At 42.6% G+C, this 72,089-nt stretch overlaps 3 protein-coding genes across 5 annotated transcripts; 2 read left to right on the top strand and 1 right to left on the bottom strand.

The window, feature by feature from the left end:
* Positions 1 to 34,495: 34,495 nt before the first annotated feature.
* On the top strand, positions 34,496 to 37,633 carry LOC110508843 (tissue factor). Its single transcript, XM_021589692.2, has 6 exons — positions 34,496 to 34,728; positions 35,483 to 35,597; positions 35,857 to 36,050; positions 36,261 to 36,442; positions 36,582 to 36,750; positions 36,983 to 37,633. The coding sequence occupies exons 1-6, from the start codon at positions 34,656 to 34,658 to the stop codon at positions 37,132 to 37,134; spliced, it is 885 nt and encodes a 294-aa protein (XP_021445367.2). The 5' UTR covers positions 34,496 to 34,655; the 3' UTR covers positions 37,135 to 37,633.
* A 649-nt stretch (positions 37,634 to 38,282) lies between these two features.
* On the bottom strand, positions 38,283 to 52,385 carry LOC110508842 (ATP-binding cassette sub-family D member 3). The gene is made up of 22 exons (XM_021589691.2): positions 52,071 to 52,385; positions 51,429 to 51,465; positions 49,069 to 49,164; positions 48,817 to 48,905; positions 45,643 to 45,712; positions 45,104 to 45,201; positions 44,064 to 44,187; positions 43,795 to 43,851; positions 43,487 to 43,629; positions 43,293 to 43,362; positions 42,913 to 42,982; positions 42,676 to 42,773; positions 42,497 to 42,588; positions 41,768 to 41,862; positions 41,553 to 41,625; positions 41,384 to 41,447; positions 41,152 to 41,229; positions 40,898 to 41,053; positions 40,572 to 40,691; positions 40,206 to 40,310; positions 39,623 to 39,679; positions 38,283 to 39,418 (listed from the first exon to the last, which is right to left on the bottom strand). The coding sequence occupies exons 1-22, from the start codon at positions 52,178 to 52,180 to the stop codon at positions 39,341 to 39,343; spliced, it is 1,980 nt and encodes a 659-aa protein (XP_021445366.2). The 5' UTR covers positions 52,181 to 52,385; the 3' UTR covers positions 38,283 to 39,340.
* Positions 52,386 to 52,557: 172 nt separating this feature from the next.
* Positions 52,558 to 71,808, top strand: LOC110508841 (histone deacetylase complex subunit SAP130). Of its 3 annotated transcripts, none has more exons than XM_036965970.1 (19): positions 52,558 to 52,711; positions 53,921 to 54,048; positions 54,193 to 54,464; positions 54,547 to 54,720; positions 54,850 to 54,973; positions 55,153 to 55,396; positions 55,675 to 55,913; positions 56,527 to 56,622; positions 56,866 to 57,007; positions 57,291 to 57,409; positions 57,780 to 58,058; positions 63,245 to 63,419; positions 63,551 to 63,625; positions 64,345 to 64,664; positions 64,855 to 65,079; positions 65,364 to 65,489; positions 68,934 to 69,037; positions 69,376 to 69,489; positions 69,851 to 71,808. In XM_036965970.1, the coding sequence occupies exons 2-19, from the start codon at positions 53,940 to 53,942 to the stop codon at positions 70,007 to 70,009; spliced, it is 3,096 nt and encodes a 1,031-aa protein (XP_036821865.1). In that variant the 5' UTR covers positions 52,558 to 52,711; positions 53,921 to 53,939; the 3' UTR covers positions 70,010 to 71,808. The 3 variants fall into 3 exon arrangements, with proteins under 3 accessions (XP_036821865.1, XP_036821864.1, XP_036821866.1); XM_036965969.1 differs by having other exon boundaries at positions 54,844 to 54,973; XM_036965971.1 differs by having other exon boundaries at positions 52,559 to 52,711; positions 54,859 to 54,973.
* The last annotated feature ends 281 nt before the right edge of the window (positions 71,809 to 72,089 follow it).

The following is a 72,089-nucleotide window of genomic DNA, read 5'->3' as shown; positions in this document are numbered from 1 at the left end:
CTGCGTAAGATGCGACCAATAGTCTGATTGGCCCGTTCTGCTTGACCGTTAGACTGGGGGTGAAAGCCGGAAGAGAGACTGACGGAAGCCCCAATCAAACGGCAAAACTCCCTCCAAAATTGAGACGTGAATTGCGGACCTCTGTCCGAAACGACGTCTGACGGAAGGCCATGAATTCTGAAAACATTCTCGATGATGATTTGTGCCGTCTCTTTAGCAGAAGGAAGCTTAGCAAGGGGAATGAAATGAGCCGCCTTAGAGAACCTATCGACAACCGTAAGAATAACAGTCTTCCCCGCTGACGAAGGCAGTCCGGTGACAAAATCTAAGGCGATGTGAGACCACGGTCGAGAGGGAATAGGAAGCGGCCTGAGACGGCCGGCAGGAGGAGAGTTACCGGACTTAGTCTGCGCGCAGACCGAACAAGCAGCCACGAAACGACGCGTGTCATGCTCCCGGGTGGGCCACCAAAAACGCTGGCGAATGGAAGCAAGCGTACCCCGAACGCCAGGGTGGCCGGCTAACTTGGCAGAGTGAGCCCACTGAAGAACGGCCAGACGAGTAGGAACGGGAACGAAAAGAAGGTTCCTAGGACAAGCGCGCGGCGACGGAGTGTGAGTGAGCGCTTGCTTTACCTGCCTCTCAATTCCCCAGACAGTCAACCCGACAACACGCCCCTCAGGGAGAATCCCCTCGGGGTCAGTGGAGGCTACTGAAGAACTGAAGAGACGAGACAAAGCATCAGGCTTGGTGTTCTTAGAGCCCGGACGATAAGAAATCACGAACTCGAAACGAGCGAAAAACAGCACCCAACGCGCCTGACGCGAATTAAGTCGTTTGGCAGAACGGATGTACTCAAGGTTCCTATGGTCAGTCCAAACGACAAAAGGAACGGTCGCCCCCTCCAACCACTGTCGCCATTCGCCTAGGGCTAACCGGATGGCGAGCAGTTCGCGGTTACCCACATCATAGTTACGTTCCGACGGCGACAGGCGATGAGAAAAATACGCGCATGGGTGGACCTTGTCGTCAGAGAGGGAGCGCTGAGAAAGAATGGCTCCCACGCCCACCTCTGACGCGTCAACCTCGACAACGAACTGTCTAGAGACGTCAGGTGTAACAAGGATAGGAGCGGATGTAAAACGATTCTTGAGGAGATCAAAAGCTCCCTGGGCGGAAACGGACCACTTAAAGCACGTCTTGACAGAAGTAAGGGCTGTGAGAGGAGCTGCCACCTGACCGAAATTACGGATGAAACGACGATAGAAGTTCGCGAAGCCGAGAAAGCGCTGCAGCTCGACGCGTGACTTAGGGACGGGCCAATCAATGACAGCTTGGACCTTAGCGGGATCCATCTTAATGCCTTCAGCGGAAATAACAGAACCGAGAAATGTGACGGAGGAGGCATGAAAAGTGCACTTCTCAGCCTTCACAAAAAGACAATTCTCTAAAAGGCGCTGGAGGACACGTCGAACGTGCTGAACATGAATCTGGAGTGACGGTGAAAAAATCAGGATATCGTCAAGGTAAACGAAAACAAAGATGTTCAGCATGTCTCTCAGGACATCATTGACTAATGCCTGAAAGACAGCTGGAGCGTTAGCGAGGCCGAAAGGAAGAACCCGGTATTCAAAGTGCCCTAACGGAGTGTTAAACGCCGTCTTCCACTCGTCCCCCTCCCTGATGCGCACGAGATGGTAAGCGTTACGAAGGTCCAACTTAGTGAAAAACCTGGCTCCCTGCAGGATCTCGAAGGCTGAAGACATAAGAGGAAGCGGATAACGATTCTTCACTGTTATGTCATTCAGCCCTCGATAATCTATGCAGGGGCGCAGAGACCCGTCCTTCTTCTTGACAAAAAAAAACCCCGCTCCGGCGGGAGAGGAGGAGGGGACTATGGTACCGGCGTCAAGAGCTACAGACAAATAATCTTCGAGAGCCTTACGTTCGGGAGCCGACAGAGAGTATAGTCTACCCCGGGGGGGGGGGGGTTCCCGGAAGGAGATCAATACTACAATCATACGACCGGTGTGGAGGAAGAGAGGTGGCCCTGGACCGACTGAACACCGTGCGCAGATCGTGATATTCCTCCGGCACCCCTGTCAAATCACCAGGCTCCTCCTGTGAAGAAGAGACAGAGGAAACAGGAGGGATAGCAGACATTAAACATTTCACATGACAAGAGACGTTCCAGGAGAGGATAGAATTACTAGACCAATTAATGGAAGGATTATGACAAACTAGCCAGGGATGGCCCAAAACAACAGGTGTAAAAGGTGAACGAAAAATTTAAAAAGAAATGGTTTCGCTATGATTACCAGAAACAGTGAGGGTTAAAGGTAGCGTCTCACGCTGAATCCTGGGGAGAGGACTACCATCCAGGGCGAACAAGGCCGTGGGCTCCTTTAACTGTCTGAGAGGAATGTCATGTTCCCGAGCCCAGGTCTCGTCCATAAAACAGCCCTCCGCCCCAGAGTCTATTAAGGCACTGCAGGAAGCTGACGAACCGGTCCAGCGTAGATGGACCGACAAGGTAGTGCAGGATCTTGAAGGAGAGACAGGAGTAGTAGCGCTCACCAGTAGCCCTCCGCTTACTGACGAGCTCTGGCCTTTTACTGGACATGAAGTGACAAAATGACCAGCGGAACCGCAATAGAGACAGAGGCGGTTGGTGATTCTCCGTTCCCTCTCCTTAGTCGAGATGCGGATACCTCCCAGCTGCATGGGCTCAGCACCCGAGCCGGCAGAGGAAGATGGTAGTGATGCGGAGAGGGGGGCGACGGAGAGCGCGAGCTCCTTTCCACGAGCTCGGTGACGAAGATCAACCCGTCGCTCAATGCGAATAGCGAGTTCAATCAAGGAATCCACGCTGGAAGGAACCTCCCGGGAGAGAATCTCATCCTTTACCTCTGCGCGGAGACCCTCCAGAAGACGAGCGAGCAAGGCCGGCTCGTTCCAGCCACTGGAGACAGCAAGAGTGCGAAACTCAATAGAGTAGTCTGTTATGGATCGATTGCCTTGACATAGGGAAGACAGGGCCCTGGAAGCCTCCTCCCCAAAAACAGATCGATCAAAAACCCGTATCATCTCCTCCTTAAAGTCCTGATACTGGTTAGTACACTCAGCCCTTGCCTCCCAGATTGCCGTGCCCCACTCACGAGCCCGTCCAATAAGGAGAGATATGACGTAGGCGACACGAGCAGTGCTCCTGGAGTAAGTGTTGGGCTGGAGAGAAAACACAATATCACACTGGGTGAGGAACGAGCGGCATTCAGTGGGCTCCCCAGAGTAACACGGCGGGTTATTGATTCTGGGCTCCGGAGATTCGAAAGCCCTGGAAGTGGCCGGTAGATCGAGGCGGAGATGGTGAACCTGTTCTGTGAGGTTGGAGACTTGGGTGGCCAGGGTCTCAACGGCATGTCGAGCAGCAGACACTTCCTGCTCGTGTCTGCCTAGCATCGCTCCCTGGATCCCGACGGCTGAGTGGAGAGGATCCGAAGTCGCTGGGTCCATTCTTGGTCGGATTCTTCTGTTACGGTGAGTGAATGAGGACCCAAAAGCGAATTAACTTAAACAGAGCTTCTTTAATTACCAAACATAGGTAGGCTCAGACGGACCGGCAGATTCCGACAGGACAAGACAAGGTTACAGCAAACATGACGACAGTCTGGTTCAGGCATGAAACACAACAAACAAGAATCCGACAAGGACAGGAACAAAAACAGAGAGAGATATAGGGGACTAATCAGAGGGAAAAGGGGAACAGGTGGGAGAAGGGGTGACGAGGTAGTCAAGAGGAGACAAGGAACAGCTGGGGGAAAGCGGGGGAGAAAAGGTAACCTAACAACGACCAGCAGAGGGAGACAGGGTGAAGGGAAAGGACAGAGACAAGACACAACATGACAGTACATGACAAATGGCTGGTGTAACCGATGTGAAATGGCTAGCTAGCTAGTTAGTGCGCGCTAATAGCGTTTCAAACGTCATTTGCTCTGAGCCTTGGAGTGGTTGTTTCCCTTGCTTTGCATGGGTAATGCTGCTTCGAGGGTGGCTGTTGTTGTTGTGTTACTGGTTCGAGCCCAGGTAGGAGCGAGGAGAGGTACGGAAGCTATACTGTTACACATATGAAATACAAATGGTATAGAGAGAAATAGTCCTATAAGTACTATATTAACTACAACCTAAAACCTCTTACCTTGGAATGTTGAAGTCTCATGTTAAAAGGAACAACCAACTTTCATATGTTCTGAGCAAGGAACTCAAACATTAGCTTTTTTTTACATGGAACATATTGCACTTTTACTTTCTTCTCCAACACTTTGTTTTTGCATTATTTAAACCAAATTGAACATATTTCATTATTTATTTGAGGCTAAATTGATTTTTATTGATGTATTATATTAAGTTAAAATAAGTGTTCATTTAGTATTGTTGTAATTGTCCTTATTACAAATAAATAAAAATTGGCAGAGTAATCGGTATCGGCGTTGAAAAATCATAATCCTCTAATCTCAAATCTCAATGTCAGTATGTATACTGTATGTATCACTCTACACTCACGCAAGCACGCACACACACACACACATGTCATTCATTGATGATTCATCATTCATTTCATTCATATAGCAATAATTTATTTTACATAGGCTCTTACAAGTCAAGACTCGGAAATTGTGTGATTAGAACCAATACAGTGTGATTTAAAACAGACTAGTGTAGATGTATAAACTTGGATTGAGTTTTAATCCTGAGGAGTATTTTCCTGCAGGCCTCTATCTCCAGCTGAACACATTCCTCTTCCCTGTCGGAGGAACCAGTTGTGGAAGGACAAGGCCTGGACAAGGCCTGTTTCCCAAATCGTTCCACAAGGTCAAGTTCTCACACTGGTGCTTGGGGTTGAATTTTGGGACACAGTTATAAGGAAAGTAATGTTTTAAAAGTAAGAGTTGGTGAAAAAAATTGTCTGAGTTGCCTGTGTGAGGTATATATTGCTGCAAATTTGGGGGTATTGTTTGCAAGAGGAAGTGGAAAGGTGGTATTTACCACATATACAACTGGGGAAAATCCACTTGAATGCCCCCCCAACTGGTAATTACGAGTGAGGAACTCGTCTATCATCCCTGAGTTCCAACTTTTCCCACATGCTGACCTCTGATGTCACCTACTAAGGAAATTACTTCCATAACAGCATTTTCGGCAGTTAAATGTGACTATATTTATTATAAAAAGCAGTCTATTAATATTGTTTTTGAACACTATAATTTGTTTACAAGCATGATAGCTGTACTTTAAGTTAATGGTTGACGCAGCTTGTTGACCATTAGCCAACCAGCATTTCTCAACGAGTTCAGAGCACTTGAATGCATCCAAACGGTATTTACAACGTCACAACTGGTAATTACCACCTTCCCACTCTGTCATCGATAGGAGTTACTGTAGCTCCCCGACTCTTTGCTTTTCCTCAGCGGTCAGTCAAAGTCCACACCTCCACTTTAACCCTTCAGTTAGTCCTGGCTGACTTTTGTTGAACTTTGACCTTTATGTCAGGGAAGGATGACAGAGAGGGAGGGAAAATGTCACTTCTTGTGACCAGATGTTTGCAGACTCTATAATCCTGTGGGATTTTTCAATCTTAAAGTATCTTTACTTTGACAACATGTTCTGTACTGTAGGATACATTTACCAGAGTGTGAGGAATGTAAGGAGACACTGTCATTAATGTAGTGTATTATTAGGATAAACCATATCATCATGTGGTCATAGATGATTGCTGTCCACTGTATGCCCCAGGCCGTAATCAAGTCATAACATAACATTTGGAAATCAACTGTTTTACTGAGGTAAATAGCATCAGGCTGCAAAAATGAGCTCATCAGGCTTCAAAGAGCAGAAGCCTAGGGAAGCATCTTTAACATGAACTAGCCAAAACCTCCAAGCCACAGTTGTATCATAGAAATTCACACAGATTTTGAATAGTGAATAGTGCCCCCCTCAACCTCAGAATAACTTGTACCCAGCTAACAACAAACGTTCCCACAACTTTAGGTTATATAACATTTCCATAGGAATGCTCCTGTTATGTGCAAGGAATGTTTCCAAGAGACCCTTCCCTTAATGTCAAATAGAATTTACCCAGAACGTAGTTACCATGTTCTCTGAATTTAAGATATTAATGTTCTAGACACATTTCATGGGAACGTTGCAAGAACATTCATGCGTCCAGTTTTCTGTGGATTAGGAGAATATTCCATCAACGTTCCACCAAACATACATAGAACATGGTTGTCTAATGTTGATGGGGCATGTTGACCTGTTTTAATGATAATTTACATAAGTGCCTAGGGAGGAGGAGTTAGGGTTTCTTCTGACTGGGTGTAAAAGTACTGGCCCAATAAGCACATCCCTTAGAGATGTCCCTTATTGGGACAGTGGTTAGGGCATTGGGCTGTCACGTATTCCCCCGGTACTGCTGCTCATTCTGTTCACCAGCTCCAGAGGTCTACGTCACGGCCTTCTAGGCGTCACTGAACTGGATCATTACCACCAACCCCGGACTGTCTTTTCTCATTATGCACACCCGGTTTCCCATTGCCCCTGATTAGTATGTGTATGTGTGCCCTCTGTTCCCCATTGTCCTTGTTGATTATTGTTCCATGTCCGTTGGTCTTGTGAGGACCTGTGATCTGTTGTATCGGCTTTCGTGTTACCGTGTTAGTGTGCACTTGTTATTACGGGTCTCGTCCCATGTACTTATTAGAGGTTCACACCTCGCTCTTTGTTTGGGCTATAGCCCTGTGTTATATTTATATATATATACATATATATATATATATATATATATATATATATATATATATATATATATATATATATATATATATATATATGTATATATGTATATATATATAAATATAACACAGGGCTATAGCCCAAACAAAGAGCGAGGTGTGAACCTCTAATAAGTACATGGGACGAGACCCGTAATAACAAGTGCACACTTGTTATATATAAAGTGATATATATAACAAAAAAATAAAAAAAAAATAAATATAAAGTATATATATATATATATAAAAATATAAAAATATATATATATAAAAATATATATAAAGTGTTTATTTTGGGGTTTGTCCCCGTCATGTTCATGACACACTCTATTTCGGGTAGAGAAATAAACAAACTATGTCGTATTCCTGTGCCTGTCTATCATTTTACGTGACATGGGCATTGGTGCAGGTGGCCTGGGTTTGACAATATACGTTCATGTCATTATTTGGCAACAGTTAAAACACACCTATCTGATCTAATTAAAATGAGTTTGTCAATGACACTTTTGTTCTACTTTCTAAACTCCCTTTTTCAGGACCCTGTCTTTCAAAGATAATTCGTAAAAATCCAAATAACTTCACAGATCTTCATTGTAAAGGGTTTAAACACTGTTTCCCATGCTTTTTCAATGAACCATAAACAATTCATGAACATGCACCTGTGGAATGGTCCTTAAGACACTAACAGCTTACCGACAGTATGCAATTAAGGTCACAGTTATGAAAACTTAGGACACTAACGAGGCCTTTCTACTGACTCTGAAAATCACCAAAAGAAAGATAGCCCAGGGTCCCTGCTCATCTGCATGCTGATTCAAAATGGCGCTGGAAGAAATGGCAGCAGTTTTACGGGCGCCCAACGAACTGTGCTATTATGTGGGAGGTTTTCGTGTTATTTGTAACTGTAAGCATTTCACCTGTTGTATTCGGTGCACATAACAAATAAACTTTGATTTTATTTGCAAGGAGGCATGAGGTCTGCAGATGTGGCCAGCACAATAAATTGCAATGTCCGTACTGTGAGGCGCCTAAGACAGCAACAGGACAGACAGCTGATCATCCTCGCAGTGGCATACCACGTGTAACAACACCTGCACAGGATCAGTACATCCGAACAGCACACCTGTGGGACAGGTACAGGATGGCAACAACAATTGCCAGAGTTACACCAGGAACGCACAATCCCTCCATCAGTGCTCAGACTGTCCGCAATAGGCTGAGAGAGGCTGGACTGAGGGCTTGTAGGCCTCTTGTAAGGCAGATCCACATCAGACATCACCGGCAACAACGTCGCCTATGGGCACAATACCACCGTCGCTGGACCAGACAGGACTGGTAAAAAGTGCTCTTCACTGACGAGTCACGGTTTTGTCTCACCAGGGGTGATGGTTGGAATCACGTTTATTGTCGAAGGAATGAGCGTTACACCGAGGCCTGTACCTGACCTGTTGGACGTACTGCCAAATTCTCTAAAACAATGTTGGAGGCGGCTTATGAAATGAACATTAAATTCTGTGGCAACAGCTCTGGTGGACATTCCTGCAGTCAGCATGCCAACTGCACGCTCCCTCAATACTTGAGACATCTGTGGGATTGTGTTGTGTGACAAAACTGCACATTTTAGAATGGCCTTTTATTGTCCCCAGGACAAGATATACCTGTGAAATGATCATGCTGTTTAACCCTTGTGTAGTCTTAACATTCTGTATACTCCCCTTGTCCTGAGGGTAAAAAATGACCCGCCTTCACTAAACCCCTAAAATGAAGCATCTTAATTTAATTTTAAACCCCAAATATATTTTGCATGACGAAACAACCTGTCATTCATCACAAACGTTGTGAATATCTGTGTTTTCCCTCTTCACAATGCAGGAAGACTGCATTTAATCAGTGGACACCACTCATTTTCATTACAACACACACAAGTATAGGTTTATTGCTATTATTATTATTGCTAAAGGTACTGCATAGGTGTAAACATACATTTTAGCACTTGTATAGCCTAAGAAAGTAGCAGAAATGCGCAGAAAGTAGTTTTGAATGCATTTTATTGAAGGGAAACAATACGTTTTGAACTTTTTGGCAACATAGTGATATATTCTTATATAATGTACAATGAGGAATTCAACTACAAGATACTAGTCTTCTCCCATTTGTTTAAATATTGCCCCCACCCACAAGGTGTATAAACAACAACAATAAATATGAATAAAATAAGATAATAGATACAAAAACAGAAAGAACATAAATCAATTAACTCTAATTACCACATGTAGGACAGTATGCTAGTGTGTGTGCATGGACTTTACAGATGTATTTCTCACATGTAGGACAGTATGCTAGTGTGTGTGCATGGACTTTGTAGATGTATTTCTCACATGTAGGACAGTATGCTAGTGTTTGTGCATGGACTTTGTAGATGTATTTCTCACATGTAGAACAGTATGCTAGTGTATGTGCATGGACTTTACAGATGTATTTCTCACATGTAGGACAGTATGCTAGTGTGTGTACATGGACTTTGTAGATGTATTTCTCACATGTAGGACAGTATGCTAGTGTGTGTACATGGACTTTGTAGATGTATTTCTCACATGTAGAACAGTATGCTAGTGTGTATACATGGACTTTACAGATGTATTTATCACATGTAGGACAGTATGCTAGTGTGTGTGCATGGACTTTACAGATGTATTTCTCACATGTAGGACAGTATGCTAGTGTGTGTGCATGGACTTTACAGATGTATTTATCACATGTAGGACAGTATGCTAGTGTGTGTGCATGGACTTTACAGATGTATTTATCACATGTAGGACAGTATGCTAGTGTGTGTGCATGGACTTTACAGATGTATTTATCACATGTAGGACAGTATGCTAGTGTGTGTGCATGGACTTTACAGATGTATTTATCACATGTAGGACAGTATGCTAGTGTGTGTGCATGGACTTTGTAGATGTATTTCTCACATGTAGAACAGTATGCTAGTGTGTGTGCATGGACTTTGTAGATGTATTTCTCACATGTAGAACAGTATGCTAGTGTGTGTACATGGACTTTACAGATGTATTTATCACATGTAGGACAGTATGCTAGTGTGTGTACATGGACTTTGTAGATGTATTTCTCACATGTAGACAGTATGCTAGTGTCTGTGCATGGACTTTACAGATGTATTTCTCACATGTAGGACAGTATGCTAGTGTCTGTGCATGGACTTGGCAGATGTATTTCTCACATGTAGGACAGTATGCAGTGTCTGTGCATGGACTTGGCAGATGTATTTCTCACATGTAGGACAGTATGCAGTGTCTGTGCATGGACTTTACAGATGTATTTCTCACATGTAGAACAGTATGCTAGTGTCTGTGCATGGACTTTACAGATGTATTTATCACATGTAGAACAGTATGCTAGTGTGTGTACATGGACTTTGTAGATGTATTTCTCACATGTAGGACAGTATGCTAGTGTGTGTGCATGGACTTTACAGATGTATTTATCACATGTAGAACAGTATGCTAGTGTGTGTGCATGGACTTTGTAGATGTATTTATCACATGTAGGACAGTATGCTAGTGTGTGTGCATGGACTTTACAGATGTATTTATCACATGTAGAACAGTATGCTAGTGTGTGTGCATGGACTTTACAGATGTATTTATCACATGTAGGACAGTATGCTAGTGTGTGTGCATGGACTTTGCAGATGTATTTCTCACATGTGCAGCACATAGTATTTGTGTTACAGTCCTTCTTTGGGGGCATAATTGGCATCTCCTCCTCTTGCCTGCTCCAGCTGCAGCCTCAGGTGGATCAGGACTAGATTCAGCCCCCTGAACAGCTTTCACAAGCACTGCAGAGGCTGCTGTGAGTGGGAGGCGCTCCCTTCTTTGAATGTGTGGGGTTATAAGTGCCTTTCCCAGCTGCTCAGGAACACCCTTCTCTTGTTCCGCTTATCAGGCCTCCAGGTAGGGTTGATCTGGTCCCATATCACAAAGGCATTGTATGAGGACACATAAATAATGTAATGGAAGCTGACCAGGGGCCAGCGGGCAGTCATCCTCCTACAGCTGTAAATTCCAATCAACTTGTTCAGATTGTCAACGCCTCCTTTGTTGTGGTTGTAGTCCAGGATGATGGCTGGCTTCCTGTCCTCACGATCAATGATCTCAGCCGTTTTGTGCAGTGTGCTCAGGAGGACCACACTCTTGTTCCTCTATGGGAGGTAAGAAACTAGAGTGGTAGTGGGGATGAAGGCAAACTTTGATGAGAAGGCCTGTCTTCCCCTTGTAGCGAGGAGTGCAGGGGGAGCTCAGGCTTGTTCTTTCTAACTGTGCCAACCATGGTGATCTTCCTTTTCAGGAGCTGCTGGCTGAGTTCATAAGAGGTGAAGAAATTGTCACGTGACATTGTGTCCCCTCAGTCCATCTGCCACATCAAGCACAACCTGCATCTCCTGGTTTTTCTCCGGACCTCCACTGGTCGGCTTCCCTGTGTAGACTTGCATCTGGATTGTGCGTCACAGGCCACCCATGTCTTGATGCCATACTTTGCTGGCTTGCTGGACATATACTGCCAGAAAGGAGAGCGACCTTTTGACAAAAGAGATTACTATCAGTAATCAGTGTCACAGAAAACAATCACATAAATCAATGATATTACAGCAATACCTAATAAAAATGAACAGTGAAAATCACTTCCATTACAGATATGAATTATTTTTGTTTTACCCCTAAATGGAACCAGTTGCTCATCGACTGTTACATCAGGCCCAGGGTTGTAGAGGTATGGCAGACGCTCCATCCACTTCTCCCAGACCTCTCTTATGGCCGCCAGTTTGTCTCTCACAAGTCTTGCAGGTCTTGACTCACAGTTATCAAATCGTAACATTCTTGAGAAAGTGTGCATCCCAGAGACTACATGTAGCCTTGCCTCAGGACCTATATACACCCGCTAAGATTAGCATCCCTATGTAGGCACGCAGGCCAACCTCATCCATCCTTTTCCAGTTGTCTCCATATTTGCGGAAACCCTCCAAATTTGTCATCTCCAGGATCACCAGGATGTTTAACTTTTTCTAATGTTGGGGTCACTCTAGGAAAAGTCATCAAATTTCAAGTTGAAAAAATATCATTTAGGGAGGGTTTCTATGCTGTTAAACATAGTGGCGGTCATTTTTAGCCTTAATCAGCTTCTTGTTATGCCACACCTGTCAGGTGGATGCATTATCTTGGCAAAGGAGAAATGCTCTCAAACAAGGATGTAAACAAATTTGTGCTCAAAATTGGAGAGAAATAAGCTTTTTGTGCAAATGGAAAATTTCTGGGAACTTTTATTTGGAGCATGGGACACTTTACATGTTGTTCTTGAGCTCTTCTTGTCTATTAATGTTCTGTACTATGTCGTGTTTCATGTTTTGTGTGGACCGCAGGAACAGTAGTTGCTGCTTTCGCAACAGCTAATAGGGATCCTAATGAAATACCAAATACTAAAACAAGTACTAAAACCCAATTGAATACTGATAGGAGATACTGGAGTGGTGCCTGAAACAGTATTTTCCACCACCATCAACAAAACACCAAATTATGGAATTTCTGGAGGAAGAATGTTCCAGACACTTGTAGAATCAATGCTAAAGAGCATTGAAGCTGTTCTGGCTCGTGGTGGCCCAACATTCTATTAAGACACTTCATGTTGGTGTTTCCTTTATTTTGGCAGTTGCCCGTATATCCGGCATGAACCTAATTTCATCAACTCATTTGTTCATATGATTATACTTCCTGAACTGGAAATTAATCAGAGATTTGTGACTGGCTCAAAAGGGTGTTCAGCTTTATGTTGTTGTTTCTCACCAACTGCACCTATTAGCCATCACCTTCATTGTGACAGACAATATTTGTCATCAATCATTATGGTATTTTTGTTTGACTCAAGCGGATGTGGCCAAAGACATGTCTGAAACAGGAACCAACTTTGTTGTGATTCTAAAGCGACAGGGGATACAAATGGAAGTGATATTTGAAACCTCTCCCTAACCAATTAATTGTACACATGTTTTCAGTTTGAGTGTGTGATATGGGGGTAGGGAAAAGTTTATTTAAAAAATAATTTATACATAAAAGCTATGTTGGCACTGCCATGCTGATCTGAGCCTTGCTGTTGGAAAATCACTACAGTGTCTGACTTCATTCGCTGACTTTCGTCTATTGTCGGCTTCGTTTCTAGTCGGCTTCGCTAGGCTTACCGCTCGAACACACCAATTATTATTGGGTTAATGACACATGACACTGTTCCCTGTGTTTGACCAAGCCTATAGAATGCTCCTGTGGTTGTTGGATTAGGCCTGCATTACAGAATGTGTGATTCATGAGTGGAAATTAGTTTTGGTCAAACACTATGATTCTTTGTAGAGAAACTGAGGTTTCTGTCATTTAGCTACTGTGGTTGTGGTGGGTACAGACTATACAGTATTATCGCAGTTTCTAAACCCAGAGGCCCAACATCGCAAGACTTCCGGGCAGGCAGACTGGTAGTTAATGGGCGCATTTGAGTGGATCACTTTTGTGAAGTTGCTGACCAATGCCTTTCAAAGTGTGTTGCATTATGGGGACAAAAATTGTCCTACTTGCGCCTACATGACAACTGAAGGAACTTTACATAAATCATGTGATCAAAGGTCATGACATTTTGACTGCAGTCAATTGTAAGTTTTCTGCAGTTGCTCGTCACCAACTTCATCCTGCAACCATCGGATGCATTGTGGGAAGCTCTATTGTGAACCAATCATTAGGGAGTTTTTGTTTGACCGACATGAACGTGACCATTTGATTTCAGTTTGTGAGTGTGTGATATGGGGTTGGAGACATGTTTCTATTAAAAATAAAGACTTTTATAAACAATGAAACACTGCCGTGTTGATCTGAGCCTTGCTGTTGGAAAACCACTTCAGTGTCTTATGCTGTTGCAGACTTCGACTTTCGTCTAGTCGGTTGCTTCAGCCTTACCACTCAAAAGAGCCCATAAGCTTCTATAAGCACAAAGTCAGAAACACAGCCCATTTCTACCATTTCTCTCCTCAAATGTTATTTTAAATCTAACCCTAACCTTAACCTTAATCACACTGCTAACCCTGTGCCTAAACCTAAACTTCAATTAAGACCAAAAGCAAATTTATGTAGCCAATTTTGACTGTGGCTGTGGATCTGATTTTGGGGATATGGAAGCAAGTGGAAACCAAGCAGACTTGGGTTTGGGGTTTAGGAAGTCAATAAGTGAAGTGAAAAGTTAGTTCTTCCTTAGTTATTAATTTTCTTTGAATCTAAAGGCACAACCTAGATTTGAGACAATGTCGTAAGTAGCTGAACATGTTATTGCTCCAACCTCGTGAAAGTAACAAGCTGACACATTTTAATTTTCATCAAAAACAACTTGACATTGTAGGAGTTCCTTTGATTTGACGGCCTGCCCAGTTCGGCATGAGACGACCGTTAGACCCAATGATGTATTTCTGCGCATTACCTTTATTCAGCGCGTTCAAGTGGATCACTTTTGAAGATGGTCACTGCCTTTCGAAGTGTGCATTATGGGGATAAATATTGTCCGACTTGCGCCTACATGTCGACTGTATGAACATTACAAAAATCTTGTGATCAAAGGTCATGAAGTTTTGACTGCAAGTTGCTGCAGTTGCTCTTCACCAACTTCCTCCTGTAGCCATTGCCTGCATGCTGGAGGCTCTAATATCGACCAATCATTAGGGAGTTTTTGTTTGACACACAAGAACCTGACCAAAGATGTGACTGAAACATGAACCAACTTTGTCGCAATTCATGTGTAGAGTGGATATGTACAAATTAATGTGATATTTGAGGCTCTGTCTCTCACCAATTGGTTGTACATTGTACACACATACACTTGAGTGTACAAAACACAAGGAACACGTGCTCTTTCCATCACATAGACTGACCAGGTGAAAGCTATGATCCCTTATTGATGTCACTTGTTAAATCCACTTCAATAAGTGTAGATGAAGGGGAGGAATAAGTATTTTTAAGCCTTGAGACAATTGAGACATGGATTGTGTTTGTGTGCTATTCAGAGGGTGAGTGGGCAAGACAAAATATTTAAGGTCCTTTGAATTGGGTATGGCAGTAGGTGTTAGGCGCACCGGTTTGAGGGTGTCAAGAACTTCAACGCTGCTGGGTTTTTCACACCTATTCGTTTTACGTGTGTGTCAAGAATGGTCCACCACCCAAAGGACATCCAGCCAACTGGACATGACTGTGGGAAGCGTTGGAGTCAACATGGGCCAGCATCCCTGTGGAACGTTTTTAACACTTTGTAGAGTCCAAGTCTCGGCGGATTGAGGCTGTTCTGAGGGCAAAAGAGGGTGCAACTCAATATTAGGAAGGTTTACTGATGTTCTGAACACTCACTGTATGTTTTCAGTTTGTGAGTGTGTGAGGGTTGAATATGTGTTTATTTTGACATTATGAAGTACAAACGTAATAAACAATGGCAACACTGTCTTGCTGTTGGAAAACCACATCAGTATCCGACTTTCGGCTGTCGCAAATGTACTTCACCTACTTCACTCCTCCACTTTCGTCTACAGTCAGTTGCTTTCACCTTACCACTCAAACCAGCCCATTGGCTTATCTAGCCAATGGTGCCATGACATCACCTACAAATGTGATCGGGGATTTCTATTGGAGAAGCAGTTTCTACACAATTCATACCAAACCATATTTAGTTTTGTCAAGCCTTATCAGTTGGCTATCATATTTGGCACAGTCTACTACTACTGGTATTGTTGTATAGTCCAAATGTAGGTTAGTAGGGCTCAGAAAAAATGATTTGACCTGGAAAAACTTTTGGCCTTTGTTTAGGCCAGATCAAATGGTCAGGAAAAACTCCTCACTCCAGTTTCTGTCTCCTGTTTCTCAAAGAATCCACAGCTCTTGAGCGATGATTCCCATGTCAGCCACAAGGGGGTGTTTGAGTGTAGAAGACATGTGGACTACGGAAGAACTGGTGGACTGATTTGTTTTGCTGTTAGACGGATAGAGAGAGTGACAGAGAAAGGGAGGGCACCCATGAATCTTTTCCAGATCTATGTCAGTTTTACTGATACAATCTTAGACATTAGTGTTAACATTTCCCAAAATGCCTGATGGGGATTTAATTATAATGGTGATTTAGAGAGTCAAAGCATCAGGGCCTACTCTAGCCTTTTGGGGGCCCTAGGTGAAATAGGGTTGGGGGGCCCTCCACCAAGTGGGCCAATTTTTTTTTTTTGTGTACGTTTGAAGTTCATTTCCTGCAATTCTACACATTCTAATTCTACACCATGCCTGAACCACCTCTGCACGGTATAATCTGACATTGTCCCACTCAATGACCTAGGTGACCCCTTCACCTTAGCAGGTCTGCTCAATTTAATTGAGATACACAATGAGGTTTTCAGTGTTGTATGATCCAAGTAATGGCCTACGTCCTACCACACCATCTTTAGAGATCGCTGCGCACATGGAGATGTTTCCCCCACGTTGTCCAGGCACTTGGACGGTCACCCGTTGGCCAATGAGATTTCCCCCACGTTGTCCAGGCACTTGGACGGTCACCCGTTGGCCAATGAGGTTTCCCCCACGTTGTCCGGGCACTTGGACGGTCACCCGTTTGCCAATGAAGTTTCCCCCACGTTGTCCAGGCACTTGGACGGTCACCCGTTGGCCGATGAGGTTTCCCCCACGTTGTCCAGGCACTTGGACGGTCACCCGTTGGCCAATGAGGTTTCCCCCACGTTGTCCAGGCACTTGGACGGTCACACGTTGGCCAATGAGGTTTCCCCCACGTTGTCCAGGCACTTGGACGGTCACCCGTTGGCCAATGAGGTTTCCCCCACGTTGTCCAGGCACTTGGACGGTCACCCGTTGGCCAATGAGGTTTCCCCCACGTTGTCCAGGCACTTGGACGGTCACCCGTTGGCCAATGAGGTTTCCCCCACGTTGTCCAGGCACTTGGACGGTCACCCGTTGGCCAATGAGGTTTCCCCCACGTTGTCCAGGCACTTGGACGGTCACCCGTTGGCCAATGAGGTTTCCCCCACGTTGTCCAGGCACTTGGACGGTCACCCGTTGGCCGATTAGGTTTGGCCAGGTTGAATCCTGCTTCATCAACAAAGATATACTTGTGATGGTTCACAGCAGCATTAAGCAGCATCACCCTCTAAAAATATATTGTGGTTAGTTATTTTTTAAATATAATTCCAATATGATATTGTGAAGTAGCATGTGCATCAAATAGTAACAGTAATACAGTATATAATGTAGTACCTGAACATACTCAGCCAGCAGTTGTTTTACCCAGTTGTTTCTCTCAAAAGGCACCAGGTAAATGCGTTTCATAGATACCTGGTGCCTCTTCAAAAGTCAAGCGATTGTTGGTAGGCTGATGGATGCCACGTTGGCAAAGGTGTCATCGTTCTTCTCAGTGGCCTTCTTTATTTCAGACAGCCGTATGTCACAGCTGGCCCATACCATTTTCACCACTGTCCACTCCTGCTGGTCGGTCACCACACGTCTTCTGTCAATTCTGTGGGTAGAACAGAGTTTACTGTAAATAGATCATACTGTAAAATGTTTTGTGAATTTACATGCATTACAATATGTAATTTACTATAAATGTAATGGTAAATCATAGTGCATATCCTGCAGACATCAGTTTTCTTGGCAAAATGGTCTCATGATCGAATTGACAGTTGATCTTTTCAGATTGGGGTGAACTAACCTGACAGGCTCTGCCATGGTAAGGTCTCTGTTTTCCACATGGTCAATGATGATGGCCTGGACTTCGTTAGACAACAGTTCCCTGCCGTCTGCCTCCCTCTCTATGATGTCCACCACTTTCACAGGGACCATGTCCACCTCTTTGATCGGGCCCATGCCCACCTCTGACGGGCTCCTTGTCTACGAACACTTTGATTTCTTCCTCTCTTTTGCTGTCTATCCTGCTCCATGTTGAAAGAAATTGCAAGTGTTCACACACCCTTTTATATGGTGACCAACTGTGGTTACCACCCCAGTTATAGACTGTTCTCTCTACTATCGCATGGCAAGCGGAACCGGAGTGCCAAGTCTAGGACAAAAAGGCTTCTCAACAGTTTTTACCCCCAAGCCATAAGACTCCTGAACAGGTAATCAAATGGCTACTCTGACTATTTGCATTGTGTGACCCCCTCAAACCCTCTTTTTGCGCTGCTGCTACTCTCTGTTTATCATATATGCATAGTCACTTTAACTATACATTCATGTACATGCTACCTCAATTGGGCCGACCAACCAGTGCTCCCGCACATTGGCTAACCGGGCTATCTGCATTGTGTCCCGCCACCCCTCACCCGCCAACTCCTCTTTTACGCTACTGCTACTCTCTGTTCATCATATATGCATAGTCACTTTAATCATATCTACATGTACATACTACTTCAATCAGCCTGACTAACCGGTGTCTGTATGTAGCCTCACTACTTTTATAGAATGGCTACTGTATATAGCCTGTTTTTTACTGTTGTTTTATTTTTTTTACTTACTTATTGTTCACCTAACACCGTTTTTTGCACTATTGGTTAGAGCCTGTAAGTAAGCATTTCACTGTAAGGTCTACACTTGTTGTATTCAGCATTTCACTGTAAGGTCTGCACTTGTTGTATTCGGCGCACGTGACAAATAAACTTTGATTTGATTTGACTATGTGAAATCAATTAGCAATAACCAGTAGTCATTATGTATGGTTATCATGTATCATACATGTAATTTAGATGGTTATACTTTACAAACACACATTCTATTTCTGTACTTCTCTAAATCCATATATAGCAGACAAACCAGTTTAAAATCTATAGGTTTACCAAATGGTTAAGTGATTAACCATTAAGCGCAGTTGGATTAAGTGACTGTCAAATGTATTTAAACAAATGAGAAGAGAATCATATGAAAAGTACTGTGAGCATAGCATTGTGAATGGCAATTACTTTATACGAAAGGTATTTCCAGATGAAACTGATTAGGTTTGGTGAAAAAGTTACTGTGTGGTTTTGTGTGTTGTATTTAGTCGATTGAAAATGTTCTTAAAGTTTTTTTTTAACAGCCTTTTTGATGTTTTGACTTTTGTACTATGAGTTTTGAAATTTTACCACATACTTGTGAAAATAGCAACAAAGCGATTAAAAAAAAATGTATGTAAAAAAAAAATCAAAGCGTTTTTTGGGGTATTTGTACTTTTACTTTACTATTTATACTATTTACTAGTAATACTATTTACTATTCATATTTTTGACTACCTTTACTTCACTACATTCCTAAAGAAATGAATGTACTTTTTACTACATACATTTTCCCTCGCACCCAAAAGTAGGAAAATGGTTCAATTCACGCACTTAACAAGAGAACGTCCCTGGTCATCCCTACTGCCTCTGATCTGGCGATTGACGTCGACGGTCTACTAACCACCGGTCCTGGCAACCCATCATTATGCACCACTGGCAACCTTCATTACACACACCTGCACCTCATCATTGTCTTCCAAGATGGCGTAGCAGTCAGATGTCTTTGTCTTTTGTCCTGTCGTGTCACTTGCCATCTTTTTACATAAAAGACGTCACGGCAGGAAGAGGCAAAAACAGACTTACCCCCTTCGCGACGTCCCCCAAAGGCTAACTTGCTAGCCCCGGTTTACTAACTGCTAGCTTACCTGCCCCGGTCTGCTAACTGATAGCCCCTGCTAACTGCTAGCTTGCCAGCCCCGGTCTGCTAACTGCTAGCTTGTTTAGCCCCGGCCTACTAACTGTTAGCGTGGTAGCATCGGCCTGCTTACTGTCTGAATCGCCATGTTCCCAGTCAGCCCAACCACTCACTGGACCCATATGTTCACTTGGCTATGCATGCCTCTCTCTAATATCAATATGCCTCGTCCATTACTGTCCTGGTTAGTGATTACTGTCTTATTTCACTGTAGAGCCTCTAGCCCTGCTCAATATGCCTTAACCAACCATGTTGTTCCACCTCCTACATATGCAATGACATCACCTGGTTTAAACGTTTCTAAAGACTATATCTCTCTCATCATTACTCAATGCCTAGGTTTACCTCCAATGTACTCACATCCTACCTTACCTTTGTCTGTACACTATGCCTTGAATCTATGCTATCGTGCCCAGAAACCTGCTCCTTTTACTCTCTGTTCCGAACGTGCTAGACGGCCAGTTCTTATAGCATTTAGCCGTACCCTTATCCTACTTCTCCTCTGTTCCTCTGGTGATGTAGAGGTTAATCCAGGTCCTGCAGTGCCTAGCTCCACTCCCCAGGTGCTCTCATTTGTTGACTTCTGTAACCGTAAAAGCCTTGGTTTCATGCATGTTAACATTAGAAGCCTACTCCCTAAGTTTGTTTTACTCACTGCTTAAGCACACTCTGCCAACCCAGATGTCTTAGTCGTGTCTGAATCCTGGTTTAGGAAAACCACCAAAACCCTTGAAAACTCCACCCCCTAACTATAACATTTTCCGCCAAAATAGAACTGCCAAAGGGGGCGGTGTTGCAATCTACTGCAAAGATAGCCTGCAGAGTTCTGTATTACTATCCAAGTCTGTACCCAAACAATTCGAGCTTCTACTTCTAAAGATGTACCTTTCCAGAAACAAGTCTCTCACTGTTGCTGCTTGCTACAGACCTCCATCTGCCCCCAGCTGTGCCCTCGATACCATATGTGAATTGATTGCCCCCCATCTGTCTTCTGAGCTCGTGCTACTAGGTGACCTAAACTGGGACATGCTTAACACCCCGGCCATCCTACAATCCAAGCTTGATGCCCTCAATCTCACACAAATGATCAATGAACCTACCAGGTACAACTCCAAATCCGTAAACACGGGCAACCTCATAGATGTCATCCTAACAATCTCACCCTCCAAATACACGTCTGCTGTTTTCAATCAAGATCTTAGCGATCACTGCCTCATTGCCTGCATCCGTAATGGGTCTGCGACCAAACGACCACCCCTCATCACTGTCAAATGCTCCCTAAAACACTTCTGTGAGCAGGACTTTCTAATTGACCTGGCCGGGGTATCCTGGAATGACATTGACCTCATCCCGTCAGTAGATGATGCCTGGTTATTCTTTTTCTTTGCCTTCCTCACCATCTTAAATAAGCATGCCCCATTCAAAAAATGTAGAACTAGGAATAGATATAGTCCTTGGTTCAATCCAGACCTGTCTGCCCTTGACCAGCACAAAAACATCCTGTGGCGTTCTGCATTAGCATCGAATAGCCCCCGTGATATGCAACTTTTCAGGGAAGTTAGGAACAAATCGACACAGGCATTTAAGAAAGCTAAGGCTAGCTTTTTCAAACAGAAATTTGCATCCTGTAGTACTAACTCAAAAAAGTTCTGGGACACTGTAAAGTCCATGGAGAATAAGAGCACCTCCTCCCAGCTGCCCACTGCGCTGAGGCTAGGAAACACTGCCACCACCAATAAATCCACTATAATTGAGAATTTCAATAAGCCTTTCTCTACGGCTGGCCATGCTTTCCACCTGGCTACCCCTACCCCGGTCAACTGCCCGGCACCCTCCACAGCAACCCGCCAAAGCCCCCACCATTTCCCCTTTACCCAAATCCAGATAGCTGATGTTCTGAAAGAGCTGCATAATCTGGACCCCTACAAATCAGCCGGGCTAGACAATCTGGACCCTCTCTTTCTAAAATTATCTAAAATTATCCGGAATTGTTGAAACCCCTATTACTAGCCTGTTCAACCTCTCTTTCGTATTGTCTGAGATTCCCAAAGATTGGAAAGCTGCCGCACTCATCCCCCTCTTCAAAGGGGGTGACACTCTAGACCCATACTGCTACAGACCTATATCTATCCTACCCTGTCTTTCTAAGGTCTTCGAAAGCCAAGTTAACAAACAGATTACCATCCATTTCGAATCCCACCGTACCTTCTCCGCTATGCAATCTGGTTTCAGAGTTGGTTATGGGTGCACCTCAGCCACGCTCAAGGTCCTAAGCGACATCATAACAGCCATCGATAAGAGACATTACTGTGCAGACGTATTCATCGACCTGGCCAAGGCTTTCGACTGTCAATCACCACATTCTTATTGACAGACTCGACAGCCTTGGTTTATCAAATGATTGCCTTGACTGGTTTCCAACAACTTCTCTGATATAGTTCAGTGTGTCAAATCAGAGGGCTTGTTGTCCGGACCTCTGGCAGTCTCTATGGGGGTGCCACAGGGTTCAATTCTCGGGCCGACTCTCTTCTCTGTACACATCAATGATGTTACTCTTGCTGCTGGTGATTCTCTGGTACACCTCTACGCAGACGACACCATTCTGTATACTTCTGGCCCCTCTTTGGACACTGTGTTAACTAACCTCCAAATAAGCCTCAATGCCATATTACTCTCCTTCCGTGGCCTCCAACTGCTCTTAAACGCAAGTAAAACTAAATGCATGCTATTCAACCGATCACTGCCCACACCTGCTCGCCCGTCCAGCATCAATACTCTGGACGGCTCTGACTTAGAATACGTGGACAACTACAAATACCTAGGTGTCTGGTTAGACTGTAAACTCTCCTTCCAGACTCACATTAAGCATCTCCAATCCAAAATTAAATATAGAATTGGCTTCTTATATTGCAACAAAGCATCCTTCACTCATGCTGGCAAACATACCCTCGTAAAACTGACCATCCTACCGATCCTCGACTTCGGTGATGTCATCTATAAAATAGATGCAGTCTATCACAGTGCCATCCGTTTTGTCACCAAAGCCCCATACACTACCCACCATTGCAACCTGTACGTTCTCGTTGGTTGGCCCTCGCTTCATACTCGCCGCCAAACCCTCTGGCTACAGGTTATCTACAAGACTCTGCTAGGTAAAGACCCGCCTTATCTCAGCTCACTGGTCACCATAGCAGCACCCACTCGTAGCACGTGCTCCAGCAGGTATATCTCACTGGTCACCCCCAAAGCCAATTCCTCCTTTGGTCGTCTTTCCTTCCAGTTCTCTGCTGCCAATGACTGGAACGAACTGCAAAAATCTCTGAAGCTGGAGACTCATATCTCCCTCACTAGCTTTAAACACCAGCTGTCTGAGCAGCTCACAGATCACTGCACCTGTACATAGCCCATCTGTAAACAGCCCATCTATCTACCTACCTCATCCCCATACAGTATTTATTTATTTATTTTGCTCCTTTGCACCCCAGTTTCTCTACTTGCACATTCATCTTCTGCACATCTACCATTCCAGTGTTTAATTGCTAAATTGTAATTACTTTGCCACCATGGCCTATTTATTGCCTTCACTCCCTTATCTTACCTCATTTATATAGACTTTTTTGTTTTCTTTTGTTCTACTGTATTATTGACTATGTTTTGTTTGTTCCATGTGTAAGTCTGTGTTGTTGTATGTGTCGAATTGCTATGCTTTATCTTGGCCAAGTCGCAGTTGCAAATGAGAACTTGTTCTCAACTAGCCTACCTGGTTAAATAAAGGTGAAATAGATTTTTTTTTAATAAAAAATTGGGCACACCTGGACTTCATCACTTCCTGATTGTTTCCCTTTGATTTAGCCCTCTGATGTCATCACTCTTTTGGTATTATTGGTTTATTTGATCACATTCAATGCAAGTCCCATGTTCGTTCTTTTGTATCTGGTCAGTACTAAAACTCACCTTCTGCACCTGTGTTCTGACACCTGGTGTATACGTTGCACTGGCAGACTCACTAAACACTAATACTTAATTTGTCAATGATGTCTTGCAAGATGGCGCCGACAGAGATGGTCGCCTCGCTTCGAGTCCTTAGGAAACTAGGCAGTAATTTTTTTTAATGTATTATTGAGTCCTGGACTCTCTGATGGGCCGTCCCCAGGTGGTGAAGGTAGGAAACATCTCCACTTCGCTGATCCTCAAAACTGGGGCCCCACAAGGGTGCGTGCTCAGCCCCCTCCTGTACTCCCTGTTCAACCATGACTGCGTGGCTATGCACGCCTCCAACTCAGTCATCAAGTTTGCAGATGACACAACAGTAGTGGGCTTGATTACCAATAATCATGAGACAGCCTACAGGGAGGAGGTGAGGGCACTCAGAGTGTGGTGTCAGGAAAACAACCTCTCACTCAATGTCAACAAAACAAAGGAGATGATTGTGGACTTCAGGAAACCGCAGAGGGAGCACCCCCTATCCACATTGATGGGACAGTAGTGAAGGTGGAAAGTTCCTTGGTGTACACATCACAGACCAACTGAAATAGTCAACCCATACAGACAGTGTGGTGAAGGCACAACAGTGCCTCTTCAACCTCAGGAAGCTAAAGAAATTAGGCTTGTCACCTAAAACCCTGACAAACTCTTACAGATGCACAATTGAGAACATCCTGTCGGGCTGTATCACCGCCTGGTACGGCAACTGCACCACCCTCAACCGCAAGGCTCTCCAGAGGGTGGTGGGTCTGCACAATGCATCACCGGGGGCAATCTACCTGCCCTTCATGACACCTACAGCACCCAATGTCACAGGAAGGCCAAAAAGATCATCAAGGACAACAACCACCCGAGCCACTGCCTGTTCACCCCACTACCATCCAGAATGCGAGGTCAGTACAGGTGCATCAAAGCTGGGACCGAGAGACTGAAAAACAGCTTCTATCTCAAGGCCTTCAGACTGTTAAACAGCAATCACTAACTCAGAGAGGCTGTTGCCTACATACAGACTCAAATCATTGGCCACTTTAATAAATGGATCACTAGTCACTTTAAATAATGCCACTAATAATGTTTACATATCTTACATTACTCATCTCATATGTATATACTGTATCTTATACCATCTATTGCATCTTGCCTATGCCGCTCGGCCATCGCTCATCCATTTATTTATATGTACATATTCTTATTCCTCCCTTTAGATTTGTGTGTATTAGGTAGTTATAGAATTGTTAGATATTACTGTACTGTCGGAACTAGAAGCCTAAGCATTTCGCGACACTCGAATTAACAGCTGCTAACCGTGTGTATGTGACCAATCAAATTTGATTGTATTCTGGTGTTCCCCTGGCTATCTCTAAATCATTTTTTTTATTGTGCTGTTTGGTATACTTAATATAAGGAATTGTAATGATTTATACTTAAGTATATTTTAGCAATTACATAAATTATTTTAAAAATCTGTAATTCTGCCCCTAAACAAGGCAGTTAACCCACTGTTCCTAGGCCATCATTGAAAATAAGAATTTGTGCTTAACTGACTTGCCTAGTTAAAAAAAGGTTTTAAAAAAATGAAGGTATCTTTACTTTTACTCAAGTATGACAATTGGGTACTTTTTCCACCACTGAGGAATGTCCAGGATACAGCATTACTCTAACCTCTGACGATCTCTGGAGTTTAGATTCTGCATCCCCATCATAGGTGCTATAATTCTTTACCAGCCGTGTTAGCTTAGAGAAGCCGAGCGGGCTACCAAGACACGAGGAATGTGGCCACAATTTTAAAAAGCCGAAGGGTGAGCCTTTACCAAGCACTGAAATGAAAATTCCCACAAAATATGCCACTCTGAGAAATTGTTTGAATCTCCCATCTTTCTATCTGAGTGTCCCTGTCTATCTGAGTGTCTATCTGAATATCCCATCTTTTGTGAACCTATTGTATGTTCTGTTCTCAAACACACCGAACTCCAGGTTGGGTAATCAAAAGTGTCTGGCAGGAATTTTGTAAATATGTCTACTCGTGATCTATAGTAAGGGAACCTGGAAGGCATTGGAAAGTAGATTTTTAGACCATTTAGGTTTTTCTTGTTTTTTTTGTTACAGGATCTGTTTTGGACTGAACCAACCCAAAGCCTGGTGCCAATTAGGCTGGAGAGTTCCGGATCTCAGCTTGTAACATTTGTTTTGGAATGGGATGATAGGGAACGGGTATTATTACGTAAAGGACATCTGGGGTACACAGCAAGGGACATAATGTTTGTTCTTGTTTATGTCAAGGGCATGGTACGTCTATTGAATGTTCTACTTCAATCTTATACCGTGTGTGTTTGAATGATCAAACACATGAAGCCTACTTCTTAGTGTAAATTAGAAGTGAATAAAAAACGTTGGAATGGGCTCTCTAAACATGAACCTGCACTCTATACTACACTACAATAAAGAAGGTACAAAAACCATAGAAAAATGTACACTTGACCAATAACGTGTGTGTGGATAAGGTGTCTAGTCCTCTTGGCAAGAGGTCAGCGCTGTTGAAAATAAACTCTGTTTGCACCAGGACAGAGGGAGTGAACAGGAATGTGTAGTGCAATCTGTCAAGAACTGTAGATAAAAAAAAAAATACATATTGGATTAGACAAGTGTGAAATGGAAGAGTCATAGTCTGACTGTAGGATTTGTGGTCACTTTATCTTACCGATAGTGGGGGCCAGAACCATTCATTAAACAGCTGCATTGCTGCACTGTGGAGTAGTGGAGTATTTCAGGGAAAAGGATACTGTGTTTGTGTACCATGTATCTGGCAAGCAGCTAAATGAGCCAATCTGTTGAGAATTATCCCAAACAGTCTGGGGCTTTATCCCATCCAGCTAAAACCTCCATATACTGTATCCCCAAGAGTTAGGCTAGACTAGAGGGTCCTGTTGACAGGTGTAGTTATGAGTGTCCTCTGGTAAAGATAGCACAGAGTACTCTGCTCAGTTTCACAGCCTATTAGACCCAAATTACACGAGTCACTTCCTGTTTGATTTCAACAGACTTCAACAAGTTATGTGAAAGTACATTTCCTAGATTTCACTGAAGCTTTGCATATGGCTCAACAAGAACATGCAAACAATGGAGGATATACAGCAACCATGTGTCCTTATAGATTACAACGTATCTTCTAGTTTGAAAAGACTTTGCTGTTGTTTTTAGTGATGTATACAAATGCTGCCAAAACCTATCCTGATCCCAATTTCGGTCAGCAGATTACCCTAAAAGTGCTTGATTAGGACCCCTAAAAGGCTAGAGCCAACCCTGCTGATCCTATTCTTTGTGAATATGGGCACAGAACTTTATTATAAGCCTGGTTGGTCATTAGTCTGAATGAAAGAAAACCAGCATGCATTGCTCTCCTTTGCATGTTGAGAATGTTGAGAATTGCAAATGGAGAATTCCATAAAAGGTCTATGTCCATAAAAGGAGCTCCAGGTCTTAAGGGAAAGATTCACCCATTTTGAATGTACTTGTTACAGATGTAGGATCTTAACTTGAGCCAGTTTGCTACAGCAGGAAAATAATCCTGCAGCAACAGGAAATGTGAATTATTATGTGGATTATAATTAATGGACATTTGTGTAGGAGTTGAAACACATTTAGCAAGAGAAAATCAAGTCTGAAATGTCAAAGTGGAAATTACAAACTTCAGAAGCCTTTTTAAACCTCAAATAGGCCGAAACTACAAGTTTTACATTTCCTGCATTGCAGGAAAGTTCTCCTGCAACAAGGTGATCAAATTAAGATCCTACATCTGTAGGATGACTAGGCAAGGCGTGGTAATTAATGGCAGACTTCCAGTGATTTATAGATGGAACATCCACTTCACCACAGCAGCACTCAGGACAAATTAAACATCCCCCCCTCTGTTGTTTACTTAAAAGTTAAACAAATACAAACATTTTTGTCTGTTACATAGACCACAGATTGTCAAACATTTAGATTCTTTGAGGCACACTGTTCCACTGCTTGAATTTAGTCCAAGAGCTTGTTTACCTTATATGTACTGTGTGTTTTACCAGTTTAGAGTTTATATTACAATTCTGCAGCATATGGACAAAAAAATTACCATATACATCTCACGGCAGAAGGTCTCCATCACCAGTCCGTTGGCAAAATCACCAGATATGGGCCGAATCGGGAAGAAATGGTACACGCTAAGAAAGCAGCTTGACTTCCTTTACACATCCACCACCTTTACGATACAGCTCAGATATAGTGATCACAGTGGACAAGGACAGCTCCATTGTTCACCTGTCATCTCACTTTTACAATTATATTGTTCATCTGTCATCCAGCTTGACTGAACCCATGTGAGGGGGTGCCATGGACCCTCACGTCTGTCTGTGAGTCTGAGGAATAACTGTGCACCACGGCTAGGTGCCATGAAACTACTGTAGTACAGTAGAGAGCAAGTTAGGGTTGGGGTTAGGTTTGTCATAGTAGTAGGCCACACCTGGGGAGTTAGATGTGTTACTCAGCCAACCAGAATAAACAACAATATTCTTAAAGAGCGACTGCCTTTGAAAAGCAACTCATCTCTTTGAAAACGGCCTATGTGGCATCGATATGAGTCAGAAACAGTCATTTTAGTGTCCAAATTGACTACAAAGTGTAAATAGGATTATTTTGGTTAACAAAAAACAAAACGTTGCGCATTTTTAAACTTGAGAAATACAGCACCAAACACCTTAGTTCGATGTTAAATTGTGTAACTAAAAAGTGCTTAACATTTAACTACAGTTTTCTGGAGTTATCTTATATTCATTCTGAAGATTTTGAGGAAGTGAAATAGGCCTCTGCGCGTCTACAGTATCTCATGGGGGACAAATATCATTAACTAATGGTCAGGGAACCCGCCTCCTAGACTGAAATCTAATTTTTCAAGTGAGCCAACAGAAAAACAGTCGACGTGTTCAATCAAATCAAATCAAATCAAATCAAATGTATTTATATAGCCCTTCGTACATCAGCTGATATCTCAAAGTGCTGTACACAATGGCTCTTTAAGAAAAGGAGCTGGTCAATGTTCAAAAGATCGATCTGTGTGTTTAGTGTGTGTAGACTCAACAGTCAGCAACAACTTAAGTACATTGAACACAAAAGGATGAGAAGCGGCGAGACTTAAAGGGAACGGGTGGGCCTATACAAACAAAGACTGAAGTTATTGTGAAATGTGAGAAGGATGGAGAGTTTAACAAAGCAGGCGACAGGCGGTTGGACTCATGCCACCCAAGGAATTCTAAACCCCAGAGGCTCATAGGACGGCTGTGAAAATAAATCATGGGATTTGAGGGAGAATTGTTATCAGATATTTGTATATCGACTACAGAGACAAGTTAGGTAAATGGTGTGAAAACTTGAAGACTGTGGCTTTTGGAAAGATTGAGTAAATTATGTGTTTAAAATAATAATGCTACAATCAAGTGATCACTGATTGTGCACAATTATCATTTGTTACATTAGTATGAACTTACATATTTATTATTAATGAATCATTTAATGACACTGAGAAAACATTTGTTTAATGTATGTACTGTCCAGAGTTTATCTTTCATGTGGTTTTAGTTTAGTTTCTATATGGCATGTAGGCACTGTTGTGGTTTTGGCAGGTGTTCCCACCTTCCCTGATCATCCTCCCTCCGTCAGTCCCTCCCTCCCTCCCTCCCTCCCTCCCACCCGCCTGCCTGCCCGCCCGCCCGCCCGCCCGCCCGCCCGCCCGCCCGCCCGCCTGCCTGCCCGCCCGCCTGCCTAAAAGGGCTAAAAAAGTGAAATCTTGAATGTGTTTTATGGTCATTGTCACAATGTATGGAAAGAAATGAATACACACATAGAATACATCAATATCAACTAATATTAGTAATGACACATGTGTCACTGTGTCATGCCTTCTGAGGCTTGTTTGTGTAACTTTGCTCTTAATTTAGGTATGTTTTTGTTCCAGCTGTGACTAAGCATGAGGGGGTATGCTACTTTTCATGTAACATTACCATGGAAATCTACCTGATTGCTTAAAGAAAGGACAGTCATGACATGAGAATTGCACTAAAAGGCATAAGATTGTGCCAGTGACAAACCTTAGATTGCAGCATCTTAGAAATGTACCTCAGCCGCATGCTTTGTAATTTACATCCCATGACATCTAAGTCACTGCTTTCTAGGGTAAATGACTTCCTGGGTGGATTCTAGTCAACACACAGGATATTGAGAAAATGTAACTTATTTAATGACAAGAACTTAGCCCTAGACACACAAAAGATTACATTATCCAAACGGGCATTAAAATGGCAACGTTTTAGCTGGACCAAATTTTAACATCAAATCAAAATGCAGAGTTTAAAAAAATATGAAAAATAAAAATAGTAACACAAAATGAATAAAATATACAAGAATGAAGCTATACACAGGGAGTACCAGTACCATCAATGTGCAGGGGTAAGAGATATTTGAGGTAGATATGTACAGCTCCTTCGGAAAGTATTCAGACCCATTGACTTTTCCCACATTTTGTTACGTTACAGCCTTATTCTAGAATTGATTTAAAAATAGTTTTCCCTCATCAATCTACACACAATATCCCATAACGACAAAGCAAAAACAGGTTTTTAGAAACGTTGGTTAATTAATAAAAAAACAAAAAGGAAATATGACATTTAAAGTTGAAGTCGGAAGTTTACATACACTTAGGTTGGAGTCATTAAAACTTGTTTTTCAACCACACTACAAATGTCTTGTTAACAAACTATAGTTTTGGCAGGTCGGTTAGGACATCTACTTTATACAGTGCTTCTTTGCTTCACATCATGGGAAAATCAAAAGAAATCATTCCAAAAAATTGTAGACCTCCACAAGTCTGGTTCATCCTTGGGGGCAATTTCCAAACGGCTGAAGGTACCACGTTCATCTGTACAAACAATAGTACGCAAGTATAAACACCATGGGACCACGCAACCATCATTACCGCTCAGGAAGGAGACACGTTCTGTGTCCTTAGAGATGAACATACTTTGGTGCGAAAAATGCAAATCAATTCCAGAACAACAGCAAAGGACCTTGTGAAGATGCTGGAGGAAACATGTACAAAAGCATCTATATCCAAAGTAAAACGAGTCCTATATTGACATAACCTGAAAGGCCGCTCAGCAAGGAAGAAGCCACTGCTCCAAAACCGCCATAAAAAAGGCAGACTACGGTTTGCAACTGCACATGGGGACAAAGATTGTACTTTTTGGAGAAATGTCCTCTGGTCTGATGAAACAAAAATATAATTTTTGTTCTACTATTATTCTACTATCTACTATTGTTCTACTATTAGAATCTACTATTATTCTGACATTTCACATTCTTAATAAATTAATAAATAAAGGATCACCACTTAATAAAGGGAAGGGTACCAAAACCAAAACTTGCAACCTTCCGATTACTAGTCCAACATTCTAACCACTAGGCTACCCTGCCGCCCCGGTCATTAGTCAAATGTTAAAGGTCAGTGGTATCTCAGACCACATGAACAATTCAATAAAATGGTTGATTGGAGTGGAGTAAATAGAATCATCTAAATGGGTCCTCATCAAGACTGATTGATTGATTAGAGTAAAGCGAAATGTCTTTATCAGTCTCGCTAATCCTTTTTCAACCCCTGTTTTATGAAGTCATGTTTCATTTGGGAGAGAGGGGCCACCTGGGAGATGAATTATATGTGGGAAAAAGAAATGGAAACTTCTGACGGACTACTTTTTTTTTGCCACTACAGCCCCTCATGAGTTCCGTTTTTTTGTGGCCCCCACCCCCATCAAAGTTGCCCATCCCTGGTGTAGGATGATACTGTATTATCAATTATACCACAAATGATAATATATGATGTAATGTCATATTCAGCATATTCATGAAATAACAGTGATGGCAGAGGAGACAATACTTTTCCTCAATGCAACACTCTGAGAGTGCATAGAAGAATTGAAGGATAGTTATACATTTTAGCCAGAAGTACAGTAGGCTATGTGTAAAGACAACCACCATTCATTCTCTGAATATGACTTGAGAGATTGATCCGATTGGATATTTTCCAAATCGCAAATTCAAGCATACATCAAAATATATCAAAATGTATTGCTGTGGTTTGGCATATATTTGGAAAGAATAGCCCTATCAATGAAATCAATGCTAGAATATATAAATGGTCTGTAAGTTGTGTGGCGATGCATGTACACCCGTATCTCACGCTGTCTTTTCACTTAATACTATTTCACCATACTGAATCTATCCGCTCACTCTCTCATGCACTAAATCACCCGCATTTGGCAATGTACAACTAAATGTATCACAGGTTGGGTAACTTGTAGATTTAATTTATTTGTAACATTCTGAATTCATATAGGTGTACAGTACTTCAAAAATATTGCTGAAATAGGTCTGGACTGGAGTCCTTTTCTTGCCTTTCGTAGACAGTTCTTAGAAATGCTCATTATGTTACTGTTTCATGTAACTAATTACAGTGGCAAGAAAAGGTATGTGAACCCTTTGGAATTACCCGGTTTTATGTATAAATTGGTCATAAAATTTGATCGGATCTTCGTCTAAGTCACAACAATAGACAAACGCAGTCTGCTTAAACAAAACTAATAGCACACAAACAATTATACATTTTAATGTCTTTATTGAACACACCGTGTAAACAATCACAGTGCATGATGGGAAAAGTATGTAAACCCTTGGATAGAATAACTGGTTGACCCTCCTTTGGCAGCAATAACCTCAACGAAACATTTTCTGTAGTTGCGGATGGCTGGCTGAGCATCCTGCCCATACAACCTGTCAAGGCATTTACTGTCCGTACAACCTGTCAAGGCATTTACTGTCTGTACAACCTGTCAAGGCAATTACTGTCCGTACAATCTGTCAAGGCATTTACTGTCCGTACAATCTGTCAAGGCATTTACTGTCCGTACAATCTGTCAAGGCATTTACTGTCCGTACAACCTGTCAAGGCATTTACTGTCCGTACAATCTGTCAAGGCATTTACTGTCCGTACAACCTGTCAAGGCATTTACTGTCCGTACAACCTGTCAAGGCATTTACTGTCCGTACAATCTGTCAAGGCATTTACTGTCCGTACAACCTGTCAAGGCATTTACTGTCCGTACAACCTGTCAAGGCATTTACTGTCCGTACAATCTGTCAAGGCATTTACTGTCCGTACAACCTGTCAAGGCATTTACTGTCCGTACAATCTGTCAAGGCATTTACTGTCCGTACAATCTGTCAAGGCATTTACTGTCCGTACAATCTGTCAAGGCATTTACTGTCCGTACAATCTGTCAAGGCATTTACTGTCCGTACAATCTGTCAAGGCATTTACTGTCCGTACAATCTGTCAAGGCATTTACTGTCCGTACAATCTGTCAAGGCATTTACTGTCCGTACAACCTGTCAAGGCATTTACTGTCCGTACAATCTGTCAAGGCATTTACTGTCCGTACATTCTGTCAAGGCATTTACTGTCCGTACAACCTGTCAAGGCATTTACTGTCCGTACAATCTGTCAAGGCATTTACTGTCCGTACAACCTGTCAAGGCATTTACTGTCCGTACAACCTGTCAAGGCATTTACTGTCCGTACAATCTGTCAAGGCATTTACTGTCCGTACAATCTGTCAAGGCATTTACTGTCCGTACAATCTGTCAAGGCATTTACTGTCCGTACAATCTGTCAAGGCATTTACTGTCCGTACAACCTGTCAAGGCATTTACTGTCCGTACAACCTGTCAAGGCATTTACTGTCCGTACAATCTGTCAAGGCATTTACTGTCCGTACAACCTGTCAAGGCATTTACTGTCCGTACAATCTGTCAAGGCATTTACTGTCCGTACAACCTGTCAAGGCATTTACTGTCCGTACAACCTGTCAAGGCATTTACTGTCCGTACATGGTCATCTGGATAGTAAAACTTCACCTGTAGCTTGCCGTATATCGTAGCAGCGGCATGAATGGAGAGACATTGACATTTTAGAAATTTGAGTCAATGTAAGATTTTCGATAGTCCTCTTTTGAAACTGTGTTCTTTAAATAACTTTGTGATTCCAGGTAATTCCAAAGGGTTCACATACTTTTTCATGCCACTGTATATCCACAATATCACAACAATCCTACACTTCAGAAAGGCCTAGCTGACTCACAGCTTGTTCTCCTGATGGATACGGATACAGATTCAGTCATCAGAGAACTCTGTGTTTCAGTCACTGCTTTGGGATTTCAGGGCTTAGACTACGGTATGCTAATCTGTTTACAAGCAAATCTGGTTTCCCAAAACATTTCAGAACCAACTAATTGCTTTCGGTTCACAGTATGGTCAGAAATAGATTATATCCCCTTCATCATAATGTTTCTTATCACAATTTGTCACAAACCATTTTGCAGGTACTTAAAAAAACAGTATTTGTATAATAGTTATTTATAGTTAAAACAAAATGTACTATTACAATGAAACTCATCATTAGAGTTATTTAAAGAACACAGTTTCAAAAGAGGACTATCAAAAATCTAACATGGACATTTTTTACGTTTGAGTCAATGTCTCTCCATTCATGCCATGCCGCTGCTGCGATATACGGCAAGCTACAGGTAAAGTTTTACTATCCGGATGACCATGTACGGACAGTAAATGCCTTGACAGGTTGTATGGGCAGCATGCTCAGCCAGTGACAAACCAATGATGTGTATGAACCATTGGACAAAAACCAATGATCGAGGACAGTTGTAAGGGAGGTGGAGCTATTGTTGAATGAGTCGTAACTAAAATTCCGACCGCTCGCAACTTAAATCTGGTAGGCTATAAAAACGAGGTACCAGCAGCACTGTGAGAGCAGTTATCTAACAAACTTTGAAGTGTTATTTTTAGACGAACACTAGCAACACTGACTCAAGGGGAGACAATCAGCATTCATTATTCGTTTTCGATAGTAAGAGGCTACTGCTACTGCCCGTAACATTTTGGATTATGATGGATGTAAGAACTCCTGTTCACTTTGGTGTTTCACTCTTATCGGTACTATTCACGATTGGAGCATCTGGTACGTTTTACTTATGGCTTATTATGAGTTTCATCTCAAACATTTAGCCTATTTTTTTTTTTTGTTTGTTTTTTTACCCAAGGCTACCTAAATAGCCAGAGATTTACATTTTCAGCTGATTCTACATAAACATTTCTGTTTATTCCATTGGCACCGTTTTTGCACTCCACATTGTAATATGCACAATTACGTAGCCCTGATGCTCAGTGGGAAATATGCGAGATATGTGCATTCTAATCAACATATGTAAACTATAGATCCTATTTAATTTACAGGCTATACTTTGTGGATGATATCTTGATTCTTGCTTTTTTTTATCAGGTTACAGTATCTGAGTTACAGAGGTACAATACTCTGGAATTCTTATCTTCACATTTTACAAAACATCAACATCCCTAAATAACTTAAAGGGAAGACTGGTGAACCAAACTACTCAGTAATCTCCTCCATATAACCTAACTCTCACACACTGACATGCACACACACAGTTCAACAAAACACTTTTTTTGTGTGATTACTGATCAATTAATTTATAATTAGTCGGTTTTGTTATGTTTTAACAAACTTTTTAAAATGTTGTATTTATGTTTTGTTGTGGTGTGGTTTTCATATAAGCCCTTGGTCTTCTAACCACACCTGCACACTGTTTAATTTTTTTTGGTTTGTTTTGTTGTCTATCAATTGTTTTCTTTGGCGCAAATACATTTTACTAAACAAAATAACTAATCATGCCTTGTTTTTCCTGGGTTAACAGGGGAGGATTATTTCCCAGAGGCGCAGAATGTTAAATGGGTGTCCAATAACTTCAAGACTATTCTAACATGGGGCCCTGAACCCACCAACTACACATACACCGTTGAATTTTCTGAGTAAGTAGCCTACATCATGTCTCTGCAGAGTTTCTGCACTGTTCTGTTCATTACGTCATCATTGGAAAAAAACGCCCTGTCTGTACAAGCACAAATTGACCACTTTTATTGATGAATACCTTCCTTCATGTCAGCAGAATTAACTTAAAACTGAGTGTACAAACTGTACCTATCACAGTTCAAAGACTGTCTGATGTGGGACTGCTGTGTTGTGTGTCTGTGTGTGTGTGTGTGTGTGTGTGTGTGTGTGTGTGTTCAGGGTCGGCAAGGATAGACAGAGAAAACCCTACTGCATTCGGAGCTCGGGGACAGAGTGTGACCTCACCAACGAGCTGCGGAACCTGGAGGAGACCTACTCTGCCGACGTCCTATCAGAACCCCTGCCTGGCGTGAACTCTGACCTTGTAGAGTTCCCCTACACCCGGGCCGAGAGGTTCTGTCCCTACAAAGACAGTGAGTGCTATTTGCTACATTATTATTACAGTAATAAATACATTATTATTTTATTTACGCTCACACAGTAACAACCTGAGTCATTAAGCACCTTGTTATTGCATTGTAAAATAATGCCATTATAGCATTAATTTATAAATGTTGATTTCACTGGAAATTCCCCAAATAAATTCTGTCTGTGGTGCCTAACTCGTCTGGTTCTCCTTTTAGCTCAAATAGGAGCACCGAGTTTCAACATCAAGCAGAGCGAAGACAAGACCAAGATGACACTCCACATACAGAACCCTCTCACTCCCATCTACAAAGATGACCAGCTGGTGACTATCAGAGACATCTTTAAGAATGACCTGAAGTACAACGTCATATACAACAAAGCCGGGAGCACAGGAAAGGTGAGTTGAACAGTCACAGTCAATAGATTGTAAATGCATTGCTTATGATTCTATACCTGTTGATTCCCACCAATGACACAAAACAAACAGTGTGCGACTTGAGATAATATTGTATCTAATTCTAAACCTCTGTCCACAGAAAGAGACAATGTCAGACCTGAGAGATGTCGAGCTGAACAACCTGGATAAAGGAGAGAGCTACTGCTTCATGGTGGCAGCCTATATCCCTTCCCGCTCTGTGGAGAAGAGACTTGGAGATTGGAGCAAGCCGCAGTGCTCACCCAGAGAGAGCAAGACCATCTTTGAGGGTAAGGGACCCCACAATGCAAAGCACCTGGTATGTTGGAGTTGAGATTGGGTGGAAGGAGTTTAAGGTGAAATTCAGTGTACTCAAATGTGTAGTGGATGGAGTAACTACAACAAATCTAGTCTATAAAGATAAACTGTAATTTGGGCAATGGCCCTTTTTACTATAGACTACAGTGTGTAGCAACTTCAAGAACTTCAAATAAATTAAGTATTCTTTCTCACTTCTCTCAGAATTCCCCTTTGGTGTGATCGCAGGTGCCATTGCCATCATGCTGGCAATGCTCATCATCCTCATCACTCTAACCGTGGTGTGCTGCAAACACTTCTGCTGCATCAAAAAAGAAACTGTGGACAAGGAGAACCTGCAGTTGAGTCCAGTGTAAAGGTTTGTGTATGTATAGAGTACGTGTGTCTTATAAATAATGGTACTTCACTAAATCAACCCTTTCAGAGGGAGGGAGCTGTGCTTCCAATAATTTAGCACAAATGTGTCTTAACACTGGAAATGCATGAGGTCTGTGTTCACATTGCCTTTGTAAGTCTCATTATTAGCTGGTTCTTTTAAATGGGTAGATCATTTTTTACATGTCTTATTTATTTGTTTAATAATGTTGAACAATTAGATGAATCCTTGAGAAATATATATTTTTGCCACTATGTAGAAAAAACATTTAATTACTTCGCCACTTATTTATTTCAATCAATTTTATTCTGTTAAATATTTATTTTTGTATGTCTAATATGTTGATGTATAGTTCATGTTGAATGGGATTTGTCCATATTGTGTGCTGTTGGAACATGGATTTGGTACTTTTGGATGTGATCACTGTGGTGCATTGTTGTACTTTTAATGTTGTTTTACAAGTAAATGGATTGACACGAGTCAATTCTCATTTGTCTTTTATCTAACACTATCCCTGTGAAGGGAATTTGACTTACAGCGCCATCTAATGTCACCTTTGTATTACATTTGCCTTAAAATGATCTTAAATCATGTTTGAAACTGATGAGACAAGGGGAAAGCCTTTTCATAGTGATTGATTGTAGCTTAATGCCTGCTTATCAGTTTATGACCCAGGAAACCATGGGAACACCCTGGCAGAGGGGTGACACCACAGTCACATTGGCAACATGGTGCCAGAGACCTCCGAGACATGCCTTGGAGCAGGTCCAAGTAACGGGTGCAGCTCAATAAAAAAAAATGACTGCCTCTTCTTCATCTGAATGGACTTAAATGCCACTGTAACGTATTCCTAGTTCCCCTATATTTTTATTGCACCGTGTTGGGCTAACATGCATCTGAAAAGGCAGAATAAGAGACATGGCAGAAGCTTTCTGGGGCATTTGCTTTCACCTGTCCAAATGTTTCAAGATCAGTGTGGAATCAGTGGATGAATGAAAGGAGATAGGAAGCCACTTAATAGGTATTGGGATGCACAAACTATACTCTGATATCTAACAGAGAGAATAACACAATGGGTAGTCTGCAGAACAGAAGACCCAGGGTATTGAAACAATTAAGACATAGATATTAATTCAATATTTATTTCTTGTTCAGCTCATAGCAATGGCATTTTAAATATCCTATGTTAACAAAAAGTACCAGGTCCTCAATCCCCTTTTACAAAATAATCAAAGCTAAATTAAGTACAGTGTAAAGTAACTACAGTGCAGTACCTTCCAAATTGAGGCAGCCGCTGAGGGTTTATACTATAAGAGACAAAACATTTTTTTGCGTACATGTATGTACTACAATTGACATATTTGGACTAGCTATGCTTAGTGTCATTTACAGTTACTGGCTTCATGAAAGAAGAATGCACTTCAGTGTTTCAACAAACGGCACTAAACAAACATTTAATTCAAAACTTGACATTAAAACGGACCATTTTAAATAATGAAAAACAATGCAATATTAACAGAACATACAATCGGTAAGGCTAATTTTCTTAGTACATTATTTGCGTCATATACAATTAAAACTCACTACACGCACATCCTTAAAGGTAGACTCTGCAATATGACATCATCATACACAGCGGGGCGTCTTCCAGTTCTAAACAGAATTCAATCTGCCCTCAGGAAGAGCCAATACGGTCAGTCTTGGCAGAATTCAATCTGCCCTCAGGAAGAGCCAATACGGTCAGTCTTGGCAGAATTCAATCTGCCCTCAGGAAGAGCCAATACAGTCAGTCTTGGCAGAATTCAATCTGCCCTCAGGAAGAGCCAATACGGTCAGTCTTGGCAGAATTCAATCTGCCCTCAGGAAGAGCCAATACGGTCAGTCTTGGCAGAATTCAATATGCCCTCAGGAAGAGCCAATACGGTCAGTCTTGGCAGAATTCAATTGTTTTGTTTATTTCTGCAAGCAGGACGTGTACCCTGCTCTGTATGGTGTCATATTGTGGACTCTACCTTTAATCTAATATAGGTTTAGCTATTTCTCTCTTGACATTGAGCTCCCAGTCTTCATACCGTTGCATAACATTTTAATATGTTAGGACTTGACTTCTCTGTTCCCTATGCTTCATGTAGTGCAGAATTACTTAGGACCATCTATGTGAGCAATAATTAGCTGTGGTGAGGTCGTTATGACCCAAACGCAATTGCTTCCTGGGTGATGGCTTTGAACTCATAGTTTCCCCTTCCGTCCATGTGCAGGTAGTACTGGAGAAGAGACAGAAATCACTGGTTAGAAGGTGTCCTTCTAGATATTCGGAATGTATTTTAACCTATATAAAATAGATATAAACAAGTAAACTCTCTCAGAATTGAAAAAGGACAAAAGAACAGGGCTTTAGTATTCACCTGCATTTCACTATTATATGCACAGTCATTTTATGTTTCATCGTTCGGTGTGAAAGGACTTACCTCATGGTGCTTCCACAAAGACTTCCTGTGAGAAACTGTGAACAACGTGATGCCCACCTGGGGAAAGGTAGATATGACATCCCATAAGCTCGGAAAACACTTTCTCAACATCCTGTAAGTTTATTTAACTAGGCATATCAGTTTACAAATTATTTTTACAATGACGGCCTACCAAAAGGCCTCCTGAGGGGACGGGGGCTGGGATTAAAAATAGGACAAAACACACATCACGACAAGAGAGACACCACAACACTACATAAAAAGAGACCTAAGACAACAACATAGCATGTCAGCAACACATGAAAACACAGCATGGTAGCAACACAACATGGCAGCAGCACAAGATGGCAGCAGCACAACATGGTACAGACATTATTGGGCACAGACAACAGCACAAAGGGCAAGAAGGTAGAAACAATAACACATCACATCAAGTTACCATGCATCAGTTCCTTGGATCTTTTTCATTCCTCTTTCACAATGTGCACATAAATAATAGATTTTTAAATAATCATCATTATATTGACAAAATGGCCTATTTAATGTATAATCTTCATTAATAGTCCACAGTGTTGTATCTTACCGTCCTACAGTGGCTGTAGATGAAGTCCTCCACATCTACACTCACAGCACTGGTGCACTCATCCAGAATGGCAAACTGGGGCTTGTGGTAGAACAGGCGGGCCATCTAGATACCAGAGAGAGAGAGAGAGAGTGTGTAAGTGAGTGAGTGAGAGAGAGAGAGAAAGAGAGTCCAATCAATGAAAAGCTACATTTACCCATTTTACAGCCATATGTGCTTGTAAAATTGTCTTAAACGTCATGGCAACATAAATGGAGTGAAGTGCTATGCAGCTAGCAGAATTAGTCTGGCATAGAAAGAGACAAAACAACTACACGTGTCTACACTATTCTCTGTTGTTTTTTTAGGAAATGAGCAGTGACTTACAGCCATCCTCTGTTTCTCTCCTCCACTGAGGACGTCCATCCAGTCCTGGACCGTGTCCCAGCTGCCCTCCCGCTCCAGGATGTGACCAAGCTGGACGTTGTCCAGGTACTCCTTCAGCACCTGTTCCCCAGCACAACACACACACACACAAAGACACACAGATACGTACAAACACGCCAGTATACCACACTGTCAGAATGACAGATTTGTACCTTGTCAGCTCGGGGGTTTCATGAGAAGCATTACAATCATTGGTCCAGAAAATGGCTGCTGTGATTGGATATATGATCCAGTAATGAGCTGATGTGATTAGATAGTTAGTCTACCTTATCAAAGGTGCCCTTCCTCCTCTGGTCCTCCACTGTATCTGGGTAGATCACCTGATCCCTCAGAGAGCCCAGGGTCATGTATGGCCTCTGGGGAACATAGAAGAGTTTCCCTCGCTCAGGTTTGGTGAGACGGCCACCAAACAGAGGCCAGAGCTGAGAAACAGACACATCCATTACTACTCATGAATGTAAAAAAAGTCAACACTACAGCAACATAACAGGCTTTTTCAGCAATTGTTGGTTCCTCATACCTCTCCCAGGACTCTGAAGAGTGAGCTCTTCCCACAGCCGTTGGGGCCACACACCAAGACGTTTGTCCCTGACGTCACCTTAGGTTAGCAGGGGATGGGAAGGCACAGTACAGCCGTCTGCACTTACAGATTAAACAGCCCCTCAACCGTCTAAAGTCTAGTCTATCGATTTCATGAATTGTATAAATTGGTTCAGTACAGAGTTGCTTCTAGGTGGGATTGAGATACTCACCTCAAAGCTGAGGTCTTTGATAAGAATGTCCCCATTGGGCGTTGCAAGGGGTGTATGCTCAAACCTGAGACACAAGTACAACGTCAAACCAGGTAGTACCTACTTTCATTAAGCATGTTAAATCATGTTTATTCTATTGCTATAATACATGTATCTGTCAGACACATACTTAATAATATTGTCTTTGTGGATGATTTCACCACTTCCTGGGACCAAGGTGATTCTATCTTGTAATTCACCATCTGAAAATGTGACAAAAAAAATATAAAGCACATCAACTAGTAAAATGTTGTCATGTTCCTGCATTAGAGTACTACAACATCAGACTGCTATCCAACAACAATAATATCATCAATACATCATCAGGAAACATGCAGCGGGCACCTCTTCCTCCCTGTTGAGAGACCATGGTCCTCTCGTATTTCCCAGAGTTCAGCTCTTTCAGGACTTTCATGATCTCGGTGATGCGAGCTGTGAACCTGTAGGGGGACAGCAGGGGTCAGTGAGGAGGCGACAGCAGACGTCAGTGAGGAGGCGACAGCAGACGTCAGTGAGGAGGCGACAGCAGACGTCAGTGAGGAGGAGACAGCAGGGGTCAGTGTGGGGGGGACAGTAGGGGTCAGTGAGCAGGAGGCAGCAGGGGTCAGTGAGCAGGAGGCAGCAGGGGTCAGTGAGCAGGAGACAGCAGGGGTCAGTGAGGAGGGGACAGCAGGGGTCAGTGAGGAGGGGACAGCAGATGGAGGGAAAGAAGAACAAGTGGAGCAATCTCAGACCATTAAACCAGTGAACAATATAACTGGTCCCAGATCTGTTTGTATTCTTACCATCTCCATTGCTGTCATTATCAGGCCAAACAGTCTAGCCTAACAGCAATCTTCAAATATGAACATTAATGAGTTTGAGGAGAACAGAGGATTGATCCTAATTTGATAACCCCCACATCTATACAAATACTGGAACTCTATCGCAATAACTGACAAGGAGTTGAAATGATAGCACAAACAGACTGGCATTCAGACTACCAGTGAACCACCAAACCATTGAACCACCAAACCAATGAACCATTGCACCAGTTGAACCAATTGTGAGATAAGAGCATTGTGTACGACTGACCCAGAGAGCCTGCTCATCTCTCTGCCAGCCAGGACGATTCTGCCCAGGGCCTGAGACATGCTCAGCAACATACGCCCACTCTGGTAATAGTCCTGAATGAGAACGAGGGAGAGGAGAGACAGGGACGTTAGGATCTCAACCATCCAGAACACAGACACACACACTCTGTCTCTCCTCACCTCTAGCAGCTCAGCGTGGGTACTGCGTAGGTGGCGTGGGTGGGTGTGGTTCAGGAACGGCCTGCTCACCACCAGGTACCCCACAACAGTGGCAATATCTACAGAGATGGGGAAAACCACAAGTAGTTAATTCAGCTATTGTCAGTTAATTCAGCTATATTATCTTAATTTGGATGAGAGAAGATAAATAAAGCAATTGATAACAAACTTCAAATCAAAGACATGACAAGTTCTCACACTTTGCAATGATGCTGTCCACGAAACCAGTTGAAAAGCGGAAGACAATGAAATTGTGCAAATGATCCACCTAGCGGTAAAAGGGAATGCAACGTGAGACATTGTATATGCACTGCAGTATAGATATTCTGTGATACCACAGGGCCCGCAGGTGATTTTATTTGGCCGCCCATTTTTTTTAAACATTTTTATGTTGGGTACATAAAAGACTGTAAAACCCCCCAGCAAATCAGCAGTCTACAAATGATTTGAAATTATATTCTGTCCCCCTGACCATCCACCCAAGAAAAAAATCATCCTCAGGCTGAATCTAGTTGGTGATCCCTGCCATAGTAAGTCAACTACTGCCACTGATACATTTAAAGCCCCTGCCCTCTCACCAGTTTCTGGAAGGTAGAGTGAATGGTCTGTTTCTCCCTCAGGTTTCCATTGTAGAAGGCAATTTCTTCACTGTGGGAAACAAAACATTAAACCTTTAATTTTTCACAGTGGAAAAAGAACACGAAACAGAAATTCTTTGTCTAAAAAAAGAAGAGAGGAACAGTGGTAAGGAGAGATGTGTGTCCCGACTGACCTGTTGGTGATTAGGCGTGAGTTGACGAATCGGTACTCTCCCTCGTATCTCTGCTCCATCACCGTCATCTTGCCGATGGGCCGCCGCAGACGTGTCAGGATGAGCCCAGAGAACACCAGGTAGCCTATCATACAGGCAGGACCCTGAGGGGGAGAGGAAAGTAGAATAGAGACGTTAGAAACTCTATTCTGCTGTACGGATGCATTGGAGATTATCATGGTCATTCTTTCAATTTAAACGACATAAGCCTAACTGTAGGACAATTCCAAAGATCCATAGAAGGCTACATTAGACAAAGCAAGACTCACCTGTGGCCCGATGGCCGAGGTCAACTTGAAGATGTACAGACCAATGTCCAATAGAGGCTGAAGGGACAGAAAACCTGTCTGATTATCATAGGTTCAGTGTACTGTCAATAGCGGTAGATTGTATCAGGCTTTGAGCAGCATTAGTTGTCTCTACAACAGAGGGGTTTTTTAATAGCCTGGTTGAACCCGACTGAATTCTGCACTAACCATTGTTTCATTTGAGTGCAGAATTCAGTCTAGTTTATCCAGGCTATTTAAGTGCAGGTTACCTTGCTGATGTTGGAGTAGAGGTCCACTACACTGTTACAGAACCTCTCAACGTCCTGGGTCAACAGCTGGTCGGGGTTACCGATGCGGTTGTCCAGGTTACCAATCTTATAGTACGTGTAACCTCTGGAGGATGGTGTGGTGAAAACATGAAACAGGATTTGACAGGTGGGTTATGTATGTTCTATCACTGAGTTTATGAAGTCATTGTTCATTACACCATTGTAACAGGGTCACTACACTGTACCTATTGCATTGTGGCTATGAAATTTGTAAGATGAAAGAGGATCAAGGCAAAATCCTTCCAAACTAGCTCTATTGCTAAGGGCTAATCCACTGGGTTATATACGATCTAGAGACAGCGTCCAGAATGGACGCCTGTTGTTTTCAGCGTAATCAACTTAAGTTTGCATACGCTGTTTCTGGTTGCTGCCATCTTTCTATATTCGTTTTTACTGGGACAACTATACCTGCGCACTAGCGCTCAGTGCGCACTGGACAGACAGCAAGCAGTACCACACGAACATGCTCCGGGAACTCTGCCAGAGTGTGCCAAGAACGTGGACAGCTACACAAACCAACCGGCACATCCCCTGGCCAACTGGGCTCAGCATGAATGAAATGTTTCCATATCTTCGGCTGTGAGTGTTGAAAAAGAAAAATCGTCTTCAGTGACAATTAAGTGAATAATTCAATGGTAGTTTTGTGCACAAAGGTGATGACATAAGTGTCTTATTAAGAATTTTCAAATGTGACTTCTCTATGGGGCCGTCTATGGGAATTGCTTTCTGGGCCGGACTTCAGTTAAACTGCAATAACGAAGCTGTCATCTGGGCACAGCCGAACGTGTGCTTCCAGTCTGGAACCCGGGGACCTGAGCTAATCTAGTCATCCAGAAACAAATCTCCCGCTACGTGATTTGGGTTGGATGCAAATGTTAATGTCGTTCACAAGAGACAAGCTAAGGGCAGACAAACAGATGTTCTCTCAGAAGTAATATTCTGCAAGAAGTAGGCCTGGGAATGTGATCAACAGGACTTACTGTAGGTACTCATCATAGAGGTGCTTGGTGAGTCGAACCCGGCAACAGAGCTTCAGTTCATTCAAACCCAGCTTGAGGAAGTTGTTAACCAGCGAGATCTGAAACAGGCAAACGGGCCATAATAGTAGTCTCATTTAAAAGCAGTGCGTTACATTTTATAGTGCGAGTATACCACTCAATGGAATGTGTGCACTGAGTAAATAATCATAAACACCTCATAAAACCTCTAATAAATATAGGCCAGGGATCACAAGTCTGTTATCAGGCAGTTTTAGTATTGACCAAAAATACACACAAACGCTCTCCCCATTGGGCCCAATACTAATACTAACGTAAACCACCATTCCCACCAATCATGAGGTTAACTGTAAGTTCATTAGTTTATTATCAAATATATTGTATTGAGAAAGTGTAATGTGTAGAATTACACATTATAATGTTAGTTATATAATCATATATTTTGTTTTAATCTACGGGTAGTAGAGACAATTAAGACAACAAATTAACCACAAAAATAGAAGTATGAAAGTTGCACTTACAAATGGCATGACTTTTATAAAGTTGAACAAGAGTCTCTTGAAATCTTTTGTTGAACGACCAATAATTGCACTGCAAACCAACATCCACAAAGTGAATACACTCACAATGTCACATACAGGGCAAAAGTGGGGTCATTCTACATTGTAAACCAAAGGTGTCTGTTTTTTCAGTGTTTCTTAGCGCACAGAAAAACCCAACGCTGGAAGAGCTAGATTGTCCGCACCTTAAAGAGCCACTGAACACGCCAATTGGCGCGTGTGTTTTTCTGTCATTAGAAAAACTCGTTTTCAGTCTTGGAGGTGGATTTCCTAACCGATTCCGCATTTGGTTTATGATGTTTGTCCCTCATGAGACACTGTAGACCGAGAAGCCTATTTCACTTCCTCAAAATGCCCAGCATGAATTGTTTTTATTTCACCTTTATTTAAATAGGCCATGGTGGCGAAGTAATTACAATATAGCAATTAAAACACTGGAATGGTAGATGTGCAGGAGATACTGGGGTGCAAAGGAGCAAGATAAATAAATAAATACTGTATGGGGATGAGGTAGTTGGATGGGCTATTTACAGATGGGCTATGTACGGTTGGGTGCTGCTATGGTGACCAGTGAGCTGAGATAAGCTGGGGCTTTACCTAGCAAAGACTTATAGATGACCTGGAGCCAGTGGGTTTGGCGACGAACATGAAGCGAGGGCCAGCCAACGAGAGCATACAGGTCGCAGTGGTGAGTAGTATATGGGGCTTTGGTGACAAAACGGATGGCACTGTGATAGACTGCATCCAATTTGCTGAGTTGAGTGTTGGAGGCTATTTTGTAAATGACATCGCCGAAGTCGAGGCTCGGTAGGATAGTCAGTTTTACGAGGGTATGTTTGGCAGCATGAGTGAAGGATGCTTTGTTGCGAAATAGGAAGACGATTCTAGATTTCATTTTGGAATGGAGATGCTTAATGTGAGTCTGGGGAAGGAGAGTTTACAGTCTAACCAGACACCTAGGTATTTTTAGTTGTCCACATATTCTAAGTCAGAACCGTCCAGAGTAGTGATGCTGGACGGGCAGGCAGGTGCTGGTAGCGATCAGTTGAAGAGCATGCATTTAGTTGTACTTGCATTTAAGAGCAGTTGGAGACCACGGAAGGAGAGTTATATGGCATTGAAGCTCGTCTCGAGGTTAGTTAACACAGTGTTCAAAGAAGGGCCAGAAGTATACAGAATGGTGTCGTCTGAGTAGAGGTGGATCAGAGAATCACCAGCAGCAAAGAGCGACATCATTGATGTATACAGAGAAAATCTAAGATAACTCAAGAAATGTATCATTAATTTTGACGTTTTTGCAGAGGATGCTTTAGTTGCGCAATTTTACATCTAGCTATGGTGTTTGGTGCAGTAGTTCTCAAGTAAAAAAATTGCATGAAGTGTTGTCTTATATAAACAGTCGGCGCTGCTGAGCAGGTCTGCCTCATACTCTATGCTATTGTATAGAGAGCAATCACTGCAGCTGTTCACCCCATTTTAGTGGGCAAATGGACATCGCCAATTTAAATCCCAAACTTAATTAACCCGCTGTGACGCAGAAATGTTACAAACTCTGTTTTAGATGAGATTGACTTTATTTTCCAAATTACCCTATTTACACTTTGTAGTAGATTTTGACACTAGAATAGCTGCTTCTGACTCATATCGATGCCACATTGGCCTTTATCAAAGGGATTAGTTGCTTTCAAAGGCAGTCGCTCTTTAAACTGACCCAGCTAGTTGGGCGAGAGTGAGTCACTGGATCTTGAAAAAGGCTATCACCCTGATCAATTACTGAACATTGGAAAAAGCCACTGGTAAAAGGTGAACACAGCAGGATGAGGAGTGCAAATAAAGTCTCATTAATAAGTTGGGCCAGTCTAGTCCTGTAGGGCTGCCAGGATCAAATGTCTGTTGATTTTTCCACCCCAAACACAAAATGAAACACGCTCTAGAAAATAACCAGGATTATGTTAATAACTGACTAGAAGGTAAATACACTATTTCAAATATTTTCAAGCCTGCAACCCTTCATGACCAGTGATGCCCACAAACACAATTAAACCACAACAACAATACACAAGTGAATTCATAAGCACTTAATCATATTCTGCTTTCAGGCACCCCAAGCAGCAAAGTATTCCATGCAAATGGACACTGGTATGGCAGCAATATAGTAATAAAAGCGCTTCTTGAAAAGATTGACATCTCTGCTAATTATTCCACTGTGGAGGAATTAAGAGATGATTATAACCTGTCAAATATGATAAATAACAATTCTGCAAAGCTATGTTGAAATTGCTACTGGCAATGCTGGTGTGCTAGGGTTTTCTATGGAGTCCTACCTCTAGGGCTGGGTGATATGGCCTGAAAAATCACATCTTGATTTATTCAAAGTCATGGGCGATTCACATCTATATTTTTTAACGTTTTCTCTTAAACTTTGTTGAACAATTAAAAGGTCAATACACTACATTTCAAACAGTCAGGTCAGGAATAATCTAATGAATTCAGGGCTTGGAAAATTATACCTAGGCTAAATATAAGCCTTCTACAACAATAAGACCCACTAATAATTGTATTATTTTAGCCTGCTTTTGTTGCAATAACCACTGATCTGGCTTTCAAGTCCGTCTATGCAAATGACATTTTTGTTACAAATTTAACAGGAACCATGCATAATGCACATTCACTAATAATGACTAACTTCTTGTAGCAGGCATTATAGAAAATGAACACAGGTCTCATAAATACTCTCTGAAGCACAAGTCCATGTGCTAGTGAGTAGCCAGCTAATCTTTATTTTTAAAGTCTAGCCAACTTGGATCTATTTGCTTATAAATGCGTATTTTTATGCTCATTGCACATTCATAAAACACAGACTAGACAACTAGCACAACAGTATGTGGCTAAAATGCTGCAGAGGCGGTAGGTGGTACTGCAATGCCGCGTGCGACAGAAATTGAGCATTTATTTTCCACATGTTCATTGATACTCTCGTTTTAGTAGGGTCTCCTCTGTTCTACATTTTGGCAGTTGAGACAAAAAGGGTATCGTTAGAAAATATAATTTCTTCTCTAAAACAGTAAAATAATGTCTCAAAGCGTTTCGGTGTCCATAAGACTGATTATGTTGGACCAAACCTCAAATACCTACCTCTCGATCATGGTGCCATTCTGGATCATCCACACATCACAGTAGGTTCTGGCCACCAGCATGGCAGCGATGAGGAGACAGTATCCTGACTGTGGAGAGGTAGATTACCAGAAATAGGTCAACACAAGTGATCGGGAGATGTGTTGAGATGTTACACAATACACTTCCTTAGATTAAGTGAAATGTAATTCCAATCAAGATGAAAATGTTGGAGTGCATTCAAAGTCATCAAGTTTGTAGAAGAGCTCTTACCTCTTTGCAGAACACTCCAGGAACCATGATCTTCACTATCTTCAGGATACGTGCAAAGAACACCTTGTCCACCACCGTCCTTTCCTTCTTGGCCTCCTGACACACATCATACCAAACATTTACAGATTAATCAGATAAATAAACCCCTTCAAAGCTCACCAGCTCAGTCCTACATGGTTAATCTGGTAACGGCATGTGGATATTGACATTATTGCCAAAATGTTGTCCCTGGGTGTGGTAAGAAAGGGGTCCCAAACTGTTTCACTCTGGCCCCCCTTCCAGCATTGGGGAAGATCCCGCGCAAGTGCCATGTCCATTTCTATGGACACATGCACTGCTCATAACACAAACTGTTCACATCCCTCTTCTTGGTGGAAAGAATTTCACAGGTTTCAAGCTTATTTCCTGCAATTCCATGCAATTTGACAAGGGGCACAAATAATCTTCAGCAGTTTTAAAGCAAATGTTCTTGCAATTCTATACATTTTGGCATATGTTTTATGTATTCATGTGATATTTGAGTGACTAAAAAATTACAACACTATCTATGGGTTAGTTTTTAAAAAAATGTTATGTTAGCTGACATGGTCTAGTTGATCTGGACATTTCTGACAAGTTATAAATAGCTCTCTAAGGTACACAATGACTAACATGACAATAGGAACTGATGATGCACTACCCAATGTCGAAATTGCACCTTGTGCATTCTACTATTACAACTTTCAAGAGTAAGTTTAAAGCCGGACTAAGTTTCTAAAATAAATAAATCAATTTTATATATATATATATATATAAGTACCCGTCAAAAGTTTGGACACACCTACTCATTGCAGGGTTCTTCTTTATTTTTACGATTTTCTACATTGTAGAATAATAGTGAAGACATCAAAACTATGAAATAACATATATGGAATCATGTAGAAACCAAAAAAAGTGTTATACCAATCAAAATATATTTTATATTTGAGATTCTTCAAAGCAGCCACCCTTTGCCTTGATGACAGCTTTGCACACTCTTGGCATTCTCTGAACCAGATTCATGAGGTAGTCACCCAGAATGCATTTCAATTAACAGGTTTGCCTTGTTAAAAGTTAATTTGTGGAATTTCTTTCCTTTTTAATGCGTTTGAGCCAATCAGTTGTGTTGTGACAAGGTAGAGGTGGTATACAGAAGATGGCAGGAACAGCTAAAATAAGCAAAGAGAAACGACAGTCCATCATGACTTGACATGAAGGTTAGTCAATCCGGAACATTTGAAGAACTTTGAAAGTTTCTTCAAGGGCAGTTGCAAAAACCATCAAGCGCAATGATGAAACGGGCTCTCATGAGGACCACCACAGGAAAGGATGACCCACAGTTACCTCTGCTGCAGAGGATAAGTTCATTAGAGTTACCTGCCTCAGAAATTGCAGCCCAAATAAATGCTTCACAGAGTTCAAGTAACAGACAAATCTCAACATCAACTGTGCAGAGGAGACTGCATGAATCAGTCCTTCATGGTCGAACTGCTACAAAGAAACCACTACTAAAGGACACCAATAATAAGAAGAGACTTGCTTGGGCCAAGAAACACGAGCAATGGATGTTAGACTGGTGTACATCTGTCCTTTGGTCTGATGAGTCCAAATTTGAGTTTTGGTTCCAACCGCCATGTCTTTGTGAGACGCAGAGTAGGTGAAACGGATTATCTCCACATGTGTGGTTCCCACCGTGAAGCATGGAGGAGGTGGTGTGATGGTGCTTTGCTTGTGACACTGTCAGTGATTTATTTAGAACTCAAGGCACACTTAACCAGCATTGCAACCACAGCATTCTGCAGCAATACGCCATCCAAACTGGTTTGCGCTTATTGGGATTATCATTTGTTTTTCAACAGGACAATGACCCAACACACCTCCAGGCTGTGTAAGGGCTATTTGACCAAGGAGAATGATGGAGTGCTGCATCAGATGACTTCGCCTCCACTATCACCCCAATTGAGATGGTTTGGGATGAGTTTGACCACAGAGTGAAGGAAAAGCAGCCAATAAGTGCTCAGCATTGGTGGGAACTCCTTCAAGACTGTTGGAAAAGCATTCCCGGTGAAGCTGGTTGAGAGAATGCCAAGAGTGTGCAAAGCTGTCATCAAGGCAAAGGGTAGCTACTTTGAAGAATCCCAGATATAAAATATATTTTGATTTGTTGAACAAGTTTTTGGTTACTACATGAGTCCATATGTTATTTCATAGTTGATGTCTTCACTATTATTCTACAATGTAGAAAATTGTAAAAAGAAAAAAAAATACTATGGTAAAAGAGATTTCAACATTGAGTGTTACAACTCAGTAGTTGGTAATATTTCCTGAATACAAACACTTACATCTTTGCTCAACTGTAGTTCTGATGATCTTTTCACCCTAAACATAAAACAGTAAATGAAGCCAATCAATGGTATCTAAAGACACACAACACACACATATTACTTTATTAGCTAGACCTTGGAATCCTGACCACCCAGCTATAACAGACAATTCAATCATAGTCCCCCAGGACCTCTGAGTGTCAGTAGAGAAAATGTATTCCATAAACTACTAGCTACCTAAGTGTTAAAACAACATAACAGAAATCTCTGATTCAATGACATCATACTGCAACTTGTCTCAGTTACATTTTGTCTGACAAATGCCGCGTTCAGAAATACTGGGAACTCGGAAATCTCCGAATTAAGTGCGTTAGAAACAACTGTGAATTCGGCAACAACAAAAAAAACGATCTCCAGCTGGGAAAATCGTTTAGAACGGTCATCCAACTCGGGAACTCGCGACTCTTTCTAGAGCTCCCGACCTGAAGATCACTGACGTCATGATTTGACCTCTTACTTTCCCCTAGTTCCCAGTTGTTTTCAACGTGACATTACTAGCTAGCCAATGTTGTTGGCTACATCAGTTTAGCATTATGATGGGCAGTCATCTAGCTAATCTTACAATAGCTACGAAATAGTTGTCAAGTTTAACTTAGTTACCCATTTATCTTGTCAGCATGTCTTTTCCTCTTGAGAAGATACAAGGCAACGATTGTGGCGCCTGCTACAGTGCAGTTCTTAGCTGTAAAGTATTTACTGATCGCCGCCATGTTTTCATCTGTCGACCGACCAAAGAAGTAACGAGATGCATGCTGGGGTAGCTACCTGGCTGGCGTGCTAGCATAATGAGCTATATGGTGCAACATTTCAGTATATCAGACAAATGCAATGCACACATCGTATGAATAAACTGTTTTAGCCAAGGACAAAAAAGTCAGCATGTCCTTTATCTTCAGTAAACCATGCTAGCTATGTGTATCAACATTGCATTTTCACTTCTGTTTTCATTTCAAACTCAGCGACATTTGGCAGGAGAAAACCGGAAGCAAATCCTTCAAATTAAAAGTAGTAAGGACTCTTAGAGAAAATACTACACACTAATGAAGACAATTTCGTATGAACACGAGCAACTATAGAACGCTACAGCAACCTCCTTATTGTAGCGTTATTTTTCCATATGGCTTTTATTTTGCAATATGGCTAAACAAACTCACTGAAAACCGGAAGCTCTGAAATAGTGATGCTTGTGGAACACGCGCGTAGTAGAAAGACACGGATGGAGATTCCTGATCAAAAACAAGGTATGTTCTTGTTGCTGGTTCTATATAATCGTACTGTTTCTTAGTAACCACCAATAATAATTGCAGATGAATGTACGTCTTTCTGATGAATGGGCTAATCAACAAATGTATTGATTATTGTTAGTTCAGTGACACAATGCAGCATTTAGCTAGCTTCTAGCATTGTTAGCTAAGGCGCGATTTCAGTTAATATGTAACTAGTTGTGTACTGTATCTAACGGTACTACGGTTTAAATCGACTAAAAGAGCTGTCAGTTCAACTTGCTTAGTTAGCGGCTAGCCCACACTGGCTTCATCGAAGTAGCAACAAACTAGCAAGTCAGTGACTAGTAAGCTAACTTAACGGTACAGTTAGCGAGTGACTGCTTTGAAGTTGTAGCAAGCTAATGTTATCCTTGGCTTGAACCCAGTCCACTGCAAACAGAGTGTTCATAGTCAAAATGTTGGCCATCAAGTTAGCTAGTTATTGATGTCTAACGTTATATGGTTACAACTTGCAGAGAAATCCTTGCAGATGTCAATGCACTCACTTAACGTTAGCTACTTAACTAAGCATTACAGCATTGACTGTGTGCGATGGACCACATAATGGACGATTTTGAGAAAATGTCTGCTTAACGTTAGATGTCGGCAAAATTCAGTTGTGAACTTATATTTGCTAGCTACATACAGGTAACTGCCAAAATAAAGGAAACACTTGAGTAAATGAGGGATACAAAGTATATTGAAATCAGGTGCTTCCACACAGGTGTGGTTCCTGAAGAAATGTAAGCAGTTAGCATTGCATAATGTTTAGGGTCATGTATAAAAATGCCCAGTTGCTCATTATTTTGTCCACCATGGCTAGAAGAAGACATCTCAGTGATTTTGAAGGTGGAGACTCACGAGCATAGGGGGTTCAAAGGGTGTGTGTGTCTCAGTCACCAGATCTCAACCCAAATGAACACTAATGGGAGATTCTGGAGCTGTGCCAGAAACAGCATTTTCCACCACCAACAAAACACCAAATTATGGAATTTCTTGTGGAAGAATGGTGTTGCATCCGAATAGAGATCCAAGACACTTGTAGAATCTATGCCAAGGCACATAGAAGCTGTTCTGGTGCCTCGTTGTGGTGCAACGCCATATTAAAACACTTTGTTGGTGTTTCCTTTATTTTGGCAGTTACCTGTACCTTTCAAGTTTAATATTGTTCTCTTCATTACATAGAAGTCAATTGTGTCAGAAGATGAGTTCGCAACAATATTCACGACCGGGAATACCCCCTGGTATGGGAAAAAAACAGATTCCCGGAGGAAACACTGCAATGGTGGCTAGTAGTCAACCAAACACAACAGGTAATATCATGCAACCTGCTGAACTAACTCGCTTTGTATCACAGCTTTTACAACTATTTGCAATGGTTAGTAAGTGTGAGAAATCATTGGTCAGTCAAGTCTGAGGCATAACAAGGGTTAGTACTCCAACTCTTTGTACCACAGGTGGGACAGACGATAGCAGCCGTGACCCTCACCCAGACCACAGTCCTTATGACCGCCCCAGTGGTGGTAGTGGAGCACCGGGGTTTAGAGATGACAAGCAGGAGACAGTGGTGGTCCGGCCTTACCCCCAGGTCCACGGCCCCTCCCAGGGTCACCACCCAACACTACCTCAGCACCTGCCCCTCCAGCAGGGCATGCCCGTCACAGTGTCAGCTCCTCCACCGCACATTCCCCAGGGCCTGCCTCTGGCCTTCACTGAAGGACCTATAAAGGTATGGATGAGGCAGCTCAGAGTTCTGTATGCTGCATTTGCCTACTGCCTACTTTATCTAATCTCTCCATGCCTTTTCATAGGTGCAGTCATCTCTGAAGTCGCCCATGCCCAGTCGAGTGATTGCCCCAGCACCAGCCAACATCCAGGGCCACATCTCCCTGCCACCCAAGGTGCCAAGCCACATCACTGTAACCATGGAGAGCACTGTGCCTCCGACCCCCGGCATCCCTGTAGCAACTATCAGTGGCCAACAGGTAAGGACTGGTGTTGTTTACTGTTGTAATGTACCCCAGCAATAATATACCCTTTTAAGGTTACCCAATGTGATGACATGATGAAAAATGTGGTTCCAAATCTATAATGCTTTGTGTCCATGGGCGTGGCGTTTCCAGGGCAACCCCAGTAACCTGCACCATCACGTGCAGATCATTCGCAGCAACGGCCCGCCCTTGCAGCTCGGCTCCACTGGCATTCCCCAGCACACCTTTACCTCCCATCTACCCCGAGGTCAGTCGCATAGCCCAGAGCAGATAGACATTTTTATAATTCAGAAAATAGTCACGGTGCTTACCGTGACCAAACAAAGTACACCATAGTGGTTGGTTCATATTTTTACCCATTCTAGGTCCTCAGCAAAACCATCCTTAGCACAGACATGTCTAACTGTTTTTCATGTGTGTTTCCAGGAGCTGCTGCAGCTGCTGTGATGTCCAGTTCCAAAGGACCCACCGTACTGAGACCTGCTACAGGCCCTGGTAGTGGTACTGGCCCACCTACTGTCCAGCACATCATCCACCAGCCTATCCAGTCCCGGCCAATAGTAACAACGTCCACGGCTGTGTTGCCCACGGTGGTTGCCCCGGTAACTGCCACACGGCCTCAGTCCCCAGTGGTTAGCTCAGCCACGCACTCCGCCGAGATGGTTCATGGGTACGACATGCTCAAAGCATTAACTTTGAACCATTTTGTACTGTTTTATTTTGTTTTATGTGTGTGTGTGGGTACCATTTAGCAGATGCTTTGTTCAAATCGACTTGGTCATACATCAGTTTTTTTTATGTCCCGGTAATCAAACCAACTATCCTGGCATTGCAAGCGCCATGCTCTACCAACTAAGCTCCACATTGTGTAAATGTGTCTAGATAGTGCCCAATACTATTTCAGCTATTGGTACGTAAAACCAGTGTTCTCTTGTTCTCTTCCATCAGGCGTCCAGGGCTGACCGTTCACCCCCCTCCAGCCACTCTGAGCATCCAGCGTCCTCCCCAATCTCGGGAGACCCCCACACGCATCACCCTGCCCTCTCACCCTGCCATTGGGGGTCAGAAACCCCAGTTGTACAACACCATGGCACAGAAGCCCATATTCAGCAATGTTACTCCTGTTGCTGCAGCAACTGTTGCCCCCATATTAGCCACCAATACTGCTCCATCGCCTAGCACTACAGGTATGATGCTATTGTTGTGATAGACCTCTCTCAAACTCATCTATTTTCATTTCAGCATCATATTCAAGTTTTAAGTCACATGCACAAGTACAGTGAAATGACTTTCTTGCAAGCTCCAAACCCAACAATGCACTAATCAATATCAATATAGCACTAAAAATAACATAAGGTAGAACAAAAACACACAAGAAATATAAATAAAAAGGACACGAGAAAGTAAAAAGCTATAATACAGGATCAGTTCCAATGCCATATGTGCAGGGATACTGGAGTGATAGAGGTAGATATGTATAGGGGTGAGGTGACTAGGCATCAGATATATGATGAAGAGTAGCAGCAGCAGTATCAATTATGATTGTATGTGTAGAGTCCCGTGAGTGTGCATAGATCATTGCAAAAATAAAATACAAGGGTCAACTCAGTCCGTGTAGCCATTCTGTTAGCTATTCAACAGTCCTATGGGTTGGGATAGAAGCTGTTCAGGAGCCTGTTGATGTCAGACGTGATGTACCGGTACAGCTTGTTGTGCGGAAGCAGAGGGAACAGTTAGCAAGACTAAATGTCTCCTTTATTCTGTTTTAATTGTGTAATAACCACATCGTACCTCACCCAGGCTCAGGACCCCACCCCAACAGTAACATCGTCACCATGGCGATGCCCTCTCATTCCTCCCACGCCACAGCAGTCACCACGTCCAACATCCCCGTGGGTAAGTATCTCAATCGTTAATGTTGGAGTCAAAGGCACTCTTTGGAGTAGCATACTCCACATGTCATGTTTACTTATCTAATAAGTCATTGGTATGAGTAGAGACTATTAAAAACAGTGACACATTGAATTATCAACTGCCGAACTGATAGCAACAAATTGAATTTATAGCACCAGTCCCTACGGAGTGATTTTATGTTGTGAAATGAAATTGGCACCCCCATTCCACCTCCGCCCTCTTCAGCTAAAGTGGTTCCCCAGCCAATAGCCCACACCTCGCCCAGGATCCAACCGGAGTACCCTGGAGAGAGGGGCAACCTGATCCCCATCTCAGGCCCCCGCTCCTCCCCCAACCCCATCACCATGGAGGCCCGCAGTGACAACAGGTCAGAGATGGGCACTGATGGATTTTTATTTTGGGTTGACGATAATACATGCATCAACAAGATTAGTATCTGATCCCAGAGGATAGATAGCACGTGAGAACACTTAATGTTTCTCGATTGTCCTGGGCTACATATCAATAGTCTAAAATGTCTTCTCCTTATTTCTGCTGTACTTGGAGCACATTTCTGGTTGATAGTTGAAAGCTGAAAATGTTATGACAAGGCAAAAGTTGTGTTTTTATCTTATTCAGTTGGCGTGCATTCTCCCCCGCCACACACACAGGCAACCGGTGCCAGTGCAGTTTCAGTACTTCCTGCCTACCTACCCTTCTTCGTCGTACCCTCTGACACACACCTACACCCCCATCACCAGCTCTGTTTCAACCATCCGACAGTACCCAGGTACCACTCACCTCTTCTCTTACTATTTAAATCACTGCTTCCATATGACTCTGTAACCAATCAGATATTTAGAATTCTCAGGGTATAATGCTATATAATTATGTTTATAATGATGCTGATGATGATGCTAGACAATGATGCTGATGATGACCAATAATAAAAATGCTAGATAATGAAAGTACTGAACCAACTCTCACTTCAATCAAGATGAATGATAATTTTGTATCATTAAATCACTAGTTTCTAGTTTTGTCTTCCCAAGCCAGGGTCTGACCCAATTGTGGGCTAGTGTAATCTGTCTCTAAACAAGTCTCTAACCCTGTGTGTGTCAACCCCAACCCCTCATCTCTGTTTCCTGTCACCCCTACAGTAACCCCTCAGGCCCCCAGCGGCACGGCCATGCAGACCCAGGCCAGTGTGGGCGTAGCGTCGGCGGTGCACCTCAACCCCATGCAGCTGATGACGGTGGACCGTATCGCTCAGATCAACACGCAGAACATCCAGCCCGCCGCCATGGCCACGCAGGGCATCAAGTCAACCAACATCAGCACCCAGGGCCTGCACACTGCCACCGGTCAGATCACTGCGCAAAACATTCAACCTGTGCCCATCAACCAACAGCAGCCAGCCATTGAGAACAAGACCTCAGGTGAGTTGGTGAACGAAGAAGTTTAAGTTAAGTTGGAAGTTTGAAGAGGTTTGAATCAATCAAATTGTATTTATAAAACCCTTTTTACATCAGCAGATGTCAAAGTGCTGTACAGAAAACCAGCCTAAAACAGCAAGCAATGCAGATGTAGAAGCATGGTGGCTAGGAAAAACTCCCTGGAAAGGCAGGAACCTAGGAAGAAACCTAGAGGAACCAGGCTCTGAGGGGTGACCAGTCCTCTTCTGGCTGTGCCAGGTGGAGATTATCAGAGTAAATGGCCATTTAAGGCCAGATTGTTCTTCAAGATGTTCAAACGTTCGTAGAGGACCAGCAGGGTCAAAAAATAATCAGTGGTTGTAGAGGGTGCAACAAGTGCTCAGCATATGTGGGAACTCCTTCAAGACTGTTGGAAAATCATTCCAGGTGAAGCTGGTTGAGAGAATTCCAAGAGTGTGCAAAGCTGTCATCAAGGAAAAGGGTGGCTACTTTGTAGAATCTCAAATAGAAAATATATTTCAATTTTCTACATTGTAAAATAAAATAAAACTCTTGAATGAGGTGCTATAAACATTTTGACCGGTAGTGTATAGTGAAAACAATAGTGGTCCTAAAACGGAACCTTGAGGAACGCCTACACTTACAATTGCTTTGTCAGAGGAGAAGCCATCCACAGAGACAAACTGGTATCTTGCTGACAGATGGGATCTGAACCAGGCAAGAACTTGTCCATGTAGACCAATTAGAGTTTCTAATCTCTCCAAAATAATGTGTTGATCGATGGTGTCAAAAGCAGCACTAAGGTCTAGGAGCACAAGGACAGATGCGGAGTCTTGGTCTGACGCCATTAAAAGGTAATTTGCCACCTTCACGAGTGCAGTCTGCTATGATAGGGTCTAAAAACCTGACCGAAGCATTTCATATACATTTGTCTTCAGGAAGGCAGTGAGTTGCTGCACAACAGCGTTTTCTAAAATGTTTGAGAGGAATGAGATATTCGAAATAGGCCGATAGTTAAAAAATGTAAAAAATCTGGGTCGAGGTTTGGCTTTTTGAAGAGGGGCTTTATTACTGCCACTTTAGTGAGTTTGGTACACATCCGGTGGATGTGATTGGCTGTGAAAAGTCAACTGACATTAACTCCCGAGGTGCTGACCTGTTGCATCCTCTACAACCACTGTGATTATTATTATTTGACCTTGCTGATCATCTATGAATGTTTGAACATCTTGGCCATGTACTGTTATAATCTCCACCCGGCACAGCCAGAAGAGGACTGGCCACCCCTCAGAGCCTGGGTCCTCTCTAGGTTTCTTCCTAGGTTCCTGCATTTCTAGGGGGTTTTCCTAGCCACCATGCTTCTACATCTGCATTGTTTGGAGTTTTAGGCTGGGTTCCTATATAGCACTTTGTGATATCGGTGGATGTAAAAAGGGCTTTATGAATACATTTGATTGGATAGGGGAGCCATTTTTATTATGCTGAACGCTGGTGGACCAAGCACAGGAAGTAGCTCTTTGAGTTGCTTAGTTGGAATAAGGTCCAGTATGCAGCTTGACGGTTTAGAGGCCATGACTATTTTCATGAATGTGTCAAGAGATGTAGGATTTAAAAAATGAGTGTCTCCATTGATCCTAGGTCATGGCAGTTCTGTGCAGATTCAGGACAACTGCGCTTTGACGAAATACGCAGATTCAAAAAGGAGTCTGTAATTTGCTTTCTAAAGATCTTTTCATCGAAGTTCATGAATTTATCACTGCTGAAGTGAAAGCCATCCTCTCTTGGGGAATGCTGCTTTTTAGTTAGCTTTGCAACAGTATCAAAAATAAATGTTGAATTGTTCTTATTCTCCTCAATTAGGCTGGAAAAATAAGATGATCAAGCAGCAGTGAGGGCTCTTTATTGCACAGTACTGTCTTTCCAAGCTAGTCGGAAGACTTCCAGTTTGGTGGAGCTCCATTTCCATTCCAATTTTCTGGAAGCTTGCTTCAAGGCTCGGGTATTTTCTGTATACCAGGGAGGAAAGTTCTTGTGACAAATGTTTTTTTTTTTTTTAGGGATGCGACTCCATCTAGGGTATTATCCAAGGTTAAATTTAGATCCTCAGTTAGGTGGTTAACTGGTTTTTGTACTTTGACGTCCAGTAGGTGAAGGGAGTCTGGAAAGGGCATCTAGGAATCTTTGTGTTTCTGAGAATTTATAGCACAGCTTTTGATGATCCTTGTTTAGGGTCTGAGCAGATTATTTGTTGCGATTGCGAACGTAATAATTGGTGGTCCGATAGTCCAGGAATATGAGGAAAAACATTGAGATCCACAATATTTTTTCCACATGACAAAACTAGACCCAGGGTATGACTGTGGCAATGTGTAGGTCCGGAAACATGTTGGACAAACCCCGAAAGCCTTTTGGAGTGGATCTGTGGACTTTTCCATGTGGATATTGAAGTCAACAAAAATGTGAATATTATCTGCCATGACTACTGATAAGAACTCTGTGAGGAACACTGTATACAGTCCATTAGGCCTGTAAACAGTAGCTATAAAAGGTGATTGAGTAGGCTGCATAGATTTCGTGACTAGATGCTCAAAAGAAAAAACGCAGTCAATTTTTTTTGTGTAAATTGAAATTTGCTGTCATAAATGTTAGCAACACCTAAGCCTTTGCGGGATGCGCGGGAGATATGATTACTAGTATAACCAAGGGAAAAGGCCTAATTTAACATAGTCAATTCATCAGGCTTGAGCCATGTTTCAGTCAGGCCAATCACATAAAGATGATGATCAGTGATTAGTTCATTGACTATGACTGCCTTGGAAGTGAGGGATCTTACATTATGTAACCCTATTTTGAGATATCACAGTCTCTTTCAATAATGACAGGAATGGAGGAGGTCTTTATTCCAGTGAGACTGCTAATGCGAGTACCACCTAGATTGAGGCACAGACACGGTCTCAATGGGGAAAGCTGATTTGACTGCGTTAGTGGCAGACTCCACTAAGCTGGCAGGCTGGCTATCTCATTGTGGAGCTGGAGGAGTTAGAGCTCTGTCTATGTTCATAGATAAGATGAGCTCACTCCTCAGCAGGCCAGGCTTGGTACTGTTTGTCGGTGAGTCCCAGAATGTGTAGATTGGCCCTCTATCTTTTGGGAGGGGCAGAAAACAGTTTTCAACCAGTGATTGAGTTGAATGTAAATCAGCTAGATGCTGCTGTAGAGCTCATCACTCCCCCTAACTGGGTGGGGGCCAGAGACAATTACTCAATGCTGACACATCTTTCTAGCTGATTTACACCCTGAGGCTATGTTGCGCTTGGTGACCTCTGACTGTTTCATCCTAACATCGTTGGTGCCGACGTGGCTAACAATATACCTATACTCTCTACACTCGCCAGTTTTAGCCTCAGCCAGCACCATCTTCAGATCAGCCTTTACGTCAGTAGCCCTGCACCCTGGTAAACAGTGTAAGATCGCTGGATGATTCGTTAAGTCTAATATTGAGGTTAATTGAGTCTTAATTGGGTTTTCAATGTGTCAGAACTAATGGTGGGAGACTTCGGCAGGCCATACCCCGTAACGGGTGAAGGAGAGGCCTGAGAAGGCTCGGCCTCTGACTTTGACTCGTTGCTTAATGGGGAGGACACATTAGACATTTTCAAACGGCTGAATGAGCGCCACTGGTTGAGCATGCCGACAGCATTTCTTTCCAGAAGCCTTGAGAGAATTGTCCGGCTGCGGGGGATTTATACTACAGTACTAGCTGTACTTACTGGTGGCACAGACGCTGTTTCATCCTTGCCTAACGATTGCATCTGAAGTTGCGCTTGCAGCACAGCTATCTTCACCAGTAAATTTTGATAGTTCTCCTGTATGATGAGTACAGCGACTGCAATTAGATGGCATAGTGTTAATGTTGCTTTTTCGGCAGGTGGAGGCTCTGTAGAACCATGTCCAGATAAAAAGTATCTGGGCTGAAAAAATGAAGATGTTGGTTGTTACATACATCTCTTGGCGGAGGGAACACAACACCCTGCCACAACACAACTGGGGCGGCAGCGTAGCCTAGTGGTTAGAGCGTTGGACTAGTAATCGGAAGGTTGGAAGTTCAAACCCCCGAGCTGACAAGGTAAAAATCTGTCGTTCTGCCCCTGAACAGGCAGTTAACCCACTGTTCTGGCCGTCATTGAAAATAAGAATTTGTTCTTAAGTTAAAGTTAAATAAAGGTACAAATTTTTTTTTAAAACTCAACCTCCCGGGAAGTGAAAAAGGTATGTGATTGTAGGTGCAGGGAAGGACGACAGAGGCAGAGAGAAATACAGTTTGCAGGGAATTTATTCTTCCTTATACACGGTAAGGTGGGGAAAAGGGGCTGGACGGAAGCAAAGAAAGTAAAAGCCTCTCTCCTTCCCACAGCTTACCTAACCTTTAGCACCAAGTGGCACGCTAACCAAAATACAGGTGGTGGTCCTCCCAGGTCTTACCTGGTGTGCATAGACAGATTCAATACTACAGGTTATGTATGCCCGCAGGCCTCTTGCCTAAACACTCCCAATGTGTGTTTCGCTCCCCCCCCCCCCCCCCCCCGGGGAACAAATGAAACAGAATAATTCACCAATACTTTGAACAAATAAACCAAAGTACTAAGTCCTATGGCATACACATACCGCTGCAGGAGCGGCTACAAAATACGTTCAACAACTTATACAGACCAACACAGGACATACAAAGAAGCTTTCTCCTCCTGACAAAAGAACACAGGCTTTTATCCAGCTGGAGAAGGAGTTGTAATTGCAGACAGCTGTATCCCTTGACGACGAGAGGGAGGGGTCAGAGCTCCAATCTGCAATTGGGCCAACCAATCAGCTGCTTTTGGAATCCAGGAAGCCATTTCTTGAAATACACACACACACACACACACACAAACCCACAACACAGAAACTGGGGAACGTAACATTGGTAAATGTATTAAAAGTAAAAAACAAAAAGTTGACAGATAGCCAAGTAGCAACAAACTCACAACAGCATAGAGCCAAGTCCAGAATTGTCGGGTCTGAGATTTACATGTTACGAATATAATACATATATCATTCTACAGATTTCCTCCACTCTCTTAAGCTCATTATATTAATTTATTAGTTCCAATTAATTTAGTTGGAAAAAATACAGTAACATTGTTCTTTATTCTTAGTTGTGTTAGCAGACGGCTCCACTCTGGTAGCCAACCCCATTGGCCAGACGTTCGGCAGCAGCCAGCCTCCCACCTGCGTTGGGCAGACACACCCCCAGAACACTGGGCCTGGTGCCCCCACCCTGCTGTCCTCCCCCCGGCCTAGCATCCTGCGCAAGAAGCCTGCCAATGAAGGGTGAGTTTAGAACACCCCTCTGTTTTCCTCTGGATGCTACAACTTACTAGAGCAGTGGTCCTGGCGAGCTACGGGGTGTGCATGTTTTTTTTCCAGCCCAGCACTAACCCGTTTCTGTTTGCCCTATAAAGGTCTGCTGTGAGGAAGAACCTGATCCCAGAGGCCACCAGCCCCAGGATAGATGGAGGCATCAGGCCTGCATCAGGGTAGGACTTAGCACAGCACCTTGTTAGTAGGCCCTGATCACAGTAGATGCTGATTACACACGCTGGTATCCTCAGTAGATGCTGATTACACACGCTGGTATCCTCAGTAGATGCTGATTACACGCTCTGGTATCCTCAGTAGATGCTGATTACACGCGCTGGTATCCTCAGTAGATGCTGATTACACGCGCTGGTATCCTCAGTAGATGCTGATTACACGCGCTGGTATCCTCAGTAGATGCTGATTACACGCTCTGGTATCCTCAGTAGATGCTGATTACACGCTCTGGTATCCTCAGTAGATGCTGATTACACGCTCTGGTATCCTCAGTAGATGCTGATTACACGCGCTGGTATCCTCAGTAGATGCTGATTACACACGCTGGTATCCTCAGTAGATGCTGATTACACGAGCTGGTATCCTCAGTAGATGCTGATTACACGCGCTGGTATCCTCAGTAGATGCTGATTACACGCGCTGGTATCCTCAGTAGATGCTGATTACACGCGCTGGTATCCTCAGTAGATGCTGATTACACGCGCTGGTATCCTCAGTAGATGCTGATTACATGCGCTGGTATCCTCAGTAGATGCTGATTACACGCACTGGTATCCTCAGTGGATGCTGATAACACGCGCTGGTATCCTTCAACTACATCTTGTAGTTAAAAATGACATTTAAAATGATTTTGTGGTTGATATCTTCCCTGTTCACCCAGTATGAAGCACAAGGCTGATCTCCACGTGTCCCTGGCTCCCCCGTTGACATCGTCCTCCATGGAAGTGCTGCCCAGCCATCAGATCAATGAGCAGCAGCCCTCTCAGCCAATCCAGACCCTCCTCTCAGTGTCTGCACCCCCACACTCCCAGCCTGGCCCTGCCATGTCCGCCATAACTCCACCAATCTCGTCTATGGCCAACGTGGTGGTTCCGCCTACACAGGCAACGGCCAGTAGCACAGCGGCATGTGGAATAAGCTCCACCCTCCCTGAGCTCAAGATAAAGCAGGAAGTGGAGCCTATGGATACCTCCAAAGCAGGTACATTTGAATTGAAATATTAATTTCTCTGTAACACTTTTTGTTTTATTGATGTCCTTCTATTGCTCATATGGTGTACGATGCTTTTACCTTTTTAAAACAGAATGAATAAGAGGGTCCTGATCCTGGATCATTATTCCTAGTCTGAGACACTTTGTGAATACGGGCCTTGCCCCTCATCTCCCTCCAGGTCCCCCTATGCCCCATTGCGGTGCCCCCATGTTGTCTATGATACCTGGTGGGGACGTGATCCTCGGGGCCTCACCCAGGAAGAAGCCCCGGAAGCAGCAGCACATCATCTCCACGGAGGAGAGCGAGATGATGGAGACCAACAGCACAGATGAGGAGAAGGTCCTGGCCAGACCACACAGCATGAGGCCCGAGAAACGCAAGTCGCCCCCCAAGGAGTACATAGGTAAGGGAACATCCCTTTTGTGTGTGTGTGTGTGTGTGTGTGAGCGATTTATTCCTAGTGAACGGTAAACTAGCCTCAGTAACTTGGAAACGGGCTCAAGTTAACTGCAGTCTTACATAATGTTTATTGCATTCTCCTTATTTTCAGACAATAAATCGTCATTGGCTAGAGTCTACTCCTGTTGTGCATTTTGTCTAAAGATTCACTAGTCTATAAGGACAAGATTTGTAAAAGAACAGCCATATTAATCCTGTGAGTGACCACTGTGTTTCTCTGCCCTGCAGATGAGGAGGGTGTTCGTTATGTCCCCACCCGTGCTCGCCCCCCGGTCACCCTCCTCCGCCACTACAGGAACCCCTGGAAGGCTGCCTACCACCACTTCCAGAGATACAGTGACATTCGGGTCAAAGGTCAGACCAACGTCTTTTATTGTTGATAACGTTCAATGATAACTGTATTTCTAAAGAATGTTCATACATTCTGGGTTCTAAGAGCTTGTTGTGGTAATGCGTTTCTCGTGGAACTGACTGAAATGCGTTTCTCGTGGGACTGACTGAAATGCGTTTCTCGTGGGACTGACTGAAATGCGTTTCTCGTGGAACTGACTGAAATGCGTTTCTCGTGGGACTGACTGAAATGCGTTTCTCGTGGGACTGACTGAAATGCGTTTCTCGTGGGACTGACTAAAATGCGTTTCTCGTGGGACTGACTGAAATGCGCTTCTCGTGGGACTGACTGAAATGCGCTTCTCGTGGGACTGACTGAAATGCGTTTCTTGTGGGACTGACTGAAATGCGCTTCTCGTGGGACTGACTGAAATGCGCTTCTCGTGGGACTGACTGAAATGCGCTTCTCGTGGGACTGACTGAAATGCGCTTCTCGTGGGACTGACTGAAATGCGCTTCTCGTGGGACTGACTGAAATGCGCTTCTCGTGGGACTGACTGAAATGCGCTTTTCGTGGGACTGACTGAAATGCGCTTCTCGTGGGACTGACTGAAATGCGCTTCTCGTGGGACTGACTGAAATGCGCTTCTCGTGGGACTGACTGAAATGCGCTTCTCGTGGATAAAAATGCCAGTAATGCTCTGGAGGTTTTTTGACATTGAATTGTTTATTCATTGTTTTGTTTTGACAATCTAAATGACACAACAATTATTACAACATCACACACAAGGTTATTATTCTCTCCAGAGTGCACACATATGAAAACATTTAGAACACACACACACACACACACACACACACACACACACCAAGAGGACTTCTTTCTATTGTGCACTGTGAAGCAAAACGGAAAGGAATTATTAGTATGCTATGAAAGCTAATGTAATTTGTTGTCGTCACATCATTGTTAGACCTTTTCATTAGTAACGCTAGTTGGGGGAAAACACCAGTTAATTCCTGTGTTCTGTTTTAGTAGTCTCCAGCATGGCTTGCTAGCAATTGACCAGTGACTTTCAAAGCACAAATATTTTATGTCTAGAGATTTTCCTACCCAGGAAAAACTCCTGACCCTAGTTATAATTAAATATCTTAATGGTGTGTGTTACTGTATTATTTTTCTGTTTATAATATAGAATTACAAGAAACTAGCTTTAAAACAGCAATAATTTTTCTGTGCTCCATTGAGAATTTTGTAGAATTGCAGGAAATTGGCTTAAATGCAACAGTTTCTCTACACCGCCAAGATGGGGACCTCTAAAATGTTCTAAGCAATGTTGCGGCGCTAACGCCCACCACCTAAGCCCCTTCTGATACAGAAAAAACCCTGTATCATATTGTAAAATGGCTTAATGGTGTGTTGACTAGAGGTCGACCGATTTTAATCTACATGGCCGATTTGAAGTTTTCATAACAATTGTTAAATCTGCATTTTTGGACACCAATTATGGCTGATTACATTGCATTCCACGAGGAGACTGTGTGGCAGGCTGACCACCTGTTACGTGAGTGCAGCAAGGAGCCACGGTAAGTTGCTAGCTAGCATTAAACTTATCTTATAAAAAAAAACTATCAATCTTCACATAATCACTAGTTAACTACACATAGTTGATGATATTACTAGTTTAACTAGCTTGTCATGCGTTGCATATAATCAATGCAGTGCCTGTTAATTCATCATCGAATCACAGCCTACTTCGCCAAGCGGGTGATTTAACAAAAGCAAAATCGTTGCACAAATGTACCTAACCATAAACATCAATGCCTTTCTTAAAATCAATACACAGAAGTATATTTTTTTTAAACCTGCATATTTAGTTAAAAGAAATTCATGTTAGCAGGCAATATTAACTGTGTCACTTCTCTTGCGTTCATTGCACGCAGAGTCCGGGTATATGCAACAGTTTGGGCCGCCTAGCTCGTTGCAAACTAATTTGCCAGAATTTTACATAACATTGAAGGTTGTGCAATGTAACAGCAATATTTAGAATTAGGGTTGCCACCCGTTCAATAAAATATGTTCGAAATGATAGTTTCCGGATTTGACCATATTAATGACCAAAGGCTCGTATTTCTGTGTTTATTATAATTAAGTCTATGATTTGATAGAGCAGGCTGACTGAGCAGTGGTAGGCAGCAGCAGGCTCGTAAGCATTCATTCAAACAGCACTTTCCTGCGTTTGCCAGCAGCTCTTAGCAATGCTTGAAGCACAGCGCTGTTTATGACTTCAAGTCTATCAACTCCTGAGATTAGTCTGGCAATACTAAAGTGCCTATTAGAACATCCAATAGTCAAAGTTATATGAAATATAAATGGTATAGAGAGAAATAGTCAACGCGTCATAATTCCTATAATAACTGCAACCTAATATTTCTTTACTGGGAATATTTTTTGCTTTCTTCTCCAACACTGTGTTTTTGCCTTATTTATTTACTTTATTTACTTATTTTAAACCAAATGTTTCATTATTTACTTGAGACTAAATAGATTTTATTTATGTATTATATTAAGTTAAAAGAAGTGTTAATTGTTCATTCAGTATTGTTGTAATTGTCATTATTTCATATATATCTAAAAAAAATTGCCAATTTAATCGGCCTCGGCTTTTTTTGGTCCTCCAATAATCGTTATCGCCGTTGAAAAATCATAATCGGTCGACCTCTTGTGTTGAAAGTGTTACTGTATTATTATAAGATGGCTTAACCCTGTCAGACCCGAGACCCTAGCAAAAATCACCTTTTCATTTATCTGACCTTCATTTATGTGGCTGTCCAGCCCTTTATATATAGCCTCACAATTAAGTGTTTTTACTATTTTCATGGTAACCAGGGCTGTAAGTAGAACACAAAACAATTTGACAAATGGTTGCATTCATGAATTTTATTCACAAATGTCAATAACAAAAATAAGGTATGCCAAAGTAAAAACCTGTTTCAAAAATGTATTTATACGAATGCTGTAAGTACAGAAATTGTTTCCTCATTGGGAAATGAATATCCACTAGTCAGTGACAACTGTTTGGAGTTTGTGACAGCAACTGTGAGCTTATTACAGTATTATTGACACATGTCCTGTGATTTCCTACAGTCTTCTATAACACCTTACCTTCTAATGACTGACTCTTCTGTGGCTTGTGGGCATCATAGAGCAAAACATGTCACATGTTCATGAGTCTTTTCATAAACAGCTTTTAATAGTTTGAGCTACAAACTATTCGGGGGTGTCTCAAACACCACTAGCTCAGCCTCAATTAATCACACATACTAATGGTTGGTATCTACGGATGCAGAAGAAATGGATAAATGCAATGGTACCCTCACGGACGTATGTAGCTCATTGGGTTAATGGTGTGTTGTTGAAGGTATTATTATATTATAACATGGCTTAATGGTGTGTTGTCATGGTTTCAGAGGAGAAGAAGGGCACCCTGCAGGATGTAGCCAATCAGAAGGGGGTGGTGTGCAGAGCACAGGGCTGGAAGATGCACCTGTGTGCAGCACAGCTCATGCAGCTGGTGAGAAACACTTCCCTTTTACGTGCAGTTAGCTGGATTTTAAGCACAACAAAAAGAGCTCCCTAGAGTTATGAAGTTGGCGTGAAAAGGGGTGACTCTTAAAGTTATCCAAGTGGATCTCACTGTCTCACGTCATTTAGCACCACGGCCATCTGCGCTGATGGTGCTTCATGGCAACACTTCACATTGTTTGACGTAGCTGTCGGAAGACAATGAAGTGGTTCTATACCCATATTTTCTTAGAACAAGATACAGTAATTGTCCTCCTGAATAGCAGTCATTTGTGACGTCAATCATGTTGTATTGGTCTCTCTATTGTATCCCCTATCTATCCCCAGACTAGTCTGGAGCATGACGTGTACAGCCGCCTCACTACCCTCCAAGAGGGCCTGATCCCAAAGAAGAAGGCCGGGTCGGATGATGACATGCACCGTATCAACGAGCTCATACAGGTCAGAGGTCATACACGCAACAACACAAAGGAAATCCATGCACATCTGCTGCTCATGGGGAGGCCCAGAGTTTTCCCAGACCTGGAGACTTGACCAGAAAAAACTCTGGCCCTTAGTTATAGCCTACAAACCAAACAGGTTTTCCTGAGTACATGTTTAATCACAATATCTAAGAACTTACTATTCCCGTAAACACTGCTACTACACTCATATTAAAGTGAGGCATGCTGCTCTATAGCAGTATTTGGTCTGTTGTTTAATCAATTCCACAGGCAGGTGTATATAAGGGCTCAAGGGAAAATCTACCTGGGCCTTTGTTATGAATGTCAGTCAGCCATCTTGAATTGTCTCTCCCCCCCAGGGTAACATGCAGCGCTGTAAGCTGGTGATGGACCAGATCACTGAAGCTAGAGATGCCATGATGAAGGTGCTGGACCACAAGGAGAAAGTCATGAAGTTAATCAACAAGAACGGCGGAGCGAAGAAAGTCAACAAGCTGAAGCGCAAGGACAAAGCCTAGAACAGAGGGGGGACCAAGCCTAGGCTGACCCCTGTACCCTTGTCTTTCTAAAGACGGCTCTAGTCTACACCCCTCACTGATATGACCATAGACCACTGGTAGATTTGAGTCAGTATGGCGTCTGGGGTTACTCGTTAGCTGTGTGCAACCGTCCGACCACGTTTCACCTAGAACTGAGAACCAAGTGGTCGGCAGAAGGAACATATTAGGAACAAACACAGTTCCGCTACGTCCAAGGGAGGAGCTTGTCAATGGACAGGAATGTACAAGTATTAAGCCCATATCAGGAAGTTGGTATGTTCTCAGTTGTTGATTGGATGGCTGGCAGAATTATTATGATTTTGATGGTTGAACGATGGTCTAGAGGGGATGCAGTGTCTGTTCAATTGATACCTTGGAACATTGTGTGATCAATATGGGTTTATTAAACTATCATCAAGTACTTATCGCGTAATAAATGTGTAAAACAGTACAGTGTATTTATCTTTCACTCATGAAAAATCACAAGTATGCTACCAAGTTCAGTCATTGGAAATGTCACTCTACGGTCCAAGTAAAGTGTTGTATATCACAGTATTCAACAGATCTTGGGACAAATATGTGTCAAATACTTGTGTGCTTGGAGTTAGCTGTCTGGTTAACTAAATCGAGCACATCTTAAGTATTTGACCCCAGGCTAAATGAACTCTCTAGTAAAAACAGATTGTAAAAGAAAGTGCAACTGTAATCACTTTTAGAACTTTCACTGAGTGTTACTCTATTTGGGAGTAAAATGTTGAAGGGATGCCTTTTTGTTATGTGCTATCAGTAGCTGACTACACTGTAAACCCAATCAAACTCTTATCGGGACAAAACTTTCTGGGGCTTAAAGCTTGGAATGTTGAACAAGTCTTATTTTGGTTTGTGGGTAAACTGAACGATATTAAAACTGCAGCAGTGTTATTCTTGGCAGTCTGACATTTCAAATGAAGAAATGGCAGAGTAAATTTCCATCACATTATGTGGAACAATATAAGACTTGTGCTTTTTTTTTTTTGTAGGTGCCTCAGTTGTCAGAGTTAAAGCTTCTTAGTTTTAGGTCCCCATTTTGAAAGCGCTGCCGTTTTTATATAGCATGGCACATTTTAAATCTCCTCAATCATACAGTTGCCTCTGGTGGTTGACTCCATGAGTCTACATTAAAGTCAAGTCGATCTGTTGTCCTCATGGTCACTACGTGTCTATTGCTGTTCTAATTCTAAGTATCTAAGCATGCAAAAAATATATTGCTGGACAGTCAATGAGTGTCTCGTTATAGAGTTATTTGCTGAAGAACACAAATTAACGGGGAATGGATATGTTTTTCAAACCACCGTTAAGAAAAGAGATTGCAGTGCAGTATGCTGCAATTATTGCTCCAAAACAACACAGTAGACTGCAGTTTCAAAACTGCAATCTTTTTTTGTAAGGGCAATATGAACTGTGAATATATTAGCAAACCCACTCATCAAAAGCGATGCCATTATCTGCACTGCCGACACAATTGTGGGGTATGGTAGTTGATTACATCAAGGTCATCTGTAGCTTCTGAACACAATTCTCAGTGGCAGGAAGGTTCTTCTGTGTGCTTTTTTTAAACGACATCTTGTTGATGCTGTGTAGTATCAACTAAATCAAGTTTCGAGTATAAAATCTGGATTAAAAATGGTATGAAACGAGGTGAAATTGTCTACATAGGCCTATATTGTGCATATGCACACAACGTATCTACATTCTTTTAATGTTTTATGGGTAAAAAATAGTCGATTTTGTTTTTCGTTGATTATATGCACTTCATTTTTATTTGACCAGGCAGGATTGCTTGTGTATTTTTCATTTGTTTTACTGTGCATTGTAGCTGATAATGAATGTGTTACATGCAGTTGGGTCTAGATTCTTTCTTTCTGTTTGGGTTTCTTTTGCCATTCCCCATCACTGCAATAAAGACACTTTGTACAAAGAATATGGCGTGTTATATTGGCAGTACCAGTATGCAAAAATGGGAATCCATTTTGTAACGATAGATATTTGCAAACTGGACGAAAGGTTAAGGCCAAGATTC

Source organism: Oncorhynchus mykiss, chromosome 28 (genome assembly GCF_013265735.2).
Source record: "Oncorhynchus mykiss isolate Arlee chromosome 28, USDA_OmykA_1.1, whole genome shotgun sequence".
Taxonomy (NCBI): domain Eukaryota; kingdom Metazoa; phylum Chordata; class Actinopteri; order Salmoniformes; family Salmonidae; genus Oncorhynchus; species Oncorhynchus mykiss.
This window is presented reverse-complemented; position numbering and strand designations above follow the sequence as displayed.

Excerpts from the sequence above, each read along its gene's own strand:
- LOC110508843 (XM_021589692.2), top strand. The coding sequence starts at position 34,656 with ATGATGGATGTAAGAACTCCTGTTCACTTTGGTGTTTCACTCTTATCG. Across the intron at positions 34,729-35,482 it reads ATTCACGATTGGAGCATCTG|GGGAGGATTATTTCCCAGAG; the intron begins GTACGTTTTACT and ends CTGGGTTAACAG. Across the intron at positions 35,598-35,856 it reads TACACCGTTGAATTTTCTGA|GGTCGGCAAGGATAGACAGA; the intron begins GTAAGTAGCCTA and ends GTGTGTGTTCAG.
- LOC110508842 (XM_021589691.2), bottom strand. The coding sequence starts at position 52,180 with ATGGCGGCGATCAGTAAATACTTTACAGCTAAGAACTGCACTGTAGCA. Across the intron at positions 49,165-51,428 it reads AACTACAGTTGAGCAAAGAT|GAGGCCAAGAAGGAAAGGAC; the intron begins GTAAGTGTTTGT and ends GATGTGTGTCAG. Across the intron at positions 43,630-43,794 it reads CCTCGGCCATCGGGCCACAG|GGTCCTGCCTGTATGATAGG; the intron begins GTGAGTCTTGCT and ends TCTCCCCCTCAG.
- LOC110508841 (XM_036965969.1), top strand. The coding sequence starts at position 53,940 with ATGAGTTCGCAACAATATTCACGACCGGGAATACCCCCTGGTATGGGA. Across the intron at positions 64,665-64,854 it reads TATGGATACCTCCAAAGCAG|GTCCCCCTATGCCCCATTGC; the intron begins GTACATTTGAAT and ends ATCTCCCTCCAG. Across the intron at positions 69,038-69,375 it reads CAGCACAGCTCATGCAGCTG|ACTAGTCTGGAGCATGACGT; the intron begins GTGAGAAACACT and ends ATCTATCCCCAG.